General features: G+C 38.8%; 1 protein-coding gene across 1 annotated transcript; it reads right to left on the minus strand.

The window, feature by feature from the left end:
* Nucleotides 1-43,026: 43,026 nt before the first annotated feature.
* On the minus strand, nt 43,027-56,265 carry LOC122817376 (regulator of G-protein signaling 9-binding protein-like). The gene is made up of 2 exons (XM_044090569.1): nt 55,988-56,265; nt 43,027-44,236 (listed from the first exon to the last, which is right to left on the minus strand). The coding sequence occupies exons 1-2, from the start codon at nt 56,190-56,192 to the stop codon at nt 43,722-43,724; spliced, it is 720 nt and encodes a 239-aa protein (XP_043946504.1). The 5' UTR covers nt 56,193-56,265; the 3' UTR covers nt 43,027-43,721.
* Between the last annotated feature and the right edge of the window lie 15,824 nt (nt 56,266-72,089).

Here is a 72,089-nt window from a genome sequence, read left to right on the forward strand (position 1 = left end):
AGTGGGTTTGGGTCTGGTTCAGTCATGGCTGATACTTGCTGAATTACCTCTAGGTAGTTATTGATCTCATGACGATTGTCAGGAATATAAGCACAGCATTCTTCTTTGATAAGCGCACACGTACCACCTCTTGCCGCTAGGGTGAAGTCAAGAGCCATTCGATTTTGTAGCACAACAGTTCTCATTGCATTTAGTTCATCAGTCACGGGTTCCATACCTCTCAACCTGGAATCATCAAAAATCTGGACAAGAACTATAAAAAATAGGTACAAATCTTTACGCTGATTAACATCTATTTTGCATGCATAATTATGTAACCCCACCCACTCCAATGGAATTGTGGGATACCAACTTTCAAACATAAACCGAAGAATAAACAACCAAAATATAGCACCAGATTCCAATGTCCTATTGCCTGGCTATTTCGCCCCATTTACCATAAAACTAATGTGTGCATACTGCTTTACTTCATGATTTGGATTTTATTTTTACATTTTGCAGCACATCAATGCACAAACACTAACAGACATCTGATAAACAAAGCAATACTGTCTCACACAATGAAAACAGACTTGGCATTAAAACTTCTCTGCCCTTGAAACTCACATTCATTGAAACAGCATTGAAACCCACACCACATACAAAGAAAATGCATCTGGCCAGCGGTGGATAAAGATTACCTTTGGGCTGTTTTCAAATCATTGGCCCATTGCACACAAAACAAGAAACATACATGTGTTCTTTTCTTTGATACACCTTCCTAAGTTATATTCATTGTATAATACAGCACACTTGTTAAGAGTGCATTTTAAATTTATTGTTTGAATGAACATTTTTCCAGTAGGCTGTACTGTAGACAATGAAAAAAAATGCATGAACCTGTAATTACAAAACTGCACAATTCAGAACATTTCTGTCATAAAAAAGTCTACTTCCACACCCAAACTATAAACAGAATAACAGAATAACAGTAGTGTAAGCCATAGGCATCTTGCACAGCTTCTCGCACTTATTGGGGAGGGGGGCACAAAAGGTCAAAAACCAGGGACACATTTTAAACATTGCTTGTATAATTTTGGAAAGTTGCTGAAATAAAATGTGTTACCACCATGCATCTCACTGGTAAGTGTTGAACCAAGAACCCTATACACGAGGCTCAGTGCAACATACCACTATGCTAAATCAGCAATAGGAAAACTGAAACTTAATGGCTACCATTTAGAGAATTCAGTTCTCATGTCTCCCCATAGTTCTCAACCTCTTAGCACAAAAAACCTGGACAAACAAAGCCAATAATGTGGGAATACAAATACAGTTCTCACTTCTCATAGTTCTCAACTCTTAAAACAAAAAAACTGGACAAACAACAAAGCCAATAATGGAGGAAAATAGAAATTCTGTTCTCACGTCTCACCATAGCTGCCAACTTTTAGCAGAAAACAATCTAGGCAACACTCAGAAATGGTGGTGGCTAGGGACTTTAGACAAAGGTACCTCTAGCCACCAGGTGTATTACTTTAATTCCTCAGTTCTCTTATGTGCCTCATTCCATTCTCTTAGTGTTTGTAGTACTCCTCCTACATATCCCACCTTTCTCTAAACTTCTCAGGTGTTTTCTTTTAACATTGCTTTTACATATATTCTCCTGAGATTATCTCTGCTTGTTCACCAATGTTAAAAGAATACCTTTGTTATGAAGAAACATAGAAGAATGTTCATGTTTTATCAGACAGGTTGACCTACATAAAATCATCATATTAAAAGTACATAGGTATGAATTGCTTGAAATGAGGTAATTCTTTGCAATCAGCATTTAGTTGTTTGATATCAAAAGGTAAGCCAATACCTTTTAATCTTGTTTTCTTAATACTGTTTACCTTAAATCAATGAAACGTTCCAGTTATTATAAATTCAAGTGCACCCAAAGAGGGTTCAAAAAAATAAAAACATATAATTCGGACCACTGCACACGGACAAGATTCGTAGATATTAAATCCTTTAATACAATTTACAGACTTAGCGCTTTCACCATAAACATATGGCATGATGCCATATGTTTATGGTGAAAGCGCTAAGTCTGTAAATTGTATTAAAGGATTTAATACCTACGAGTCTTGTCCGTGTGCAGTGGTCCGAATTATATGTTTTTTATTGTTCCAGTTATTATCCTTGTCTAGTCTCTCTCTCTCTACCAGTCCTTCTGTAAATTTACCTTCAGCTATTATACTGACCAAAAACTAAAGTAAAACTAGGACATGAGCAGTGAAGAAATGGCAAATTATTTACAGAATACTGATTTCCAGATAACTCCCCTTAGATTGAACACAGACAAAACATAAAATACCGCTCTGTTTAAAGTTTGCGTAATGGCATATTCTTAAAAAAGGTATGTTGGGTAAACTACATATGCATGAAAGTGTCTGGAGATAATTACTGTAGCAAAAAGTCATATTTGGTTGTGGATTATTGCAGGATTAACTTACTCATAGCATGATCGGGATCGACGGGATGGCAAAGCCCAAGGACAAAAATCTATATGGCAGGTAAGAACAAATCCAAACTAATCCACACAGCCACATCTCGCAGCCTGTCCCGAGTGTCTGCCAGCAGCTGCAAAGTAAAGTATATCTCGCATCCTGCCTTCTCGGCAACAGAGTGAAGAGCCAGCCTGTTCTAATTCCCACAGCCTGCCCATTTTCAGCAGTAGAGTAAAGTTCCAGCCTGTTCTAATTCCCGCAGGCCTACTACCCATTCTCGGCAGCAAAGTGAAAAAACTGAAGTCAAGTTCGAAATCTAAACTCCGCGCCTTCCTGCTGTATAAAACACAGCAACAAAACTTCTGTTTAATGCCCGCCAGCCGGAAATAATGACGCGAGCTCCTTGAGCTCAGTTCCGACTGGCTGGTAGCCCTGCCGGCGCTGACGTCATCGTGCACGTGATGACGTCAGCTCCAGCAGCGCGAAAATTGAAAAAAACAAAACAAACAAAAGCATAAAAATCGGAAATGAAGGGGTGCCACTCGGGAATCGTTGCACCCCTTCATTTGGACCCCAAAACTCGGTAAAAACCGAGTAATTCGGTATGGTTGGGAGGTATGACGGGTTCTAGGGCAGAAAAAGTTGCATTACTCATTACTTCGAGAAGTTTCAACAACTTCCTCAGCTCCCAGATCAATTTGACTGCTCCATAGGCTGGGAATATTCCTGCCCAGGATATAACACTGTCACTCAAGTCCATATGAATCAATTCGCTTTTGTCTTTTACTGAATTGTGGTCTTTCCAGCCAGCTTTGATCTTTCCAACTGGATTCACAGGTTTTTCGACTGGACCTTCAGGTTTTGGGCTGCTTCTCTCACATTTCGTATCTTACCCAAAGGTAATTCTGCAGTATGTCTTTTTGCCGGAACCAAATAACCCAAAAAACAACTGCCGGACCAATTCTCAGGTAACCATTTATATGCCTTTTTCCCACAAATAAAATAACAGTTCTCTACTTTAGTACTAATACGCATCAGCCCTGCATGAAACATTTTCTGATCTATAACTGACAATTGTTTAAACAAAACTGGATTTTTGCGAATGTCATTCATAGTTGTTTTTAATGAGTTCAAATACGAGTCATAATTAGTATTGCAAAAAGTATTGCCATTACCATTCTTAATATAACATCGGTAAGATATGGTTATATTACAATTGCTCCAGCCCACCTGGAGGGTATCATTTTTATAGAAACATACAACTCCTTTTTGTGTGACAGGTAAAAATAAAGCTATTTTGTCTTGTGATCTCACAGTTCCTGTATCGAAAAGTAAATTCTCCCAAGTCTCATTTATCCCCAAAGGGACAGCGGACATTATCAGTCCTCCATATGCTGTTGGTATGGCTGTACAAACCCAGCAATTTGAAATGTTCATAGTCTCTGCATATACACGTTTCATGGCTAGGTACATGTTAAAATTTGGATGCCAGTCTATAGACGTTTCATCACGCCTTCCCACTTTCACTTGTGTGGTTGTGTGTAGGATAAACCACAGCAAGAGGAAAATTGTCACAATTACAGTCAATAAATGTATACTCAACAAAATGATTATGCAACATCTCTGGGTTGATCTAAATTTCTATTTGCTTTGTTTTTGGCCATCTCGGTCTGGTTGTGTATCAGTCACAAAGTTTTTATCAAGTTGAAAGTTCTTTACAGGTTTACAATGCATCAAGTGAACCCAGGACGTCCTCTCGGCCACTCTAACTGCAGTAGGCGTTGCCAACAGAACCTGGTATGGTCCCTCCCACTTTGGACTCGCCCAATTCTTCCTTTTCGTCACTTTCAGCCAAACCCACGATCCTGGGGCCAAGACTGTTTCCACCGGTCTGGTTTGTTCCTTATCTGAAAAAGAGTTAAACTGCAAAGCAGATTTATTTGTTAACAGTTTCCTCATATAACTAGCTAATGAACTGTCAGCCTCTTGCTCTGCAGGCATGAGAGCTTTCCACTCAGGCACATAATATGCTCTCCCAAAAACCATTTCAAAGGGAGCCATTCCCTTTACATTTGGAACCGTTCTCATACTCAGCAGTGCTAAAGGCAGACAGTATATCCAATTCTTTTGGGTTTCCTCTACTAGCTTCCTACGTTTATTTTTTAGGGTACCATTGTACCTTTCCACCAGTCCTGCTGACTGTGGGTGGTAGGCACAATGGTTCTTTAAGGAGATACCAAAAAATCTACCAAGTTGGTGGATTGTCTGGTTTACAAAATGTGTGCCATTGTCACTATAAATCTTTTCCGGAATGTCAAATCTAGGGATTACTTCTTTTATCAGGGCTTTTGCCACTGTTGCTGCATCTGGGTTTTTGGTTGGAAAAGCTTCTACCCATTTAGAAAACATGTCTACAATAACTAAACAAAACTTTTTCCCTTCACATTTATTCAATTCTATGAAATCCATACAAATAGTATGGAACGGGTATGGTGGTATAGGAAAACTTCCTTGCTTGGTTTTAAATGTTCCTTGTGCATGGTGCTTGTTACAAGTATGACAAGCTGCACAAAATTTTTTTGTGTAGTTTGTGTATTCGTATGTTTGGAATATTCGGTTTACTAACTGTACCATCCCCCCTGTTGAGACATGGCACTGCCCATGGCTCAACAAAGCTGCATATCTAAATAAATTAGACGGCAATATCGGTTTTCTTTCTTTAGAAATGTACAGTCCATTCTTGAGAATTGCACCTCGTTTTACCCATTTTTATTTCTCCGCTTTTGTAGTAAGTGCCTGCATTGTTTTTAACATGCCTAAATCTAAAATCTCAGAGGGTTGTAATTCCTCATTCAAAAGTAAAGTTTCTGAATCTGAGGCTGCTTGCTTTGCAGCTGCATCAGCTCGTGCATTGCCTTTGGAAATCTTATCCTGCTGTTTTGTATGAGCTACACATTTACAAATAGCTACTTTGGTAGGTAACTGAATAGATTCTAATAACTCCAAAATAAATTGCGCATGATTAATAGGTTTTCCACTGGATGTTATCATTCCTCTATTTTTCCATTGTTGTGCAAATACATGTACTGTAGAAAAAGCATACTGACTATCAGTATATATGTTCACACACTTATTTTTTGCTAAAGTACATGCCCTCGTCAAAGCTATCAATTCTGCTGCTTGTGCAGATAAGTTGTGTGGTAAGGATTGAGCTTCTAAAATTTCAGTGTCTGCATATCCTACCAGATTCTTCCCTGTAGGACCCCTTCTGCATGAGCCGTCCACGTAATATGTCACCTCGGCAGTATCCAAGGGCATATCTCTGAGATCTTGTCTAGGTAAAGCTAACTGTTCAATTTCCTGCAGGCAGCTGTGTGGTGTGCCATCCACAGGAGTTGGGAGTAGTGTTGCTGGATTTAATGCCGTACATCATTCAATTGTCATATGAGGTTGGCTCAGCAGTATAGTCATACACGAAAGATGTCTAGCAGGGGAAAGGTATGCCACTTTTTCTTGAAGTAAAATTATTGCAACTGCATGAGGCACTCTCAATGTGAGAGGGTGGAATAACACCACTTAGGCCGAAGCCTGTACTGCCATTGCAGCTGCAACCACTGCTTGTACACAGTGAGGCAAAGATCACGCCACTGGGTCTAACTGTGATGAATAATAGGCTATGGGGCGTTGCTTATCCCCATGTTGTTGCATCAATACTGACGTCATATATCCTTGCTTACAATCTACGGTCTGGAAAAACTGTTTGTGATAGTTTGGAAGTCCTAAAACTAATGAAGAAGCTATCAACTGCTTCAACCTGCAGAAAGCCGTTTCTGCTTCGGGTGTCCATTGTAAGATATCTTGTGATGCCACTGGTGTCTTATATATCAAGTCAGTCAGTGGAGCAGATTCCAAAGCATAATTTGGTATCCAACTCCGACAAAAATTAGTTGTACCCAAGAAAGACATAATTTCTTTCTTGATTGTTGGTTTGGGTGCTTGCAGAATTGCTGTTTTTCTTTCCTCATCTAGTATTCTACCTTCATTGGATATTACATATCCCAAGTATCTAACTTGTTTTCTCCAAAGTTGTAACTTACTTTTGTTTACTTTGTGTCCTTGTGTTGCTAAAAATTTCAATAATGCTACAGTATCCTCCCTGACTGTTGCTGGGTGGGGGCTGCGAGCAAGATGTCATCTACGTAAAGTAGAATTTGACTACCTCCCGGTGGGGTAAACCCTGCCAGGTTGCTAGCCATTTCTTGTGCAAATATTGATGGACTCTCACAATATCCCTGTGGTAGTCGAGTATATGTATACCTTTTACCCTGAAATGTAAATGCAAACCAATATTGACTATCAGGATGTATAGGTATTGAAAAGAAAGCATTGCTAATATCTACCACAGAGAAATATTTCTGTTGCGGATCTAAATCGTTTAACAAAGTATGTGGGTCTGGCACTGTAGGTGCTCTAGGTATTACTGCATTATTTACAGCTTGTAAATCTTGTACCATCCGCCATTCCCCGTTTGCTTTTTTAACAGGAAATAGGGGTGTATTACATGGTGAATCAGGAGATTCTACCAGTACTCCTTCTTTGAGTAATGCTGCTATTATAGGCTTAATTCCTATTTCTGCATCCTTTCTCAAAGGGTATTGTCTTTTCTGTGGTCTAAAAGCTGACTTTGGGGTAATTGTAACTGGTCCTGCTGTTTGAATAAGTCCTACATCTGACTTGCCTGTTGACCAAAGAGTTATTGGAATTTCACATAAAGCCATTTCTTCTTCTTCTAATAAGAACGCTAATCAGCTGTCCTCGCTAGATTGCAAGTGTACAGCTGGATGTGTCTGTGTCAACCAATTCAGTTTTTGTTTATGTATCCCTTGTTCTGATAGTTCTAAATCAGTCTGTTTCTCTCATCTTGTTACTTTTTCTCCTAAGTCTGCCCATTTGACACTTTTGTTCTTTGTCAAGCTGACATGTGGTAACCGATTTGATCTATACAATGCAAGGAATTCTTGACGTAACGAACAGCTAACTACACTGTTCCCCTCAGTATCCCAGTACAAAGTACGCAAAACCAATCTAGTTGCATGATTTCTAAACAATTCTTGCTCATACTCTCTATCAGGTCCTGGTGTAGTACAGTAGTATAGAGTACAGTGTAACAAATGCTGTCGATCAGTGTCAAGGGAGGGGGCTTTACTGATGGCTACGTTCATCAGTTCCTCGGTTACTGTCCCTGGACCAGTCGTGACTAGGTCCTGGCTGTACCAGTAAAAAGTTTCACCCTCCGATCGCACTACAAAGGTATCCATTTGTCTCTGTGCCTCCATACCTTGTACAGTTGGAACTACTGCTATGCCAAATATCTGCATAAGGTCCCTGCCCAATAGGTTTACTGGACACTTTGCAGAAACAACAATTTTACTTCTCTGGGTCATACCTGAAACAGGGTCAGTTATTGCTATATCATGGGAAAGCGGTTCCCTGTATAGCTGTCCATTTGCGGCTTTTACTAGTATATAATCAGGTAGGGCGGCCACAGTGGTGCAGTGGTTAGCATTGCCGCCTCACAGCAAGAGGTTCTCCGGTTCGATCCTCGGCTGGGGTGCCTTCTGTGCGGAGTCTGCATGTCCTCCCTGTGGTCGCGTGGGTTTCCTCCGGGTGCTCCGGTTTCCTCCCACATCTCAAAGACATGCTGCAGGTGGATTGGACACTCTAAATTGGCCCTAGGTGTGCGTGTGAGTGTGCCTTCTGTGGAAGGTTGGGCGCCGGGTTGGCAACTCGACACCGTAAAACTCCACTGCCATTCAATGTGCGGACAAGGTGATCCGCTGTGGCGACCCCTAACCGGGAAAAGCCGAAAGAAGAAGAAGAAGACTAGTATATAATCAGGTGATTCTGAATGTTCTGGTAACTTGGAGGGGTGTATCAAAGTCCGTGACACTCCTGAGTCACACAGGAATTTGACTTTCCTTCCCTCCACTAGAAGTGTAACTTCCGGTTTCGTATCTAAGTAGAGCTCTAGGCTCAATAATGCTAAGTCCAAAATTTCACTTTCTTCATCCTCCATATCTACTTGCACTTCCTCTACTCCTTCTATCACATTTACATTCGTTTTCTGTTTAGTAACTTTTCTTGATGATTTCTGACTTTCACATGATGTATCTTCACTATCATGTAGTCAGTCCTCATCTCCCTTATCTTCTGTGATTACCTTTTTGTTTTGCCTACAATCCCTTGCTAGATGTCCCTTTTTCCTGCACTTGAAGCATTCACCTCTCTTTTTCCTCTCTTCAAAATCTTCTGATCGTTTGTCAGACTGTTTGTTTCCCTGGGCATTCTTCTTGCCCTTTTTACCTGACTGTAATACAAATACTTCAGCTCCGTCTTCAGCAGTGAAGACTTGCGCCTTCTTTTTCTTTTTACTATTAAAATGTCTTTCAGCATGTCTAGCGTATTCGAGTAAGGCTTGTAGCCTCCCTGTTCAATGGTCTATCATATGCCTCGTAATGAAGCTACTAATAGGTGTAATGCAACCTTTCAAAAATGCATTTTTTAATTGTTGTTCATACGGGGAATCATTTGTTTGGTTCTCAGGAACCGACATACCGCTATGATTATTAAAACATTCTAATAATCTAGCATAGTACCCATCTATTGTCTCATTTTTCTGTTATATGCATTATAATGCAAGTCCAGTCTGCTCTAGGTTTCCATTTCTCAGAGATTCGGTCTGTCAGACCTTTCACTCTGTTGTCTAACTCCACGTCACTATGTGGGAGTGGTCTAAGCTCTGCATTATGAGGATTCCAGGTGCCACAAATCATGTGCCAATCTGGACCTATAATTTGTCTTACTACTTTTTCTACTTCTTCCCCATTCAAGTGGTAACTCAACCTCATGCCTTGTAAATCTTCTAAAAATTTCATAAAATTAACTTTCGGATGGGGGATTCCCTCAGTAGCCTTCCGGATATCTTCCGGTGTCCATGGTCTTTATACTAAGAGTGTTGGGTCCTGCCCTTCCTGTCCTGCCTGAGGATTTGGAACTTCTATAAGTGTGCATATTTCTTCCCCACTCTCATCCTGTAGATTTCTCTCTATTTGGTATGATTCTGTGTCCCTATGTGTTTTACGTGTTCGGGACCTAGTTTCAATAGGATCTCTAACAAATGGTTGTGGTCTTGCTGAAACTTCAGGATAACGCAGAGGTGGACCAGCTTGTCCACTCGCTTCATATCCTGAAAAGGGTAAGGGAGGGGGCAAGGGAGGAGGAGGAGGAGCTGTTGCTATTACCGAGTTATTATCCTCTTTGTCTAGAAATAATGTTTTTGAATTTTTCAGCTTCTGCTCTCTACGATTTGCTTCCTCAATCCACCTGTGTGCCTGAGGAATGCCTAATTGGTGTTGCTTTTTTGCCTGACCTCCCGCATCAGATTTAAGCTGTTTAAGGAGTTTAACTAGTGAAGTTTTATCTAGTTTACCATCAAATTCATATTTACTAACCCATTTCGTATAATACCTAACGTTATCAGAACGTTGTAATTGCATGTATTTCGCGTCTTCGGTTAGGGGCGGATCTCGCGATGTTTTAGTGCACTGATTACCCATGTCAAAGAAAATGTTACGTAACCCTTTTTTATCACGTGATATCAAGTTCTCAGTTCCTGTTCACAGTTTATCTAGAATAACTGCCTACCTTATTCTGTTATCCTGATCTATGACCAAATATACAGTACTTCCTTTTGTCCCTGATCTGCAAAACAAATCTTGACAACAATATACTGTAACCTAGTCCCTGATCTAAAACAGAAATAAGGCAAATTCTTCCTACCTGAGCCTCCGGTATTGAGAAAGTCCAAGTTCCGCTTTTCGGCCACAGATCAGAAAGTGGCCAGCCTCTTTACACGACAATTCAGTCGGAGGTCTTTTCACTCAAGAAGAACCATTTTGGTAACTTCTCCTGCGCAGTATTCGACCACCGATACTCTCTGATCTGCGGCTTACCAAGGGAATTCCATCTACGAAGGACCAAACTGTTAAATAAAATAAAATTTCAATACACAGGAGGTTCAGGTTAAAAAGTTTACTAGTGTACACCAGGAGGCAAAAAACGTACAAGTACAGAATTTTGTCTGACATGAAACAGGAAGCACACAATTTTATATAGGTTTAACATTTAAGCTATGCCCACCTTACTGACGTGATATGTCACAGGGCATCTACATCACTTTAGCTTACAGTCCTCTATTCATAAAACTGTTGACGCTGTATATTTAAAAAAAACTTTTCCTCTAGATACAATACGGCCTTGCTATCCACCTGGTATGCAATGTCTTTCTGTAAAGTTACTACTTCAAGGTTTCATATCAGTTCGAATACAATAGCAGCTTCAGTCTTTTAATACACGTCTTTGTTCTCTGTTACACTTTCTCACACAGCTGCGTGCTATCTCAGTAACACATATACAAGGCCAAATCATTCCAACAGGAAAGAGCAGAAGATTTCATTATTTCACACATTTAATTTCCTGACCCAACAGATAATCACTTGTGAAAAGCATAAACATTAAAACTTGCTAAGCTAGCATTCTGCCAGGGTCAAGGATCAGCTTTGCTTCAAGCCACACTGCAGTTTCAAAACTACTTACATTTACACATGAGTTAATCTGTACTGTTATATGATTAATAGAATAAAATGCATTATATACTACTTTGCTTTTAAACTAGCATTTCTTATATATTCAAATACACATTTTTCTAACAGGGGCTAGGAAAAGTGTGTTTGGTAATTGTCAGTAAAATACTTTACCTCGAAGACTGCATTATTAGTCAGGAATTATCACAAACTCATCTAGGCTCCACTATCTACATGTGAAACTCCTTTTGTGGCTAGAACATGGATCTGGGTCCTGATAATATCAATCCCTCCTCATCCACAAGAAAGTTATCCAAGAAGCCTCACTCTTAAACACAGCTCTTTCTTGCCTCAGCCACTGATGGGTCACTCTGCTGTGGCCATCAGTTGTTCCACTGCTGTGGCCATCAGTTGTTCCTCAGATTGCTCATCTTTTTTCTCTGGGTCCTTCTTGTGTTGCTTGTTGAGATGCTACTATGGTTTGGGAGGTAGGCACATCCTCTGCAGATGTCCATTTGGCCTTTTTGGGTAATGGCAAAACCACATTTATTTGCTTTAGGAAAGGTACAGAGATATGCTCCTTTGCTTAGCTGGTCTAAGAAGTTGCTTCCCTAGGGTAGAGATTGTCAGTTTAGCTGTTCCTTTTCTGGTGGGTCTCCTAGAAAAAGGAAGCAAATTTAGACATTTTCCTCTTCCAGAGCAGAAGACTGACTGGACTTGTTGAAAAGGTTGTTGAGAGCCCTTCAGACTTTAAATGACTGTCCTTCTTAGAAAAAAAAACAAAAAAAAAAAAACAGATGAATTTCTTCCCTGTCAGATACTGTTTCCCAGTCTGATGGTTAGGAGTTGGACTGCAACTGTGCTTCTTGTGTTTCCTCTTTACTGGATTTGAGAATATGACTGAACTAAGCTTCATACCTCTCAACCTCTCGGTGCAAGAAATCTGGACAAAGCCAAAATTAATCGGGGAACAAAGGCTCAAAATAGGGTCAGATTGTAAATATCGCTCCTATAAACTTAAAAAAATTGCGAGGATAACAGGTTTTGCATTGTTATGCATTTTCTTACAGATAAGAAGTCCAAAACTCAAATATCTATCATTATTTAACATTATTTAGTGACTTCAATCCTCCATGATTTGCCAGAAAACCACACATTTTATGAAAAACAGACCAACAATTATGAAGCAAAAATCTGGATAGTATGCGAAAATCTGGACAGTTGAGAGGTATGCTGAGCTTTCCTACAGATTCCTCCCCTCCTGAAGAATGGTCTTTGTCTGATACTGTTGCCAAAATGAGGAAATTCTTTTGGTAGAAGCAAAAAATACATGTTGAAATCTCAACAAAGATATTATGATTTACAGGTAGATGTTCATCATTCACACTGCCTCAGTGGCATATAGGTTCTGTGCCTACCCAAACCCCACACTGGTAGCTTTCCAGAACTCAAAACCCCCTCCTCTGACTCTCTGTGATAGGGGATTGGCTAAGCCTCTTCCATCAGGAGAAGCCTAACTCCCTCACAGAAATTCAGTTATTCAGCTGACCTTCTTATTTTGCCAGCCTTGGAGGATGACTTTGTGGCAGTCTGCACTTTTCTAGACAGTCATCCATCTGCTCCTAAATGGTCAAATAAGCTGTATAAGGAGTCCCAGTCCCATAAGTTTATTTTTATAGTCACAGGTCAGATACTGCTGTAATTTCCTTGTCAGTCAGCTTCTTCCAGACTTCTTTCATCTGCCAGCCTTAACCCTTCAGACAAATTGGGAAAGGTTTTGGATAAGTTTGGTAAAATAGTTTATTCTTAGTCCACCATGACTTTCGGAACTGTGAATTGTCAGGCACATGTTTAAGTTTTTGCTGACTTCTTGTGATAATTTAAGGAATTTAGCAGCTGATCTCCTTCCTTCGGATACGGAGGCATCTATGTGTTCAGTGGTATCTCCTGTGTCTCAGGTAATCAAACTATTCTTTAAAATGTGCTGATGACAAAACAATGATGTTTCCACGAGCTGCTGCCTTTGGCAATGTATTGAAAAAATTTGCTTGGTTACAGTCTAAAAATTTACCATAGAATGTTAACACTGAAACTTTAAATGTTCCCCTGGTTAGAGAAGTGTTATTCGGTCCTAATGCAAAGGTTCTTAAGGGATTTAATGAAAAGGGAAAGTTAATTTAGTGGGTTACACCCTTTATTTCCTAAATATAAAACAGACTTTTCTTTCATTTCAGTTTTTTTTTCTTTTAGGAAGCAGAACAGGCATTAAAACAATGAGATACACAATTTTTCAAAAAAAAAAAAAAAAAAAAACAGGGACTTGGGATTTTCCCCTCCCCGCCATAGCATTCCTTTAAATCTATCCCATTGTTTAGGACTTCACTATCCTCTGTGACACCAGATAACTTCCAACTGTTAGGTTTTGAAAATCGTTCAAAACGTTTACAACTGATAGCAGGACTACCTCATTTTCAAGGAATTCCTCCACATTTTTTCAGTCAAACTGGCCTGTTCCCTCCAGTTCTGAATCAGATGCTGATTTAGGGGGTAGTTGAACCTGTACTTTCTGATGAAACAGTCTAAGGATTTTATTCAATAATTTTTCTGCTGCCAAAAAAAAGTAAGGAACCTGAGACCTGCCCTGATGTTTCTTTTGTAAACCTTAATATCACAGTTCCAAAATGCTTTCTCTGCAGACTCTTGTTATCCCTCTTTCATCATGCCAGTTTTCTAGTTACTTTGGATATAAAGATGCTTACCATCTCATTCCAATCAACGAAGTTTCAGACATTTTTTGTATCTCTGTGTGTCTAGTGTTCATTCTCAGTTTGCTGTTTTGACATCTGGGTTATCTACAGCCCTGAGAGTATTCACAATGTATCTAGCTCCTGTAATAGCCTGCTGCATTTCACAGGGCATCCATATTTTCACTTGTTTAGACAATTGCCTGATTTTTGCAGATTCCTTCAAAGCCTGTCAAGAATCTTTGGCCTGGGTGGTAAACCTGTTTCTCAGACTGGAATTTCAGGTGAACAGAGATAAATATTCTCTCCTTCCTTCTTCTCACAGAATAGTATTTCTAGGATGTGTTAGAGACAGAACACTTCTGATGGCATTTCTTCCTCAAGACAAATTGGAGAGTTACAAGGAACAATTTCTGATATTTTCAAACTAAACTGGGGCACCTGCCAGATGGCCTCAACTAGTCTCTTGGTTCCCTTGGCCATACTTTACATGAGAAATATTCAATGATTTGCCAAAACACTGTGGGCTCAAAAGCGGCATCCTCTATTATTTTCAAATTTCATTTTTATGGTTTGTAGAAATGGAATTAAATTGGTGTGTTATCAGCTCTCTCTCATCTTCGTTGAAGGTTGAGCGTTGAGCTGGCACCTCTGCGTTTCATAAAAATCTACTACCAATCATTAGCGGACCGGAGTTCCGCTGTGGCGACCCCTTACCTGGAAAAGCCGAAAGACAAACAACAAACATCAGCTCTCTCTCAAACCAGGTCTTCCCTTCTCCTTGGCAGTCCCACTCGGTCTATAACAACAAATGCTTCAGACTTTGCTAGGGGAGCTGTGTCCATGTGCGTGATTGTGCAAAGTCTGTGGAACAAACAAGATAGGTTAAAACACACTAATGTCAAGGAAATGATGGCTGTAATAAATGCTGTCATATCCCTGCACCACCTTTGGTCTCCGGGGCCCACTGTTAGTTATCAGAAGTAAATAACACAGTGTTGTGGTACATGAACAAGAGAAAAATAGATCTTGCCCCCTTTGAGATTAGCTATGGTAGCTTGAGATCTACAACTCATTTCTCCTTGTCCCTCCAGTTCAAAACAGAGAAACACTCAGCCAGACAAACTGAACAGAACTCAGACAGACCCTTACAAATGGAAGCTGCACCCAGGGGTTTTCCAGGAATTGCTCTAACTGTGGGAAACTCCTCATGTAGGTCTTTTTGCCTCCAGTCAAAACAAAGTTAAAGAAATGCTGTTCCTGGAATAATTGCAGGGAGGCCTGAAAGACAGATGCCTTTTCATTCCCACAGATGAGAATGTTCATTTATGCTTTTCTACCATTTACTCCAATAACCAGAGGGCTTTTCAATCTTCAGAAAGACTCTCCAAAGGTAATTGTGGTGATGCCCTTTTGGCCCAGGCAGCACTAGATGCTCTACATATGGATCGCTGTTGCAGTAGCTCAAGCTATATGGGGAATATCCTGCTAAAAATATAACAGCCAACCAGTTTCCAAAGCTTAAGGGCACCTGCCACACACCTGAACCATGAGTCTTCTCAAGTTGAGCTAACTAAATGTCAGTTTGGGAGGCAAGTACAATGCCTCCTTTGATATGTACCTAAACACACACATCCAACAATTGAAATATCCATAGAGGTCCCTCACTAAAAGAATACAAAGCATAAGTAATATGTCCTAAGCAGACTGTCTCAAAGCCCTAGCCCTGTATTCACTGTCCTACAGGCTGTTGAGGGAAGATCTATGCCTGGCATACAAGGCATTGTTGGACCTCCTGCAAATCCATAAAGCAAACAGCACCAGAATTACCCCATTCTTAAAGACTTAAATATTGTGATATAAATAGGACCTGCTGGAGAGACAGGTATGTATCTCAGAGATTACTCCTTCTGTGGAGCAGGCTCCCCATCATTATGAAGCAGAGTTCCTTATCCTAATTCAAGTGTAACTTGGACAATTGGATGTGGACCAAGAAATTCATCCCTGGTTTGGTATTTATGTCTCTAATGGAAATAGGCAGCCTGTAAATGGTTCATCTCCCAGGCCTTTGCTTGTAAATATTTCATCTCCCAAGCCCCTGATTATATTTATTATGGGTACCAGAATTTGTCAGAGATTGGGGTGCATGGATAGGCTTAAAAGGCACTAGTGGTTGTTAGCCTAGTACATACTTATGAAATATGCCCTTCAGAGATTTTCTGCTACAAAGAGAGCAATCCTTTGTAGGCATCTGACAATTGACAATCTGCTAATGCTGTTTTGTTATATGGCAGATAAGTTCCCTTCAGCGAAAAAAAAACCCCGACTTTACGTTTATGACAAAAAAAAAACTTTTTTTCTGTAAAACTTAATTTTTAAGCTGGAAAAATTGTCTTAATGATGGTCATGCAACTTCTGATCATTTTTAAATGTGAGTGTTACTTTTTCACTTTTGTGGAAAACGTTAAAACTAATTTTCAACTACATTTTTCTGAGGTAAAAGCTGTGTTATTTTACTTTTGGAGCCTGATGTAAGAGTTTAAAGTGATCTTTACTGTATTCTCCTAGGGAAAAAAATTACTTTTTACAATGTACTTGTTTCCCCAGCTGTTGCTACCAGATCATACATCTTTTTCAGCTTAACCATAGAACAGCCTACAAGTTCTCCTCATTCTAGCCACAAAAAGAAGAACGTTGTTAAACAGCTTTTGCCACCACAGCTGTCTGACAAAGTGCTTTAGCCAGCCACAGCTGGGTGACTGCTGTTGCCAAAACTGGTTCCTCTCATCCTTTTCTCTAGCTCTTGTTGATGTAATCCCTACAACCACCATGTATCAGTAGACAGACATGTAATCTGAGGCTGTTTGAGTACCCTGAGTGGGAAAGGGAGAGCCACTCTTGTCAGTCCTGGGCGAAGAGGAAGAGAATGCTACTCTTCCTAGTCAGAAAGCTGTGCCATCCCTAGGAAGTTTTTTCTAAGCAAAAGTGAGTTTGTTTCTTCAGAAATAAGACTTTAAATTCTCCTTTAGCTAGAAATTTAATTTTTGGACCTTCTTTTACAGAGGTTACAAAAAAATGTGATGAGAGATGTAAGCCAGTTCAGGGATTAGATTTTTCAGCCTTCCATTTCAAAAATGTTCTGCTCCCTCATCCAATTTGGCAAGAAACAAAATAACAGTCTCGACAGAATGCTGGTAAGCAGACATTTAAAAAACAATAGCCGAAAGGTTCCAAAAAGAAAGCTGGACCCCCCCCATCCCCAAAACAAAGGACAGTCAAACAAGGCAAAATGACTATTTAATGGACCTTGTTATCCACCCCGACCCTGGCAGTCTTTTATCCCTTCCAGAAAGTCTGAATCTGTATTTCTCTCTGGCAGCAGATTGTTTTGGACAAATGGTTTCTGAAACTGATCCAACTAGGATGCAGGTGGCAGTGGGAGGAACTTCTTCCTTTCCAGGGAATTCCTCTTCATTTGCCAGACCAAATCCTTCTCTTTTCTTCTGTCCTGCAACATATGCTGTATGAGGTAGTAATGGAAGCAGTTCATCATTTCTAGTTGGGAAAAGGATTTTATTCAAGAATTTATTTAGTGTCCAAGAAAGAAAATGTCTGGAGACCAGTTCTGAATCTTTCTTTCCTAAATCAGTTTGTGATAGTGCCCAAGTTCAAACTGATTTTACTTCAAAACATAATACTCCTTTTTTCTTCACTTGAGGATTTTTATTTTTTTTTTAGAAACCTTAGATATAAAAAATGCTTATCATCACCTTCCTGTTCATCTAGATTTCAAATGTGTGTTAAGGTTTTCTGTATCTGGCTCTTATAAGTTCTCTACCTTATCCTTTGGGATATCCACCACTCCAAGAGTGTTCACTAAGTGTCTAGCTCCTGTCATAGCCCATTGCAGGCTACAGGGTACTTGCATTTTTGTCATATTTAGACAACTTGCTTATTTTTGCAGAATATATTTCATAGTGCCAGGATTATATAGAATATATAATTTGGGTGTGAGATGTCCTATACAGGCTGGAATTCCAAGAGAACATTCAGAAGTCTTTTTTGACTCCATCACACAGGACTGTGTTGATGGGGTGTCTGCTAGATACCTCTGTACAAAGAGCTTTTCTTCCACTGGAAAAAAAATTATCTATATTTAGATTTATTCCAGGGGTTTCTATATTTAGATTTTTTCAAGGGGTTTTCCACTCAGACTTTGGTCACTGTAAGGAAATTCCTCAGGACTCTGAATTTCACAGCATCCATGATTCTCTCAGTACTTTTGCAAGACTCCACGTGAGAAACATACAATGGTGCCTGAAGCCTCTTTGCTCTCAGCACCAACATCTGTTACCTTTTCAAATGCCACTCCTGAAATCACTTGGTGGAGATGTCAAATATACCTGAATCCAGGTCACTCTTCTCTCTTTCTAAGCCAGAGCAGTCAGTCATTACAGATGTTCTGGACTTTGCTGTCGGAGCAGTATCAGGGGAATAAAAGTGCAAGGTCTCTGAGACAAGAAAGGTAGACCAAATTACACAAACATAAAAGAGATGCTCTGATTAAGGTTGTCAACTCCCTGAATCATCTTTGGTATCGGGGCCCTTTTCATGTAGTTACAAACAATACCACATTGATGTATGTAAACAAGCAAGGAGGAACCAGATCTTACCCTCTATACAGAGTGACCATGTTAGCATGGGATACAGCTTTACAGCACAGTCATACATTCATGGGATACTAGGCTATTGACCAGATTGTCATTTTAAGCCTAGCCTATTACACCCATTATATTTGAAGAGAAAAAGTGTAGTCAATGCCTAAGATTATTATTAGTGATGACTGCCCATGTCAAAGAGGGATGTGAGGGCTATTCCCAGCAAGAATTTGTGGTTTCCCATCAATTCATCCAGGCTCCTTTTGAACAGAGTCATAGAGGTGCTCTGCTTAACATGAATTGTTAGCCTATTCCAGAGAAGTGGCAACCTCTGTGAGATGAATTTGTCTCTCCAGCATGTACTATTTAAATCACAGGCCAAATTTAGGTGCTGGAGCAGGTAATTCTAGTCCCATTTGACTTACAGATGTGCAGCAACTTCATCAGGTTGGGGTCAGAGATTGCTCTGTAAGCCAGGCATAAGTCTCCCCTAAGCAGCTTATATGCTACTGAGTACATTGACAAATACTTCAGTCTGTTTGATTAAGGCATGTGCTGAAGACCCTGGATCTTCTTAGTTAAAAATCTATGGGGTCTCTCCAGTTGCTGCAGGTGCCTAGTATGTTACATACCAAAGGAGGTATTGTACTCAATTATGGTCCTGATGAGGGATGAGTATCGAGTGTTATAACCTCTTTGCTCTTGAGGCTATCCCTTTGCTAATCAAATGTGAGACTTAGAATGCCTTTCTTACTACAAGTGGACACATGGTGGTCAAAGTTTAGGTCACATTCTACTTGTGTGCCCAAATCCCTCACTACAACATTTGTACTTAAGGTATTGTTATTTATTTGATAGTTAGTAGGGACATTGCTTTTACTGAAGGGGGTGATTATGCATTTTTTTTGCATTTAACTTGAGACCATGGCTTTGGCACCAATCGTTGGTCTGTGTACACACCTCTTGGAGTACACTGACATCATTTGTGGAGTCAACAATTGTGCCAGGTTTGCAGTCATCAGCCACATCCCCTTTGTTTTGGCCTGAACTTCCGAGAAGTAAATACCAAACAAAAGGGGGCCCAGTACTGACCCTTGTGGAACCCCACTGGTGACAGATCTGCTGGCTGAGGTAGAGTCGCCCACTTTGATAGCATGTGTACAGTCAGTGAGCCAATTTGCAACCCACCTAACAACAAAGGGGTTGACATTTATGTGGGTGAGTTTGTCAATAATGCCTGAATGGGGGATTGTGTTAAAGGTCTTCACCAAGTCCAAATATGGGTCTATAATTCCCCGGATTCTGTTTTTAAAAAAAACAAGTATGTTTGTATCACCAAACCACCCTTTGGTGGAAGATTTTATGAGACTACGCAAGGATGATTTACAACAGATCTCTGATGGACATGGTGGATATCATATTTTTAATAATTTGTCCCAGGATGAGCGTATAGCTCTGGATAGACTACGTACAGATGATGATATTATTATTCACCCCGCAGATAAAAGGGGCACTATTGTAGTCATGGATAGGGATTTTTGTTTTAATTCTATTTCTATCATGTTGATTGATGTTACTGTATATGTTAAAATTACATCAGGAGAAATCCAATGCATGGTTTCTCAAGTACATCGTGTTATACAAGATTGTCTTATGGGTGAATCTATTTCAGCAGATTTAGCTAGTTACTTGACTATTGAGCATCCCTGTGTGCCTACTTTTCATGGGTTGCCTAAGATACACAAGGACTACACACACACACACACACACACACACACACACACACACACACACACACACACACACACACACACACCTTTAGACCCATAGTAGCATGTGGTGGGTGGGTGACGGAGCCCTTTTCTATCTTTGTTGAGAAGTTATTGAGACCAGTGCTAGATGGTTCCACAGTAGTGTTGAGAGATTTCAAAGAGTTTCTCGGGACTCTATATGAACATGTGCATGATGGTATTATAACACCGCAATGTTTAATGGTTATCATGGATGTGAATTCACTCTTTACTGTCATCCCTAATAGGGATGGCATAGAGTTGGTTGAAAAATACCTGACGCAACATAGTGTGTACGATTGTAACTATGGGAAAGAGTGTTATAGGAACTCCCTCCCAAATAGGACCAGTATGCATCCTTCATATGTATTTCACAATATTATTAAGGGACAGGGCATGCCAGCATCTAGACTCAATGCTCGAGATTCTGGGTTTCAGGATGGCCATTTTAGAACACAATTTTAAGGAGGGCGATATAAGAGCAGAGAAGTTGAAGTTGGACTAAATGTTAAGTCACTACCTTAGACCTGATAGAGGGTGACCATACTTCTCTAGGAGATATAGGGAAGAGAATTTAGTACAGAAAGAGGAACCGCTTAGATGCTTCAGCTTACCAATAACATATTGCAGTAACATGAATGATGTTACTGCTGTTATTAAAAAGCATTGGCCAGTCCTGTTAATGGATGAGAAGATTAGGACTATTGTGGGTAAGGAACCTGCTTTTGTGTTTAAAAACAGAAAGAATCTTAAGTGGCTTCTTTGCTATCCTGACAGAGCTAAGGAGAGTAGAGATGGAATTGAAAGAAATGGCACATTTCCATGTGGAGAGTGTAAATATTGCACATATATTGAGACAAATAATGTTTTTGTGAACCCTGATAATGGCAGGAGATTTTATTTTAAAGTCTCTGCTAGTTGTGATACTAAAGATGTTATTTATTTAGTACACTGTGTCACATGTTCCTCATTCTATGTGGAGAAGAGCAATCGGAAGTTTAAGGAGCGTATAAGGGAACATCTTTATTCCATTAATATTAAGTGCATGTCAAATGCTCTAGTGAAACACATAGTGGAGAAGGGAGCTGAGCATAAGTTCAAGTTTAGGGTTATTGATAGAGTTTTTGAAACTATGGGAATGGGCGATATCAGGAATCATACAGAGACTGTGGAACTTGAGTGGATTGTTAGGATGCAAGCACATAAAGGGTTGGGGCTAAATGAGAATGTCCCTCTCAAACCCATACTGAAAGCATGCAAGTTGTTTAGGTGAAAATTTTAAATGTTTTTGTTATACATGAATGTTTTTGGTTGTATGAATTTGTACCTTTAAAAGAAAAAGGGTGTGTGAGTTAATCTGACTCATGATTGGTGGGGTATGTAGTATTTAAGTTGCTTCTGTTTTGAATATGGTGGATCTGATGAAACAGAGTTTTTATTTTCTGTGAAAGCGTTTATCCTTGTTTACTTGTGGAATAAACTGCAACAGATTTTACCTGCCTGTGTCGTTCCTATTGCAACGATTTTGTGGTCTGTCTTTTTTGTCTATTTATGCTTAGGAGGGTACTTTCCCACTGCTAGGACCTCCCTTTGGTATGCTTAGACAACAGTTTCTTATGCTTGTTGTATAGTTTATTAATGTGAGATATTCATCAGGGTGGCTTGTTTTTTCTTTAGACTCTTACTTTGGTGCTATCCGGCGCGGCAGAGTCTATACATTTGTATAAGTACTGGTACAGAGCATCAGAGTATATTTTAGTATATTTGCCAAGACCATTTGTGGGGACTGGGGCTTGGCAATCATTTATGCCAACCCCTAGGAGGGTGTAGTTGGCTTTGGTGATGTTTTTTAATCTGACTTCACCTCTGATGGGTTCTGGAGTTATTGTTACTTGAAAACTGACTGACATGATCAGATTTTACTAATGAAGGCCCTACACTTACAGTAGTGCAATGGTCTCTCATGTTGGTGAGAACCAGGACAAGTATATTTGAGCCCCTTGTAGGATTTTGCACAATTTGTTCCAGGGCATTTAAGTTAACAAAGTCAAGGAACTTTTCTGCAAGTATGTTGGGGCTCATACAGGTTTCCCAGTTGATGGTAGGATAGTTAAAATCCCCTATGACAAGAGTGTTAGGTTGTATTTTGATTGACTCAAGTAAGGCAAAATAAGCCACATGAGCATTTTGGTTCATGGACGGGGACCTGTAACTAACAATGACTTGAAGGGGGGGGGGTCTTACCCATGGTATTCTGAATTTGGAGTAGCTCTATAGAGTTATCTTGTCTAACCAGTCTGGAGGAGTATTTATCTTTAATGTAGATAGATACTCCACCACCTTTGGTTCTCACACTTTCATTTTGTGGTCTGAAGGTGTGGAAGGCATTGTAGTCTTGCAAGGCTGGGGTACTCTCTGTGGCCTTGAACCAGGTTTCTGTGACTGCACAAATGTCTACATCATCCAAGGAAAGGAATGCTTCCAGAGAGTGCAGCTTTTGGTGTAAACTCCTAGCATTTAACAGCATAACCCCTATTTTGTTTGTGTTGGATATTTTCACATCAGACCTTGCCCCAAAAAGGCACTATGGGGGAGGCAAGAGCCTTAGCCAGCAGCTGAAAGCCCAGAGGTGCCAGGTGCAGACCATCTCTGGCAAAGCAGCGAGGTTTATCAATCATGTTATCTCAAGATGACAGAAACTGGATCCACCTTGAATGACACCAGAAACTAAGCCAATTATTATAGTCAATAATTTTTTTGTTTATATTGTGGTGTCATTCTAGGTGAAGGTAAAATTCTGCTCAAGGCTAGGAACATACCTGCCTGGAGCATGTATTCAGAGAGCTCAATCATGTCTCTCTTCATATAGTCCAGTGAGGTATGTCTCATTTCATTCACACCAACATGAACTATGACTGAGTCATAATGGTACTTGTTGTTGAGTGACTTGAGTGCATGTGTGATCTGACAAATCCTGACACTGGACAGACAGCTGACAGTGACTTTCTCCTTATCCAGCCTGGTGAGCAGGACATCAGTGTGTCTCACTATAGAATCTCCAATAACGAAACAAATTAGGTTTAGGTGTGTTGTGCCTTAAGGGTCTAGTTGGTGAAGCACTGGTGTTGTGTGCCTTGCGTGCTATGGGTGCTGTCTCAGGTGTAGCAATTTTGTGCCTAGGAGGTCTCTGGTGTTTAGGTAAATGTTTGGATAGTACCTCCACATATGATGATCTATGTGTTGAGTTCAAGCTTTGTGTATGAGTTGTGGTATGTGTGCTTTGTGGTGTGTAAGCTGACAGCCTCTTCATTATTATAGTTTGGTGCGCAAGAGAGCAGGGATTCCAGCTTCTTGGTGTAGATACATCTCTCGTACTCCATACTAGAGTGATTTGGTAGTAGTGGGTTGTCTGTGTACATGAGGCAGTTGCTACACTGCCTCAGGAGACCCATATCAACCAGGTTGGCAGGAGAAATAAAGGTAGTCTGATTCTCCATAATGTTAAGTTTAGACCTGTTACTGAGTAGAGCTCAGTAACACTCTACAGCCATCTTACATTCCAACAGAGCACAATTTACAAAACACTGTAAACTGGTTTACTTTTCCAGGTTTGGAACAGGCTTTGCTAGGAACATTCTGCAGGTGCTGATGGATTCTTAGTTTACTTTTTCTCCTCCCTTCTTCATTTCAGAACTATGGTAATTGGCTCAAATACCTTAGGTTACAGCAGGCATGATCTAGTGATGAACATAATGCAGCTGTGTAAGTAAACTTGCCATAAGTACAGGCTAACACAGAAGGCCTCTGGCTAATGAAGTTTGCAGATGACTGCAAACTAGGAGCCATAGTCAAGTCCTCAAATGATGTGGACATCCTACAGAAGGGTCTCACTGAGACAGATGCCTGGTGTCAGAGCCATGGCCTCAAGCTCAGTGCCAAAATGTGCAGTGTTATCCCCTTTGGTAAAAACTCTGTACCCATGAACTACCAAATAGGCAGCAATCTACTTAACACAGAATGTGTGATAAGAGACCTTGGGACCCAGGTGGACAGTAGTCTCTCCTTAGATAGTCACATTGCCACAGTAGTCAGGAAGTCCTTCTACGTGGCACATTTCATCATAAAAGGGTTCTCATCTAGGAAAAAAGAGGTCATTGTTCCTCTCTACTCAACACTCATTAGACCCATTATAGAGTACAATGCCCCTTTTGGAATGTACCTCACAAGACATCTGCAGCACCTGGAAAGGCCGCAGACGTACCTCACAAAGAGGATTACTGGCCTCAAACAAATGCCCTACACTGACCACCTCATAAAACTCCAGCTTTACTCCGTAGCATATCGCCTACTTCGTGGTGATCTCTGCCTGACATATAAAGCTATGTCAAGCCCAGAGCTGTTGGACATGCTACACCTAAAGAAATCCCAATCCCTCCGAGCTAGAGGCTCTAGGGACCTAAACCTTGTCACCACAATAAACAGGACATGCTGGAGGGATAGATTCCTGTCCCAGAGATTTCCCATCCTCTGGAACAGGCTACCCATCTATGTCAAGCAAAGTTCTTCATTAGCACTCTTCAAGAAAAATCTTGATGAGTGGATGGGAAATAGGAAGTACACCCCAGGGAACACTTCTGTGTCACTGCTTCACAGTGGCACAGGAAAATAACTTTCTTGGGTGGCGTAAGCCAGGGAACCTTGTTGGCTAGGCTTACATAGGCCCTTGGGCCGATAGCCTAGTACCTACCTATGAACCTATAACAGTAGATGTTCTAATAGATCACTGTTGTAGTAGCTGCCCTTCCCTCCAGACCCCCTTATGTTGCCTGATTGTTTTTGTATTTTCAGGGTGTGAATGTCTAGATCCTTATGTATATAGTTTATGATTGGATTTGTTTTCTACCATTGCACTGTTAGGGCTCTTGCCTCCCTTTTTAGGTAACAAATCTCTAACAGATCTGGTGCTCTGTCTTAGAACTTCCTCAGGCTCATGACAAAACACGTGGAAGGTGCCCATAATCTTTGAAAGCTGTTCGGTCACTTGAGTAGGACTCAAATGACTTAGGATACTGCAATGGTAATCTATTAGAACATCTACTGTTGTGGTGAGCTTATTTAAACAGCTGTCCTTTCCATGTTTCATTTTGGAAAAAAAAACACTGATTTTATTTTTCTGCCTTCCTTTTTGCTTTTCACGTAGTTTGCTATTTCTTTTGAAACATGTTACTTAATAATTTGATGCAAAAATCAAAGCTACTTTACCCTAGCATGTCAGATTTTCTGTGAAGGTAACATATTTTACCAAGGTTAAATTACTTTTTGGTGGCGGGGTTGTTATTTTTGACCATTCTGATTATGTTAGCAGGATGGTGAGTTTATTGAATTCCCAGTCCTATGTTGAAAGCTCTCTTTCTGAAATTAATAGGGCATACAATACTATTAAGAATGTGCTTGAAGATTTATACATCGAGGAAAGGATCACTCGTGAAATTTATAACTATATGACTACAAGTTTTCCAAGGTTCCCGTGTTTATTTGGGATCTCCAAAATACATAAAAATATAGAGAATCCACCTATGCGGCCATTAGTGGACAGTCGGGGTTCCCCTACTTATTCATGCGCAAAGGTCGTTGATTCAATTCTGCAAAAATACTTGGTTAATATAAAACAAATTTGTAAAGATTCATGGACATTTTTAAGGAACATTGATGTACTTGAATATAAATCTTGTTACAACTTTTTGACCATCAATGTAAAAGATTTATATACATGCATTCCCCACGCCATTGCGAAGGAATGGGTAGGTGAAATGTTGAGACAGCTGAACTGTCCCACTGACGAAATCCTACTTGTAGAAGAACTGTTGGATTTAATTTTAAACAACAATTTCTTTGTGTTTGAGGGGGATTTTTACCTTCAAAAAGTGGGCGTCGCCATGGGTTCACCCTGTGGCACTAGTGTGGCCAACATGGTCATGGCTTTTTGGGAATCTATGTATGTATTACAAAATAACGAGTTTAAAGATAATATAGTATTTTATACTCGGTTCCTAGATGACATCTTTATTTTATTTGACGGGAACATAGAATTAGGTGAATCATTGGTAAAGTATTTAAATTCAACTACGGTGTTCTTAAAATTTACATATAATTTTGATGTCATTTCTATTGATTACTTGGACATCACACTAACTAAGGACACCGTGCTGAATAGATTTGTTTCTTCAATTCATAGGAAGAAGACATATTGTAACTCAATGTTACATTATACGAGCTGCCATCCGTATCATCAGAAACGTGCTATTATTAAAGGCCAATTGGTCCGTGCAGCACGTATTACTACATTGGATGGTGTCTTCGACCAAGAATGTGATTTTATTAAGGAAATGTTTCTGGCTCGTGGTTATCCACTACTTCTTATCAATGATTTAATTAATGAAGTCACATTCAAACGACAGACTTCCTTTTATGTACCATTGTTGAACAACATAGTAAATGATTCATCTATAGTAAATGGGTCTTTCAACATGTCTTTTGACCCACTTGTGGAGCAACAGCCTAGTTTAGTAAAGTTTAACATGTCTTTTATAACCACCTATAATTTAAACAGCAATTCCTGTTTTAAAATTTTGAGAAAAAATTGGGATATTCTTAAAGGTGATACGAATGTTTTCACAAGTGTAGGTGCCCACCCGGTAGTGATGTACAGAAAAGGAAGAAATCTTAAAAATTATTGTGAGAGTAGAAGAATTAACCTTGTTAGAACTCCAGGCATGTATAAATGCCAATCCTGCAATTATTGTGGGTATATTTTGGAGTCGAACAGAATTTTAGTTAATAATTTCTCCCACAACTTGAAACTGAGAACTAATTGCAATTCTAGGATGGTTGTTTATCTTGCCTTGTGCCAGTTTTGCCCAGCTTTCTATGTGGGCAAAACTGAAAGAAAGCTTCGTGAACGTGTTTATGAACACCTTTATGCAATTAGGAAACATAAATTAGAGAATGCCTTGGCGAAGCATATTGATTTATTTCCTGAACATTCGTTTAAATTTATTATTGTAGATCAGGTAAATAAAAATCCAAGAGGTAGTCCTGACTCTTTAAAATTAGATGAATTAGAACTTTCCTGGCAAATCAGGCTTAATGCATATAATCAGCCTGGTTTGAATGAAGGCTGTGTTTTAAGTAGTATACTAAAACTTAAAAGTTTAAAGCGTTAAGGTTAGGATAAAAATAATAAAAATGTATTTATATTTATAAATTTTTAATCTCAATTACTTACATTATTGTTTATATGGAATATTGTTTTGTTAGTAAAAGTGTCATTGTCATTTTAAACTTTAATAGATTGTCTTTATATATGGTTTAGGGGGTGGTGACTTTGTTGTTTTTTCTTAATGTCTTCTTGTGGATTGGTTAATTATTTTTACTTCTACGTATTTAAATGTGTGTTGTAATGATTTGTATTGTCTGAAGAAGTTTATGAATTGACATAAACGAAAAGCGCTTAATTTTACTTTTGGTCTCATTGTGTGTCTTCTTTCGCTCTACCCAGTGCTTTGGAGTTGTCCGTTTGCTATCTTTCGTGTTTTAACAGTTTGTTGTGGTGAGCTTATTTAAACAGCTGTCCTTTCCATGTTTCATTTTGGAAAAAAAAACACTGATTTTATTTTTCTGCCTTCCTTTTTGCTTTTCACTTAGTTTGCTATTTCTTTTGAAACATGTTACTTAATAATTTGATGCAAAAATCAAAGCTACTTTACCCTAGCATGTCAGATTTTCTGTGAAGGTAACATATTTTACCAAGGTTAAATTACTTTTTTTCAATATAAGAAGTCTCCTTTCTTAGGCTATTTCATAGAGTGCTGGTAGTTTATCACTGTAGATTCTCAAAGGTGAGTACCCACTTCACCGATGGAAGGGGAATAGGAAATTTGCACAGGGCCTGGTACCCATGTCCCTTATGGGCAGACGTAGTTTATAAATGCCTGGCCCTCAGTGTCCTGTTTGGATACAGGACATTATTACTCTTTCAGGAAAAATTGGCTAGGCTTAGAAAGCCCCCCTCCAGGTCATTAGCTTAATAGCAATCTACGAATCTATTCATTTCTCCCTCAGATTCCTTATCTGGAACCTGTATCTGTCTTTTGCCCTAAAGGTGCTACCATGTGTTGTTTGGCTGGCCTTTCTAGGGATATAAAATCATACTGAAACATTTTATCAGTAGCTGTTGTCAGAAATGTAAATATCCACATTTTAACTTTATTCCTGAACTATAGTGCAGTATTCTGATGTACATAAAAGGAAGCTTGCCTTGTGAGACTAACCTTGTCAACAGAAGGGTAAATAAAAATACATTAAAAAGATCTCACCACAGTGTCAGCATTTGTCCTCAAAAGAAAAAAAAATGACTATCATAAAGCTACAGCTACAGCACAAATCAAACATACACGCTCAAAAGTTGCATTTCATTTTATTTCATTTGTTAACTAGAACAGAATGCTGATCCAGATGGATCATTTTCAGGCTCAGCCTGGGAAGGTACAAAACAATTATGAAAAACAATGGCTTATCACAATGTATTACACATAAATGTTATAGTGTGCATATGAGATTACATGAAGTAAAATGTAACAGACTAAACTAAAATAACAGATAAATGATATAGTATATTTACTATAAATGCATTTGTAGTTAGGTTGAAAGGGGAAAAGAATGAAAAAGCAGGATTAGGACAGGAGAAAAAAGAAGTTATTGTTGATAAGGAGGTGAAATGTGGAGTAGAAGTAGGTAAGAAGGGAATCTGAGAAACTTCGGATGTGTAGTAAGTATTGGGTATGCTTGTTTTAGGGAGTGTGAGGGGTGCAGGTTATGAGCTTCATTTGATGCCATAGTTTGTGAAGCATTCACCTGTGGCATCATCAAGTAGGAATTTGTTGAGCTGATGCCTGACTTGTTGAAGGGTGTGATAGGTTTCAGTTTTGCTGATAGTAATCCCCATGTTTGTGGAAAATCAATGGTCTTTAGTATGAAGTTTATTTTGAGGGATGTGTGTGCGTGTTTAAGTGGAAGGAGAACTGTGACAACAGCTCAGATTATAGAGGGACATCCTTTTGGTAAACTGACTAGCAAAGAAGTGGAAAGTCTTCAGGTTTATTAGTTTGTAGGATAGGTATGCAATTAGAGTGATTTGTTTTGTTTACCCGGTAGTCATTTTGCTTTTGCAAGAGCTGAACAACAATGCTGTCTGAGGATGGGGGCAGCTAAGAAATCTTCATATGTTGTCTGCTTTTTTGCAATGAGATCTGTGGAGATTTTTTTCTTGCCTGCATTGGCTAAGATGGGAAGGCCATACTCAAGTTGAGTGGAACTCCTTTACCAATAGCCATTTCTCTCCTCTGTTGATCAGAAGTGTGATATCCGCGACAGAAAATATTCTGAATGTTTTGTAATTGTAAGGATATAAGTTTTTAATTAATTACAAAAGTATCCTATATTATCAGGAATAAATGTTTAAAAGTGTTAAAATACAAATGCAAATATACATCCTGTTTGCTTGTTTTTATGTATCTTTCCTACAACTGTGCAGTTTAGATCTACTGTCACTCCTTCATTTAATCCATTTAAGTTGGGTCAGCTTTATTTTATTAATTTATCATATTTTTACTTGTGTAACCCCACAAGGCAAAGGTGCCTTTTCACTTTTGGGAACACTTTCGCATTAATTTACTGACTTAGTCATAGATTATCCAAGCAGAAACTGGGTGGATCAGACTTAGGCCTGTAGGATAGGGCTCATTAGCCTTGTCCCTCAAAGAACTGCAAATTTAAGTGCTTCTATGTAAGCACTGCACAAAAGGTATAAATTAACAATAGAAACAAGAGTGTGAGTATGCCAAAAAATAAAGATAAAAAGTAAATTCTCAAAATTCTCAAAATGGTAAATGTAAAATTATTTATTTATTTTGAATTTGTTATTGGGGGTAGAGCACTGATCCCACTGGACCCATTTCTTTCTCTTCCCAGAGAAAACACAATAGATACATGACACTATATACAGAATGAATGACAAAATGCAGTATATACATATATATTATATACAAAGTGAACATCTTTTCCGGATTGAGGGTATAAAGGCAATAGATAGATGGCATTACATACAGAGTGACTGAAAAAACACAATATTTACATGCATTATACACAGAGTGGCATCTGAGTTGATATACTGAAAGAATCACAGTCGAAAATAGAGTTAAAGCAAGGTATGTAGACAGAAGAAGAGAATGAAGAGGTTAAGTTATGTGACCAGAGAGATAGCAGCTGCATTTTCCTAGAGTCTTGAAATGTGATTTTTATTTGTGGATGGAAAATAGGGTGAGACGAAGAATGTTTAAGAAAAGAATATGGAGATTTCCACACTTTGGAACAAAGGACTGAGAAAGCATGGTCGGTGCAGTGATGGAGGAGAGGATAGATGTCTAAGGTGGTATGTTGGTGCATCTCTGAATAGTCTGGAACCTCGTGGAGGGATGGTGTCATTCTTGATGAGCTTAAATAGTTGAGAGGCAGGTAGAAAGTCAGCACATTGTTTCACAAATAGCCAGTTAGCAAAACGTTACTGAAATTAAATAAAGCAAGGCAGACCCATAAAAAAGGCTTGTTATATAGCAAGCCAAATGCAGACTATAGAACTCTAAATGTTTGCAGACTAGATCCAAATGGTATAATAGATAGATCAACTAAATGCCAACTCAGGAAAGGTAGTTTTAGCACTTGTCCGCAAAAGAGGTTCTGTGCCCACAACACAGACACTAGGAAAACCAGAACAAGCACAACAGACAATAGGGCTCTAATCCACTTTATAAAATCAGTTTATTTCACTGGTTAAACGCACATAAATGCTCCATACATTAATGCATTTTTGTCCCAAACATAAAGACTTCATCAGATGCATAAATACCTCTACTGACTTCCTTTTATACTAAAATAAATAATTAATTAACATAAGCACTTCTATTTGTAATGCATTCAATTAATTAAACAAATTTAAAACCATCCCGTAAAATCCATACAATTCAAATTATATATCCATTTATACATATGTATATGTATGTGTATATAAACCAACAACCAACCCATATGAATAAAATACATAAAAATAAATACAAATATACAAATAAAACCATATTAAAACTTTAAACTAAGCTCAATCATTCAATTACTACTTGGTGCCATCTGATGGAGGTTCCAAAATTAATACATCCCCTCCATTTTTTAAATTTACATTGTTGTTTACTCAAGGCAAAAGAAAAGGAAATAAATTCACATCCAATACCATAACAGGAACCAACACACCTACTTATATTATTATATATGTAAACTATTTTCCCAATTGTTCAGAGAAAAGCCAAAAATACACAACCCCCAACATAGTAGCCCTTAACTTTAATACAGGGGTCAGGGAAAAATTATCATTAAGTTGTGGGGGCCTATTGGCTTCTAATATTATCTTCCAATAGTCTTCCCTGTATTCTAATCTTGTTTCCCATGCCCCCCTCACATCACAAGGTACCACCTCCAAAAACAAAAAATAGGAACCTTGTTTCTTTACAGTAAAGGGTATGTTTAAAAAGAGCACTATGTTCATTCCGCCTTCTAACATCATACAAATGTTCATGAACCATTTTGCTTAATTTTGGCTTGGTTTTGCCAATATAAAATGCCTCACAGGCCTCACACTGGACAATATAAACTAACCCCATGGTATTACAATTGGAAAAGGTATTCACCAATATATATTTATCCCTTCCCTTAATGTATACCCCTTCACCATGACTTATGTATGGACACTGTTGGCATGTACCACACTTGAAAGTCCCCTTCCTTCTTGGATGACACATTTTAGAGTTGGTTTTATATTCTAAAAGATGCTTAATATTTTGCCCCCTCCTAAAAATAACCTTAAAGGGTTTCCTCCCAATGTTATATAAATCAGTAAATTTGGAAAATGTATTCCACTCCCTTTCTACTATTTTCCTGATAACCTTGGCATCACCACTATAATTAGTAATAAACGCCCCTTGATATTCACTTGGGTCCACAACTCTATTAGACTTCCCACATGTTAATTCCAAATCCTTCCCTAGGACTGGATAATATTTGTCTTTCCTACATTCCGATACTTCATTTTTTATTCTCATAATCAAATCTGATGGACATCCCCTTTCCTTAAACATCTCTTCCAACACCCCATATTCCTTTTCAAAATCCTCATCCTCAGATGTCATTCTACAGGGTCTAACAAATTGCCCTTTAACAATACCCTTCTTTTTATAAAAGGGGTGGGCACTAGAAAAACAAATATAGGAGCTGGAGAAGGTTTCCTTTCTATAAACAGTGGAATTAAAATGCCCTTCCCACTTGTGAATAGACACATCCAAATAATCCACCTGATCATGGGTAACCTTACAGGTAAATTTTAAAAGATCTGTTGTGGTAGAAATATAATTAATAAACTCTTCCAATTTATCTAAACTTTCCACCTTTAGCAGGCAGGTATCATCCAAATGTCTCCTGTACATCTTCCAACAGGGAGCAAAATAGGAATTTAAAATGTACTTTCATTCCCAGACTATCAAAATAATATTGTCATAGGTGGGGGCAGAACTAGCCACCATAGCTATGCCCTTTACTTGTTGGAAGAATTCCCCTTCGAAATAAAGAAAATTATTTTTCAAAATCAACTCGGCTAATTCAAGACAAACATAAATATCATTATTGGAGATGTGTTGTCTCATATGATGGGCTTCTTCTAACCATTGAATACCAATTTCATGTGGGATTACAGAAAAAAGATCTACTACATCTATGGTCACAAAAATCAGACCTTCACTAAAAAGCTCTAGTTTAGCATTCTTGAGGAAATCCCAAGAGTCTTTTAAAATATTTACCTCACCAAGCCAAACACCCTTTAACTTAGAATGTAATAATTTCACTAAGGGCACTATTTTAGAGTCTTCAGCTGCCACTATTGGTTTAAGAGGGAGGGTCATCCACATTCTTGTGTACCTTGGGAATTCCAAAAATTGAAGGCACTCTGAGTCTGTCATTCCCAATATAACAATAAGTCTCATAATCCAAGACCGCTTCATCAAATAATTCCTTCAAGGCTAGATCCATTTTCCTTTAGGAAATGTTAATTTCATTCTTAGAGACTCTACTCTTAGGTTAATTAATTATTTATTTTAGTATAAAAGGAAGTCACTAGAGATATTTATGCATCTGATGAAGTCTTTATGTGTGGGATGAAAACGCATTAATGTGTGGAGCATTCATATACTTTTAGCCAGTGAAATAAACTGATTTTATAAACTGGAATCGAGCTCTTCTGTCTGTTGTGCCTATTCTGGTTTTCCTAGTTTTAGCACTTGTCTGAAACTGGCAAAAGCTGGGGATTCCCTCAGTGAAACAAGTAGCAGATTCCACAGATGAGGGCCTTGATAGTTAAAGGCCTGTATGTCTGAGAGCTCTAGGCAAAATAAGAAATGTCAGCGGATCTTGAGTCAGTGCAAAGGAATTTGGTGGGACTGTACTAGGACAAAACCTCCCACAGATGGGTCAAGACCCATATCATACAGAGCTAGGTAAGCTAACACAATAATTGGGTATATTATGTGCCACTTAACATGCAGCCAGTACAGATTTCACAAAACTAGCGTAATATGTTAATACTTAGATAACCCAGTAAGCAACTTGGCAGCAGATTTCTGCATCAGCCGTATGTGAACATGTTCTGTCAAGGGGACCCCTAAGTAGAGGACATTGTAGTAGTTTATCTGAGAAGAGAAGTACAGGCACTGTAGAATGGAAATAGGAGATATGTTAAAAGATATGTAAGGCCATGGAAAGAATAACCATAGACCTGATAAATATTGACAAAGGAAACCTCCAAATGCTGGACCTGACCCAATTCAACTTTGCCAAGGGCAGATCATACCTACAAAACCGGGTGGATTTCTCTGAGAAAGTCACTAAGGCCATAGGTGAGGGTAAAACAGTACATACCACCTACCTCAACCTGGCCAAGGCACATGATACAATTCCCCACTCAGGTATTACAAATAAACTCACAAAACTGGGCATAAATACCTATTTCACAAGATGGATAGCCAGTTGGTTCATAGACAGGACACATTGTTAAAGTGGGTGAATCCAAATCCAGCAAGAGGCCAGTTACTAATTGTGTCACAGGGTTCAGTGATGGGACCACTCCTTTTTGGAGTATACTTCTCTGACGTCAAGGCTAATGTGGAAGGCCTCTGGAAGACAAAGTTTGCTGACAACTGCAAGCTGGGGCAATCACTGAATCCCATAACAATGTAGATATATTACATAAGGGTCTAGATCAGACAAATGACTGGTGCTAGAACCATGGTTCATAGGTTCATAGGTTGGTACAAGGCTATCAGCCCTAGGGCCTATACAAGCCTAGCCATAAGAATTCCCTGGCTGTTTCTTCTCACAGTATTTACTTCCCTGGACCCCTGTCTAGCAGGGCGACTGACATGATCCCTGGTTTGAATTTCCTATCTCCCATCCAATCATCAAGGTTTCTTTTGAAGAGGGCCAATGATGTGCTCTGCTTGACATGTATGGGCAGTCTATTCCAGAGTCTCGGGAGTGTCTGGGTCAGGATCCTATCCCTCCAGCATGTTTTGTTCATTGTGATGACAAGGTTTAGATCTCTGGAGCGTGTATCTCTGAGGGATTGGAATTTCTTTAAGTGTAGCATGTCCAACAGCTCTAGGTTTGACATGGCCTTGTATGTTAAGCAGTGATCGCCTCTGAGTAGACGATATGCGACAGAGTATAGGTGGAGTTTTTTTAGATGGTCAGCATAGGCCATCTGCTTTAGGTCTGTGATTCTTTTAGTGAGGTATTTCTGCGCCCTTTCCAGTTGTTGCAGATGTCTTGAAGGGTACATACCAAATGGGGCATTGTATTCTATAATGGGTCTAATGAGGATGAGTACAGTGGGACAATGACTTCCTTTTTCCTGGATGAAAAGCCCTTAGTGATGAGATGTGTCACATAGAAGGACTTCCTGACTGTTGTGGCGATGTGGTTATCGAAGGTGAGACCACTGTCCACATGTGTCTCTAAGTCTCTTATCACACTTTTGGTGTTTAGTGTACTGCCACCTATGTGGTAATTCACGGGTACATGTTTTTTCCCAAAGGGGATAACTATACATTTCTTGGCATTGAGCTTGAGTCCATGGCTCTGACACTAAGCATCTGTTTCTGTAAGGCTTAACACTAAATGCGAAAAAATGCATTATCATACCCTTTGGGAAGTCAAATACCTCTACAAATTACAACACTAATAGCACACTCATAAGAGTAGACTTACAGGTGCGAGATCTAGGTACATAGCTAGATGGCAGTTTGAGCTTTGACAGCCATGTGTCCACAGTGGTGAGGAAGTCCTATGTAGCACAACATATAAGTAAAGGTATGGCATCCAGATCCAAGGAAATTATAGCCTCGCTGTACTCAGCCCTCATTAGATCAATAATCAAGTTCAATGCAGCATTTGACATGTACTTGACTAGGCACTTACAGCAGCTAAAGTGACCTCAGAGGTTCCTCACAAATAAAATACAGGATGTAAATAACCTGTTCTATGTGGATAGACTAAAAGCTGCATCCCTTTACTCTGTTTCCTAAAACTACTAAGGGGTGCCCTACAGGGTTCTCACAAATTCAGCCCCGATTGAGCTGCTACACATGCACAAGACAAACAGCATGAGGGTCACCCATTCTATGGATCCAAACTTAGTCAACGACTCAAACAAGACATGCTGGAGAGACAGATATGTATCTCCAAGATTGATCCTTCTTTGGAACAGGCTTCCTATTCATATTAGACAAAGCCCTTCCCTGGCCCTCTTCAAATGCAATTTGGATCAATGGATGTGGAATCGCAAATTCACACTTTGGGTACTGCGTTTGTCCGTTAAGGACAGGAGCAATCTTTAAGATATTCAATGCACAGGAACAAATCCATGCCATCTTCTTGCTGCTAGGGGCCATATACTGGGTAAAACTGGGTTATATTAGCTAGAATTGTAAGGGATCTTAAGCTGTTAGCCTAGTAATCTCTTATAAGCCTATGAAGATGAAATAAGGTGCTTGATCAAGTGATATTCCTAAGGTGGACACAAGAAGACATGAAGACAGTTGTAATCTGAAACCTGACATTATAATCAGCACAACATCATGCACAGCTCGTCTCTGCTGTAGGGGTAATTGAGAAACAAGATCAGCAGAAAGTAGTCTTTAAGAGTTGCACGAGCAACTAAAGCCACGAATCTAGATACATTAAGCTTAAGCCAATTAACAACTGCCAAGTTGTGGATGCATTCCCAGTCATTTGTTAAATACTTGAGGGCAGACACAGACTCCTAAGGGAAGTAGAGATTAAACTAGGTGTCATGAGCTTTAACAGTACTATTGCAGACATCTCAAGTGAAACATTTCTTCTAGTGGCAGCAGATATACAGTGAAAGGAAGGGGGCCAAGAATGGAGCCTTGCAAAAGGATATGAGGAAAGTGCATAAACACCAGATATCAATCTCATCCAGAGGCATGGCAGGCAAACCAGTCTAGGACAGCACCAGAAATAACGCAATAATTCTCCAGATTCTGCAGAAGAATTAAATGGTCTACTGTATCAAATGCCAAAGACAGATCAAGAAGGACCAGGATAGCATGTTGGGTTCAATCCCTTGCTTTTAGTTGATTGTTAAAGACTCTAGTGAGATCTATCTCAGTACTGTGTCTTGTAATAAAACCATACTGGAAAAGATCACTGATGCCATTCTGTCTCTTACATAGGATTCTGGCTGGATGCATGCTACTTTCTCAAGCACCTTACCAACAAAGGGAAGTTTTGAGTTCATAAGGTAAATTATCCAGATTATCAGAGGGTAGACCAGCAATTATGGGGATGGGAGTAACTAAGGTCTCCTTTAGTTAAGATTGAACCCTCCCCTTCTCGAACAAGGCAGTGACAGTCTGGAAAAACATTTGGACCCAAGGCCCTCTAAGGATACCGGGACAAGATTGAGGGAGGGGAACATGCTCGAAGAACTGGTAGTAGTATACATGCTAGAAATCACAGAAGTAAGCTCATCATAGTCAAGGATGGAAAACCCGTACCAACAAAGAGGCAGTCTCAACTCCTGTTGACATGTCACCATACACAAAATGGATGTACACAGCTCTGATGATCTGATGAGAGCAAACTTAAAGCAAAGTACTAGGCAGCATGCTGTCATTCTTGTGAGGGCAATGCCTTCTATGCAGAAAGGAAATCTAATTTGCACAAATGCCCCACTATATGGAATAAAGCTGCCAGATGCTTTACTGTAACAGAGATCTCATAAGACAGATAATGTGACTTGCTGTGCTCAGTATCATCCTGATACTCAGACAAATGAGAGTCCAGTAAAAGTTTGTCCACAAGCCATCCAGAACAGTGCCACACATGTAGTAATGTTCATCCCAACCTACTTAGTTGCTGGAATCCATAACAAACCAATGTTCTAAGAGGGCCAGGTGTATAGGATGTACATGGCTTAGGGTCACCTGGTCGAGAGTGGGTTCAAGTTTTAGAATTATAAGCCTCCACAACTCCATAAGGATCACTGACTCTGTCATGAAAATGGTCCAGCAAGATGGGAGTAAAGAGCACAAGGGTAATTGGTCTACTGCTCCTGTACTGGAAGCTGCCAACTTCAGGTGGCTCAGGGCAAGGTTGATAAACCAAAAAATGAATGGGTGAGTGATCAGACCAAGTGGTTTCACCACCAAGCTACAAACACTTAACACCCAGCCAAAAGACTGAGTCTAGGTTATTACCAAATGAATGGGTAACAGTGGAAATGCTGAGCTGACCTGAATCCCTTTATAATGTAGACAATTGATTTTACAAAAGCCACTGACTCCTCATCAACCCTAATACTGAACCCCCTGAGGATCTACATTTGTGGATAAGTCAGCACAGAGGAGATGAGGAAATTGATGACTTCTTTGTTACATTAACTAAGCAGTCATGAAGTCCCCCATCTTGCTGTGCAATGTTTTAATTTTTCATCATGATTTGTATGAAAATTTGCTTCTTGAAATCCTCCAATCTTCTATAGAAATAATGTACTCTATTTCCCTGATCTGTTAATTAGAAAACTCTTGATGTTTATGTTTGCTATATTAATTTCAAGTACATAAACATATGCATATAATAAATCTGTAGTACTGATATTCTGATATAGTTATGAGGTGTGGATTGTAAATTGTACTGTTAGCATCTATCAACGTTCGTCTGAGTTTCTCCCTAGCACTTGTAAATGTGTGGCTGATTTTGTACATTTAGCCAGTTAATCACTATGGCTGATGATTTAGGGAGTGTAATAATCCATTTGCATTATCAGCCTCACTGTGACAAACATGCCATGAATCACCATAAAAAGGGTCTAAATTACAGTACATCTAACAAAGAATGGCAACCCAAATACACATTTTTGCATTTAATTGCAAAAACGTATTTCAGATACATAACGATCCTCTTTAGCCATATTCTGTGAACTAAGTGAAAAAGAACAACGACTAATAGTGCTTGGCACTTTTTAAGAGTGCTAAGCATTTCTGAATACCCCCAAAGTCCCCAGAACTGCCTGCAGTACATTGACAGGGTCTTTCCAGCTGTCTATAAACATTAGCTTCATATTTTTTTTTTTATTTTTTATTTTTTTTTGCTAATAAGCATTTGCTTTTATTTAATTTGTGTGCTATGACTTTCCCAGCTCCCTTTTATCTTTTTTCTACCCACATCAAAGAAAAAGGGCCGGAGGTAGTCATGCCATGGAATGGCGGATGGTCTTTGCAAGAAGCCATATCAAGTGAGACTAAAGGAATCTAACAAGTATCGTTTGGAGTAAGGAAAATCACACACACACACACACACACACACACACACACACACACACACACACACACACACACACACACACACACACACACACACACACACTATATTTAGAGGTCCATGACAAAGTATTATTTTACAGAAAAGGAGGTGATAGATTGCATTATTCTTCTGAAAAGGAATTAGAAAGGAATTATGCTGAGATATAATAACTGAGTTCAGTAATGTAAGGGACAGGGATAATATGTCATCCTTACAAAGACTTGGTAAGGCCAGGAATTAAGCTATTATAAAAGTCAGAACTACAGAGAAAGAGAGAGAAAACAGAGAGCACCACACAATGAGAATTATTTAGGTGATATGTGACAAAGTATTATTTTTCACAGAGGGTGGTGATGGCTTGCATTACTCTTTTTCAAAGGTATTATTGTCAGAAACCAAGATTGAGTTCAATAATGGAAGGGAGAGGGGTAATGCCTGCCTTACAAAGAACTGATACGGCCAGGATCTGTTATAAAAGTCAGACCTGCAGCTTATGTAACACATAATGATTAGCACAGGTGAGCCACAAGGTCCTTACCAGCTATAGAAATCTATAATCACCTGCTATACCAATCTATATCTGTTTACATTGTTGACCTCAAAATTAATAAGTACCTTTTCCTTATTCTGCTTTTCAAGACTGAATGCTAATAACCTCAGAAAGAAACAACTGAACAGAAAACCCCAAATTAAGATTTCCCACAATGAAAACTACAACTACAACATGGTAAAAGCAATTTAAAGGGTAGCAAAATACTACTCCCCATGCAGTGCTTTTGCCACACTGATGTTTACATAGCAAAATTCTGATTTTGCTTGCACAGCCTTACACACAGGATAAATGTTTTGTAGTTTAGCACATAAACCAATTATTTTCCCTTGCTCTGAGGTTGTCCGATCTTCAAGTTAGAATGTCTTACAGGGGATGGGGGTGCTGGTTACCAAGTTTCTCTGCAAATGGATGTTACAGGAAACGGATGCATTCAGGTTTTTTGTTAAGTTGTATTTGTGATGTTTTAGTTTTTTTTTTCTGCTTCAGTCTTGCAAAGTAGAACTTGTTCCTTTCCATTTTCTTAAATGCTATCACTCACTGTAGACATCAGAAAGAATATATGTCAACAGACAGATGTAACACCCACTTTTTTCATTTCTTAATGTGCCACCACATAGTCAATATCCATTTTTAGTGGGCACAGTAAACAGCTTACCATCCTAAAGACATCCAGATTTCCTTGCCAGCCTACTGTGTTTTGTAGGCCAAAATGCTTTATGGAAGCTGAGGCAAACCACTACCACTGGTGATACTCTTGTAACACACAACCTAAATTGTCATCTTTCTGTGAATTTGTTATCATTTTGTGGACCTTAGTGAACAGGCATAAAACAGTAGCCATTTTTTTTCCTCGGGAAGCAGCTTTATTCACAAGTCGTGCACCAGTGCACCCCATTGAGCAAACAGCTAGCTTAAACTATCTTCTGTCAGTGGCTGTTTGCATGATTCTGATTTCACATAGGTAATAACAGACAATAAATGTTTAGAAATGCACATCATAGTAATTTTCAGAGAATCTGCAGCAGGTGTATACATGGATCCAGGTGTATAAGGCGTACTGTCATGGCATACTGCTGTCTCTTTTGAGCTCGACATGCCCATGGTATCAGCTTATCTGGTCCACAGCCACTAATCAGAGGAGCAGGTTTCAAGAGAGTCTCAAAGAAAGACTTTCTGAATTCCATATTTACTCTAATCCTTTATTATGCTAAAGGCTACAGCTCCAATTGTCTGTGTTCTACAGCAGACTTCCATGCCTATAAGGCTGACCTGAGAAAGAAGAATTGTGTATCTGTGTGTCACCTGCCCTTATGCTCTTACAAGGGGCTGTGAGGAAGAAGCAAGTCTGTGTAATCAGTTTCCATTGCACAGGTCAATACCTGCTACCATCTGCTTCTGAAAAGTTTTCCTGCCTGACTGTAACTAATGAATATCTCTGCTACTGCATCTAATTTATATAATGCTTCATATCTGAACCTGATTGTTTCCACATTTTTGTTTTACTCTTTAATTCTACCTAAGCTGCTCAATTTTTTCCCTATTTTTTCCTTGCACTTGTTATCCAAAAGTACTGTTTTGTATTGCCTTGTTACTCCAGTGGTTATGGACAGTGACAAAACATCTGGACCTTCTACTTTGTCAGGTTATTTAGAGGAATGTTCAAATGGGAGACATTCTGCATTTCTGACCATTTTTTACTTTTATATAGACTGACATTTTCCCAATGATTGCCTGTTTGATGATAAATGCATCATCACTTTAATGTCTTAATGACAACTGCAGTGTTGCCCTGCAACTCTAAGGTGAAATCAGATATGTTCCTTTCTGACCTTCCATCACTATGCAACACGTAACCCCACCACCACTAACGACGAAAAAAAATGTAGTTCTTTTTTTTCTGCAGTCTGATCATCTGACAGCCTACACTTGTTACTGAAACTAGGTCACCAGTGGACACATTGTTGTGTATCAAGTGGCTGGACCAGCACTAGGTATTTTTTTTTGTCTTGGTACGTGATAATAATTCTATTTTCTTTCTCTGGTAAACATCAAAAGTGTCACTGCAAGAATAAACCTGATAGTTGCCTTGAAGAAGCATTTATATAGCAGCCCTCGATTTTTTAACTTTTAAGACTGAATGAAAACAAACTTTCTGATGTCACTGTAGACATCAGAAAGAATATATGTCAACAAGAATATATGTGATTTGTTTCTGCAGGGAAACAAATCACCTCTTATTGCTTTTCATTTCTCTACCTGTAAATTTATTCCCAGCCGTCATCTGCTCTACAGTTTACCTTCTTGACTCCTGCCAAAGTCCATTGCACATGCTTTCCATTCTGCTTGCTCTGCTCCTTACCCTTCATTATTTGTCTCATTTTCTTTCTCCCATTCAGCTCTTCTTACCCTTTCTCCATGTACAGATTGCATGCTGTAATCATTTACTGTGTTTGAATTGCTTGTTAACATGGAAGTTACTAAAATGAGTGAATAATGGGATACTTGAGAAACTGCTTTGTGTATGCTGGTCAGGGCATTAAGCAGTCAGTAAAATATGACAAGGTATGAATTAGACAGTCTGGTGCATAACAAGAGATATGTACTGATACAGAAGACCTGTGGCTGACTCCATTCTAGCTACTCTAGCCTTGTTTAGCCCCCTTCAGCCATAGTATTAGGTCTCTTATTTTCCTGAGCTAGCATCCATCCATAAGAATTCTAGACATCTTATTAGTTAATTTTACTTTTCAGATGTTATACCTTAACAATTCCCTAAAATCACAACACTTTCTAGAATGGTATACGCCACATTGAAATCTCAGCTTTGTTAGAGATAATTTTATAAAGCAATCCAGAAATTGCCAGTCATTCATCTGTCCCATAGTCAGGGATTATGTTGGCAATATACAGAAAGCACTTAGAGGTGACATTGGGGTAAAAGCCAACTAGATGCTTTTAAGAAGAGGTTCCATTTCTACTTTACTTCATAGGGAAACTGATTTTACAGTAAAGGCATGCACTAACTTGTATACTGCCTTAAAACAAGTTGTAGGCAAAAATATCTGCACATGGGTTGTGACTAGAAATCATCTATCCTGATTTCATTACTATTGTAAACACATGGCTCATTGTTATAAATAATGCGCTGCACTCTTCTGGTGAGATTATAAAACTGGTAAGAGCTATTATGATTGAATGCATTTTTAATTTTGAGTGAAATAATTCTAATGCATGCCTAAGAGACTATTAAACTGTTAAAAAGGGCATGTCCGTGTCTTCATTACTTTAGTTATAGCAGGTCAAAAAGTACCTATTTCAAGTGATGAGTTTAATATGAGCAATTTACATGATACCCTGAATAAATCCTGCAAGGCAGGTGATATGGTAATGCTGAGGAATACATGTGAGGCAGAGCGCATCCTGAAATCTAATTTCAACTCCATATGACATTTGCATTATTTTATATTATTTTTTTCTTTTCATTAGACATGTAATATTTTTTCCAGAATTGGCCCAGGAGTGCTAGAGATATTCTGTGATTAACTGAGAGCTACACAGTGCAAGCAAAGTTTATTGGAACCCAGTCTAGCCAGACCCATCTGCAGGACATAGAGTGCTATTGAAAGAATGGATGATGGCATGTTCTATCCTATGATTAGGCTGTCTGAATAGACATCTAAACAAAAGAAAGTAGCACAAGCTATAAAGGTGGTTATGGAATTTGCTCTCTTCCTTTGGCAGCTGATGAGTAGCATTGAGATGTTTCCTCTCACCCATAATATCAAATCATCGATCAAATGGCGCTTTTATTACTTCTAATTTTGCCTATGACACCATACAAACAAGGGAGGAGAGTCGGCAACCTCTGTAACAGCAGCGCCAACCAGTCACTTCACTCGCTGCTAGCATCTCATTAGATGAGGTATCATCTAGTCCAAGGTCAGACGCAGCCTCTGGCCAGACCTCTTCACTGGGCTCCACTGCCCAGAGGGGAATGTTAACTTTCATCTCCATCTCATGTAACATCTTTCCCACTTGCTCAAAATGCTTCTCCAGGGATTCAATGGCTACTGAACATTCATCACCATTAGAACCCATTGCCTTGACACTGAGAGCCTTGGAGCCTACATCATTAGTTTTTCCTGCTACTCCTGTGTTTACTAAGTAGGTCTTCCTGACGTTGAGAGGGAAAAGTGTGGTCAGGTTATGTGTTTTGCCAAGGTCCTGCTGGAACAATTCCATAGTTGATTGGAAAATGACCCACAGCCTTTCTAACTCGGTCCTCTCATCTTCTTTCAAGCTTTTATCAGTCAGTAAGAGGGCCAGCTTGGTTTGGAGGCCTGGAGAGAGAGAGAAGGACAGGGGAAGAGAGACAGCGATCATTTAATGTAATACTTATTACACTCAGCTACCTGTTTAAGATGCATGCATTAATGAATACAGTAGCATCCATGGCACATTTTGAAATGGTTAGGTTATGGATGACACAGACAGCCAACAAGTCACAAAATAATTCACCCATTGAATCATTGTTGTTTTTTTACCTATTCATGCTACTTCCAGTACATCAAATTGGTTCTTGTGCTTATTATATTGATGTCATTTAAAGTATACCTGTATATTTTAATTTTTAAATATTTTCATTGTGACATAGTTCTATTGTTTCACACCCAATGATTTCAACAAAGCATTCTAGCTGCAAAATGTTAATAGTTTTGCAAACCACGCAGTTTACTGAGCAGGCTGTATTCTAATCAGCACAGCCTTCCCTTGAAATAAAAGAATAAAATGGTAAAAATATTATGTTGTTGGCATATACCTAACATCATTATTCAATGGTCATTTTATGTTATCCTTTTTCTGAAACCTACTACTGCTCTGCATTTAGCCTTGATGCATCCTGTGGCTGACCTAAGTATGACTAGATACACTTTATCTTGGATAAAGATGGATCAGTAACAATAACCAGGTGCACTGATATACACACAGTCTCTACATGTGCAGTACAGCTTACAGTAAATCCGAATTACAAAGAACGTAGCGTTGGAATAGGAGGAATATGTTATAAGCAGATCAGCTCAACCAGTGACTGACCTTTTCTAGAACAGCGTGTTACTGAATATTTTGTGTAATTACATTTCTTGGTTTAGTTTGTTTTTAAGTGACAATAGGGCAAGTTAAAACAATGTTTAGCCAGCTCTGATGGTGCAGAGGGATAAAGCCCTGAGTATGACCCATATGACAAGAGTTCGGCTAACAGCTTAAGCACCTGGAGGAAATGGCATGGGAGAAAAGAGGAATGTTGAGGTTTCGTCTGTTTTCTTCTCTTATGGGGGAGGAGTGGGGCATGTAAGTCAAGACACGCTTTTGTACTTTTGTACTAGACTCTCCAGTGGAGATTGGAGATCGCACCGATGGTTCTGATAAGAGAAGACAGGATCTTTAAGTACATTGCATGCAGTAACATGAAAACACCTCATAGGTGTACATATCTGGCAGTTGGTACACAGGGTTAAGGCTGTGAGTTATAGTTCCTGTGGTACACAGTTTTATTCCCTAAGTCCTCATTTGCCTACTTTGTGACCTTGAGCAAATAACCAGACGTTGCTTTAGGTTCACCCCTGAAAAGGGACTGTGTGTGTCCAATGGGCGTATCTGGTTAACAAATGGGTATTCTCATCATCATCATCCACTTAGATGCTATGGGTATCAGTGCAGGGAGAAAACAGGACTTACATAAAAACCCTGATCCCTCAGCAAGGATGATGGCTTCATACTCAGTGCACTCAACTCTGGCTCAGTGGAAATGAAAAAGCTTACAAAGCAGCTCGTGGGGAGTGGAGTTTGATGATCAGTGGAGGAATCAACCATAAAATGCCACAAAAACATTACAACAAGTTTATTTTCTTAAGTTCAGTACACATAAATGGCTTGCAGAAATGTCTACAGTATAATTTCAGACTCTTATCTGACACGCTCATGCCAGCATATATATTCAGCTTCCTATTTCCAACGTGTTCTCTATATTGCAAGCAACTTGCTGCATGGCTGACAATGGTGCTCAAATGGGGTTTGTGGCTGTTTTACTATACACAGGCATCACATTATGTATCCTAATCACAAACTTAAAAAAAAAGTTATAGTCCTACCTCTGTGTGCCAACTTAGATAGTATGCATTTTTATGTCAGTGTCTATAAACGAAAACACATTTTAGAAAATATGAGGCAAGCCAGCATTTTATTGAGTCTTTGGATAATTTTATCAAACTATGCAATGCATTCCCAGCACAGAAACATGTTGAAAATTATTTCTGTAGCTTTGTGCATTTATGACTGTAATGGGTATAATGAGATTTTTGTTGTAGTGCTTGTGTAAAGTACTGGGTTGTGTATTCTGTGTACTTAGGTAGGGGTTCAGTTCTCACTACAGTCAACTGTGAGTGTCTCTAGCCAGAAGAGCAGAAGGGTGTATACTGCAGTTACTGGTCCAATCCAATAAGTTGACAGTATTTGTTGTGGGTGTGGGGTTGGTGTAATGTTGGGGGTTGGTGTAATAGTCAAGGTGTTTAGCTCACAGACACAGGGTATATGGTTTGATTCTCATGTTTGAAAGAAATTGTCTAGGCTTAAAATGGCTCACAAGGGCAGCTAGCCTATAATTACCTTTGAACCTATTTTCTGCATTTGCATCTTTGGCATTTATGGCTCATTTTCTTTAGACCACCACTGGCAGTGGGATCTGCTCATTTGGACAACCCAGTCAGTAAAATATGAATTAATTAAAAATATATGTGCAGTCATTCACTTCTGTAATACATATGCAGTTTCTCTTTTATAATGAAGCTAGCAGTAAGGAGGACAGGTGTGTTAAAGGATGGTGGGATTGGCATAATGGTTAAGGTCTTTACCCCAGAGATACAAAGTACAGAGCCTGATTCTGACCTCTAGTTATTGGTTAGGCTTGTAATAGTCTGCAGACTGACAGTGTAGTATTTGCCTATGAACCTAAATGAGGCATAAACGTTCTCTGTAGCAGGGAGAGAGAAAGTCAGTGTATACTTTGTGTCTAGCCATGTCTGATTGAATTTTTCTATCTTACTGTTCCATCCATACCCACGAGACTTTGAAATACTGTGGGTTTCAAAAAAAAATTTGAACAAAACTGTGTTAACAAGGAGGCCAGACTTTTTGTGGTAAGGCTCCCTCAATTATTAACAAGGCTAATTTGCATGACAGTAGTACTGCAAGATGGATAGAACTGGTGGCAGATCAAGTCTCATTACTTAGAGGTCAGTGCTGTCCTCTGGCTAACAAAATCTTCCTTCCCATGTTCTAATCCTGCTGAGCCCAATTTTTTTGTTATTACAAATCCCTTCAGCACTACACCATCTTACTCCTTTATTAACAGAGCCGATGGGAAATGAACTGTGGTGGGTCTCAGCGCACCTCCTTGTGTAAATCATTGATCAAATAGAGGATTATGATCAGTTTTTTTATTCTAACCAGCTTGTTATGTGTTTGAGACATGGCTGTTAAGAAAGCATAACAAAGAAGGTTATAATTGGAAAGACCCTGACCATAATTCCTTGTATTACTAGTAAAATGTAAGACTGCTAAATGTTTTGCTGCTTTGAAAGATATAACACACTTAGTCCTGCTGCACAAAGAATAACCACCATAGAAAAGCAACATTACACAAACTCCACTCCACACACCTTCAGATAGAAACAACTCTGATCCAAAACAATACCAAAACAGCAAAAATCTTCAGAAGTCAGGAATCGAAAAACAGGAACCAAAGTCAAATCCAAAAGCAAATTTTTTTATTCTCCAGCGCCTCGGTGTAACCACCTTTCAAGAGGATACATTCTCACTAAAAGAATGGGTATATATATATATACTCATAGCAATTAATTAAACAATTAATTAAACAATTATGTTCAAAAAAGTTTTAAAGCAGACACCTCCAGTTTATTTCATTATTCAGTCCACAGGGTGTCATTGTATTGTATTTCAAAATAAAAATACTTTCCTTATATTGTAAATTATATTTCAAAGCATTTTCATCATTACAAAGACATTTCACACTTTTTAAAACTGTTCCCGTTAAGAATGAAGCATCACTATTATGATAAACACTAAAATGTGTGGCAATAAATTTATTTTCCCTTTTATGTCTTATGTCTCTAATGTGCTCACCTAACCTAATGCAAAACTCTCTTTTAGTTTCACCTATATAATATAATCCACAGGGACAGTGTAAAGCATACACAACTCCCTTGCTTCTACAGGTAAAACTATGTCTTACTATAAACCTAATGTTATTAATATAATTAAATGTTCTAACTATATTCCTACAAACACTGCATCTACTACAACATCTTGTACCAAATTCACTTAGTGGTCTTGGTAAACAAAATTTTGGCATTACAAATTTACCATGTACCACCATATCTGTCAAATTTCTTCCCCTTTTATATGAGAATAAAGGTTTTAGTGGCAAAATATGATTCAACACCTTCTCTTTCACTAAAAATTTCCAAAAATGTTCCACTACATCCTTTATGTTTCCACTTTTTACATTATATGTAGAGACAAAATAAATATCCTTACAAGTTTTATCACTGGTTGCCAGATGATATTTCTTATAATGGTGATGTTCACCCTTATTACATTTATTCCTTACCATATTATCCTCCTTTTTTACCTTCATATGGGCATTTTCTAAAATATTCACACTGTACCCTCTTTTCAAAAACATATTATATGTGATATCCCATTCCCTTTGTAGATTTTCTTGTGTGTTACATAATCTAGATACCCTTGCCAATTCCCCATAAGGGAGAGCTTCCAAAGTATGTACAGGATGGCAACTAGATGCATGAATGTATTGATTACCATCTATAAACTTCCTATGTATATTTGATATAATTTTACCATGTTCTGTACCCTCCAAAACAAGATCCAAGAATATTACTTTGTTTCCCTTCTGTATTCCATCAAATTCTAACCCAAATGGGTTACCATGTAAGTCTGTCAAAAATTCATTAACTGAATCAAAACCACCATCACAAATAAAAATCAAGTCATCTATGTAACGAAAATAAAATAACACATTACATTTCATAAAATTTAACTCAAATAGAAATTTCCTTTCAAAAAAAATTCATAAACAAATTGGCATACATGGGGCAAAAGCTGCCCCATTGCTGTACCTTGTTTCTGCCGATACAAAACATCATTAAAAATAAAATAATTATTCTTTAAACAGAAATCCAACAAATCTACTATGAAATCAACAGAAGGGTTGTCTTTTAAAGAAGCTCTCACTGCATTGAGGCCATCATCATGTCTAATAGAGGTATATAGACTTTTAACATCCATAACCAACCAATACATTTTGTTGTTCCAAGAAATAGAGGATATTTTGTTTAAAAATTCCATACTATCTTTAATGTAAACTGGAGATTTAACTGCATATGGTAAAAATATTCTATGTAAAATCAAACCAGTGTTACATAGGAAATAGTTGCAGGCTGAAATAATGGGTCGACCTGGGGGGTTATGTAAGTTCTTATGTATTTTTGGTAAACAAAAGAATACAGCTAGGTCCTTTCTATCATTGTTTAACCTATTCCTCACATCCTTCTCTGTAAAAAACCCCAGCCTGACTCCCCTATCCAACATGTGTTTAAATTTTGTAACAGCCTTTTGATAATGAATCATATTGCTTCTTTCATATGTTGTTTCATCCTGCAAATGATTCATACACATCTCAAAATATTGCACGACACTCATAACAATTTTGTTTCCCTTATCAGAAGGTTTAATAATAATATCCTTCCTGTCACATAATTCTTTTAAAGCACTCCATTCTTTATAAGTTAAGTTGTATAAACTATTACATCTATTCAATTTCATATTTCTACATATATTCTCACATTCAAATTTAATCATGGAGCCATAATGAATAGCTCTCTGGTTAATAAAAGGCGGAATAAATTTGTTAGAAGAAGAACATAAGACATATCTATTGCATTGCCAACAATAGGAAATTGCACATCATCATTACTTATATATAAGGAAAGTATTTTTATTTTGAAATACAATACAATGACACCCTGTGGACTGAATAATGAAATAAACTGGAGGTGTCTGCTTTTTTGAACATAATTGTTTAATTAATTGTTTAATTAATTGCTATGAGTATATATATATATATATATATATATATATATATATATATATATATATATATATATATATATATATATATCCATTCTTTCAGTGAGACAGTGAGAATGTATACTCTTGAAAGGTGGTTACACCGAGGCGCTGGAGAATAAAGAATTTGCTTTTGGATTTGACTTTGGTTCCTGTTTTTCGATTCCTGACTTCTGAAGATTTTTGCTGTTTTGGTATTGTTTTGGATCAGAGTTGTTTCTATCTATAGAAAAGCAACATGTTGTGCAAAAAGCTTTAAAGCAAGTTAAAAAAACATATCACTGAACGAAAAAAAAAAGGCTGAATGAAGTATCTTGAGCCAAAAAAGAAAGCCAGAATGAAGTATTTAATGTTTTAAAGTTTTTTTTTGTTGTTTTTGGTTCTTGCCACTATTCTGTGATGGCTGCTGCTGGCTGTTGATGGACTATAACAAGACTAGTGCTTAACAAAATCTTGTTAAGCATCTTTCCGACATCAGAAAGGTGCTTAACAAACCTATCTTTTCTTCATTTTCGAAGTGTGATCACAGCACTCCATGCAGTACAATAGCATATGTTTCAATTAGCATTGCTTTTTGCAGTAACTCAAGCAGTCTGCAGGCACTAAGTCAGGATAGGACCTGAGGCTCATTGATCATGTTCTAGCTGTGCTTTCCTCAAATCATAGCTCACAGAGACGTGTGAAGTATCTAACATGCACTCGTGAAGAATACAAGCTGATAACAAAGTGCTAGGCTACTAATGACTACAGATCTGATTTGAAGTACTTTGAATTCAGTACCTAAAATTATTTGAATCCCCAGTGCTAGGCAATGCAGCATTAATAATTTCCCCCATGGTGGTAACCTTACCATTCTGGTGGCCTTCACTCCTCTGTTAGGATGTTTCCTTAACCTTTTAGTACTGCCCAGTGTTTTACACCTGAGGCAGAGACAGCTCACTTTCAATGGCCCTCATGCTGCTTGATTTTTTTTTTAAATTTTTATAAATCTCTTTTTTTTTCAAATTCTTTTTAAATTTTTTATTGTCCTTTTTATCACAACATTTGAAGTACATGACTGTAAGAAAGAAATTTCCTTGGAGGACTGCCACTTTAAGTGCCTTAGATATGGGGCTCCTCCTCATGATGCAGGGAAGTGCCAGGTCTACAAGGATTCTAATTAAGCTACCAACAGGAGATGTGAAAAGGATTTGAGGGGCACCTTGATGGTGGAGAAGCTAAAGAAATTGCAAATGATTACTTCTACTTCTTCCAAAAGAATAGAACATTAGAAAAAAAATAACATTGGCATCATACAGAGAAGAAATTAGACAGACAGGCAGAATTACTCCAGAATAGTATAGGGACAAGAGTCATCCAGAGGGCCCATTGTAAATTCATCCTCGAGGGCTGTCTGTGTCCTCAATGATATGAAAGTATTTGTATGACCTAGTTATGACAAGTAACCTGCCCCATCACTGTGGGGGCACACAGTGCTTTCTCCCTCTGAGTGTACACTCCTGTATACTGACTAATGAAGGCTATCACCAACCATTGGCTTAGTGAGACAAGAGCCTGTCCCTTCTTTGAAGGATTGTGGCTGTATACAGCCTGCTGTGTCCTGCCCCACTGATGGACATGCCAATCCACCCCACCAGCTCTGTTAAGTACCCAGGCTACTAATCGAGCTTGAGTCCCCTGGGTCATTGTCAAGGCTTTATCCCTCTACACTAATAGAACTGTCTTGTCATGGATCCTTTTCAGACAATACCTGAACCTTAAGGGCAAGGGTAAATTAAATATATATGGACAATATAGAATAGCCAATCAATCTGTGTGTTTGTGTGGGAAACCAGAGTATCCAGAGAAACTCCACACAGGCATGTGGAGAACACGCAAACTCCACACAGACAATGACCAGAAATTAGGGTTAAACCACAGTCCATTGAGCTTTGAGGCACATATTTTATGCACTGAGCCACCTTGCTAGAATTAGCATTTCAGATAAAGCCATGGTTGAGCTGTGTCACCCAGCTGTTAATTTTGCAGGTGTCAAACCTCATTATGTCCCATATTGTACTGTCTAACCAACCCTAATCTTTCAGGCAATGGTTTACTAACCAGAGTTATCTCTGTTGTGGCACCCCTTTGCTTCCCTTCCATGTCATCAACGTACAGTGATGTAGAGGCCCATGCAGTTTTCTTTTTTGCTCAGTAGGTGGGACAGCTTCTCTGTCAAATCAGACCCCTAGGATCTGTCCCCTTTGTTGCACAGTATCTTTCTCATCCTAGTAAGAGGTATGCACTGTCCTCTTAACAGAATCTGGCTATTAATGGATCTAAACACATGGAACTACATTCTCATTATGGCGAGGTGTGTAAGGTGTATGCCATCCAGTCACTTAAAACTAGGTTTTAGGTTATGATTAAGTCATAAATGGCTTGGACACAGTCCTAGATCTCAAATGACATGTTGGCAATTACATACAGAGCAGGAGTGCAAGAACCACAACTTTGTTCATGTAATAAGTGGAATAAAAGCACTCCAAGCTGTGAATTATACTAATATAATCACATTTCAGATATTCAGGGTAAGCAATAGTATCTCATTTGTTTACAATGCACCCATGGTTCAAGGCTATCAGTATACCACTTAACCTCTTAGTGAAAGAAATCTAAACAGAGCCAACAATAATAGGGGGAAGTGCCCAAAAACAGTGACTGATTTTAAATAGTGCTATTATAAACTTAGAATGTTCCTAGAACAACATGTTTTGCATTAACATGCATTTTCTGAATGATATAAAGTCTGAAACTCAAATGTATGTCATTATTTACTGACTTCAATCCTTAGTGATTTGCCAGAAAACTTCAAATTTTATGAAAAACAGGCCATAAACATGAACGAAAAATATGGACAATCTGTGAAGATCAGGACAGTTGAGAGGTATGGCTGTTGGCCTTTAAACATACTTTATTCTTTAATTATTTGTTGAAAGTAATTATACTTTATTCTCACTCTCTCTGTCTCTCTCTCTCTCTGTTATTAAACAACTAAAAGTAAGATGTTTATGACTTATTCTTGGTGAATTAATACACATTAAATACATGTGTGACAATATAGTGCAGACAAGGCTATAAGCTGCTAATAAGCATCATCTTATAATCCTGGGTTTGATTCTCCTAGCTTTCTTTTGCATAACATGTAATTATGTTTTTTAATATCTTTATTAAGTATGACATTTTAAAAAAGTGACATAGGCACATATACAGTAATAGGAAAAAAATAATGCATGCTACAACTCCTTTGTTATTTTCACACAGTATACATTTTAGCAATTTTCATTCACTCCAACATTACATAAATTGCTCATTTCCTGCCTTCCCTTAAATTTCACTCCTCCTCCTCCTGAACATTATTCTGCATGCATTGATCCCATTAATTCTATTTATTTATATGTAATTTGCCCTTCCCTTATCTAAAGACACTTCCAGTCCTTTTATCTCTTTTACAACATTCAATGATTCATTTATATATGGTTTAGATATTGGTTTCCATTTTCTAGTGATTGCTTTTTCCTTCCAACCAATATCATTAAACTTAGTCAGGCCTTACTATACCTGGTCACTTCAAATCTTATACACCAGCTCAAAAAGCATCATTTCCTTAGTTACAACCATTTGCTTTCTCAATATTTCTGACAGAATATTGCGTCATTCTTAGCAATTTGCTTAACCAGATGGTACTTGGAGGTCATCTTTGTCAAAAGACACTGGTGAGTGGTTAGCTTAGCCAACTATATATGAATAAAAATAGTTGGCACAAAGAGACAGAGATTAATGTTTTGAATGAGAATCGTACTTTTGGGGGGATAGATGTGGAAGACATTGCAGTAGCAGACATTGGTAGGAAGTGTAGTATGTGGAGAATAGTGCACTGATTGGTGAGCCAGAATTTTAATCTGTTCTGAAAGGGTGGTAATAAACCCACAATGTGAAGTTCAAATTATTAAATGATAATAAATTATTGAATGAGGGCTGTGTATTACTGTCACTGAAAACAGCTGTCCCTGTCTTTTTCTTCTTAATAACTGATAAATATATATAATCCCTTCAGCTTTTGTGTGATTAGTTCCTGCGCTGCTAAAAAACACAAGCCTGCCTGATACAGAGACTTTAAGTGGGCTTTAATGTATGATTATAGCTAAGCTGTTGTAGTGTATTTCTGTAGCCTGATTATATTCTGTAACCTGTTCAAGAGGGCTTGTATATCAGAGACTCTTCAGTCATTCCACTGAATAAACTAAATAAACTGCCTAGTCTTACTATGGATTACGTTTAATAATCATTTCTAGCTTATGGCTCTATGGACCTATTCCAAGCATCATCAGTCCATAACAATGTAAGTGCATGATAAACTAGACATTCAGAGGAACAGCATTTAGTCTGCATCTGCCAGACTATGATTATATCTGAGTAGTGCATTCTGTTACTTTCAAACCACTAGAAGTTTACACTTAGCTTTTGGGGGCTTCTTGAGTGAACTGATGCAGAATGTTGTCACTGTTATTTAACTAAATCCATTGTCCCATGATATTGCTTAACTACAGAGGTAAGTACACTTGTTCATAGATACACACATAACATATATGACACACACACACACACACACACACACACACACACACACACACACACACACACACACACACACACACACACACACACACACACATGGGTAACCATCCTTTTGTTGAATGCTTAACTTGTAGAAAAGACAGTGTGTGTGCTTGTTTATTCAAATGTGTTTGGTTGCATGCATATGTGATTGAGTGATGTGTGTGTCAGAAGTAAGGTGGTGGATTTATGGAGGTGAGTGTGCGTTAGGGGATGGAATCATGTCTGTGAATGTTAGCAGCTTATGGTTAGAGTAAAGCCTAGGTAAGGGGATATATTGTAGGAGTGCATGTGTGAGTATCTGAGGTTTAGGGTTAGAGTTAGGAGTTAGATATATTGTGCGTGTGTGTGTGTGTGTGTGTGTGTGTGTGTGTGTGTGTGTGTGTGTGTGTGTTGTCTTATGTAGTGGCAGTATTACAGGAAGGGTTTTTCCAAGGTAAGGTGTATGGGTGGTACTAGGGTCAAGGTTAAGGCTAGCAAATATTAATAAGGTGGAGTGCAGGTCCCCCTGCTCCACCTCACTAATACATGCTAAACCTAATCCTACACCTTACCTTATTAAAACCCTTACCATAACACTACCACTATTCAAACAAATTATGTCTGCTGTTATTGGACAGCTGTGCCCCCCCTCCCCGCTAATTATACATACCACAAAGTGGGGAAGGGGCAAATTCCCATTTTCAATATTTTGAGCTTTTCAACCAAATTAATGTAGTCCATGTAGATAGATATATAGATAGATGGATATAGACCTCAATATTTAAAGAAAATAAACATAATATGTAATATTCTATAAAACTATGATTAGTTTATTTGAAGTACACATTTCTTCCTAGTAAGTTAGTGCATAACTTAATAGTATACATAACCAAAAATCATTACTTAGCAGAATGCTGTCATTGCTTGTTTAACTAACCCAGTTAGCCATTATAGTCCTTAGTAATAAAAGTACTGCATAGTACACTAACACACAGTACACAAATCAGCCAAATGCATAAACACATAAACAATCATTTAAAGCAATTGAACAGCATCTGCATTATTTTATTTGACTATAAGTAAGGTATTAATTTCTTGCTATCACTTTAGTACACTGACTTAGTGCGCATATTTACAAACATTAATTGGTCTGGCAGTAAGCTTTTCTGAGTACGAGTAAGTCTCAACATTATGAAAATATCATACCTTAAGAGGGATATGCTCCTTACCTGTGCTTAGTTCATAGACTTTTCTTCTGATCTGTTCAAGGTCATCCCTCAGTTTGTTGGAATCAGAGCTACTGCCAACACAGGCCACCAAGTGCCTATAAAAGGCAGTCACTTTGTTTAGGGATGTTTGGCGTTTCTTACACTCCTGAACCATCTCTTTTGTACTTGGAGTAAGTTCCACAGAGCAGCTCCGAGATGATGGCATTTAGGAACAGTGACACAGTCAGGACAGCAGGAAATAGAGCTGTAAAGCTATATATATATATATATATGAATAATACAAGCTTCTCTTTCTGTCTGAAGTACTTTGTTCGTTGTCTTTTCTCTCTCTCTGTGTGTGTGTGTGCGTGTGCGTGTGTGTGTGTGTGTGTGTGTGTGTGTGTGTGTGTGTGTGTGTGTGTGTGTGTGTGTGTGTGTCCTTGTAGGTCTGTGCAGCTGCTTAAAATTGCCTAGTTGTCCATTTATGTTAGTGCTGTCTTGGCTTGATTCCTAGAACACTGGCGCCCAGAAAGCTTTTGTCAGACTTTGCTCTGGGCTTAACCTTATTTTTATACCTCAGTGATTCCTGAGAACATCTAATGGCAGGAAAAAAAAATCAGACAATACAAAGAGTTCAAGTGTCATACTACAATGAAGAAGGCACAGTGCTAGAGGCAGACACAGTGGGAAGTAAGCTAGCCCAGTAAGAAATCAACAGGATAGTCCGTTACAATGCTACAAATGGTTCTGCTCTGTAAAAGCTGTAACACAGAAAGTAATACAATGCCTTTTTATTTGATGGGACATTTTAGCAGGTCATATTATTCCACTGGCTGTCTTTTCTGATGCTTGTAGAGCTGCATACACATTTTAGGGAGTTATTTGCGCTTGTCTGAAAACTGTAATAAAACTCAGAAAACTGTAAATCTTGGATAAAGTTCAGAAAGAAATTAAAAAAGTAGATGCCTATGGTACAACATGATACTGTTACGAAGAAAAGAAACTGTCGTAACAAGCTACTTTGCCTTGTAACAATTCCTTTACATGGAATGATAACCACACTCAGATGATTTGTAGCTGTAAAGCTTGCTGGTTCGGAAGTTTAAAAAGTCATATTCTGGACTACTAGGCATTGTGTGTGCATGACATCATGATGGAGTGTATTTATTTTAACCAAGCTAAGCTGTTATATATAATAGGTACCACAAACAGATCTGAAAGAACAGATATCAGTATCTCACAACAAACCTTTTCTACCCGTCACATGTTGGTGAGCTATGCCTAATGTGAACGACGGATGCCCTTCAGGATATCTTCTCTTTGTGCTCTTGCAAGTTTGGTTTGAAATGGTTTCTGTAGTTCTGAAGAGGTGTATAATATGCAGACAGTTAACATAATCTGCAGGTATTTGAAGCCTAGAAATACAAGGCAAAAATTCTTCGCTCAAATGGTCACAGATTTCCTAATCTAGTAAATTTAAAATTTTTCTGTCACTGTAACAAGCAAAGCAGATTCTAAAAAAAAAGATGTTTTTTAGCTGATATATCCAAGGTTAAATTCCTGTATTAAAAATGCATTAATTGCATTACTTGTATATGTTTTAGTTCACCACAGCAGAAAAGATCCCATGCCTTGAAACCAGTTACTCAAGTATATGCAGAATCCTTCCCATATTATTTATTTATTTTTTCTTAGAACTTGCACATTTGATGTGACACAATGCAGAAACTGCAGGACACCTTCTTAAGTAGTAATTCCTGTTTAGAGAGATTCCACTACTGAACAAGATGGCACAGGTAATGTCACCTTCAGTTTTTAGTGTTGAAAGATACTATCCAAGAATCTTCAAAACAAAGTGAAACTATTCCGGTTCTGGAGATGTAATTTGTAGTAAGGAATTTATTCTAATAACATTATTGTTTTTCTTTCCCATTTAAGCAGACAATTGTGGAGAGAGTTCTATAGTATTGAACAAATACTGGCAAAGCTTCATATCTGGAAGACCACTAAAGAACCTTAGAAAGTTGTTGTTGTGTCTTTCGGCTTTTCCCGGTTAGGGGTCACCACAGCGGAACTCCGGTCCGCTAAGTATTAATGTGAAAAGTAGTAGCTTGAAAATGCAGTGCCACTATGGAAATTCTGTTTGTATCACTCCAAGTTGCTGCAGTTTACAGGGATGATGCATGTTTGTTTTCCGCAATTTGCCCCAGTCATCTTCAAGTGAATCAGATGCAGGTGAGTTAATTCCTTTGGAACTTAAAACAGAATTGTTGTTTCTTCAGTGAAAACAGTTACAGCTTATTTTCCACAGTTCATTTAGTCCATATCCATGGGAGATTAAGATGCCACGACCTTTGTCATGTCATTGCTTTTAGTGGCATATGCTTTCATTCTGAAGAAAGCTATAAATTGGGTGAAGAGGGTTTAATTTGTGCAGTAAAACAGCAGTGAAACAGTGACTTCTACTTATTTCATTAACTGTAAGCACAATGTACATCTGTCACCCAGCTCCTACACCCTTCAGGAAACAGAGTAGTAAGAATGCACGCCAGCCTTCACAGCACTTGTAATAGCAATGTGACCTGGCAGGAATATGACAGTGTATAAATGACGGGCTGTTGCTATGTGTCATGCCTTCTAACAAAATATTTATGAGGCAACATCTCACCTGTTATTTGTCACTAGCGTAACTCAAAGCCAGTGACATCACACATATTTACTTCTCAACTTGTTTTCCTGGTATAATGCTTCATCAGACAGTAACTGATTTTTAGAATTCCTGACAGCCAGTAGAATAAATATTTGCCAGTGAAATACAGAATTCACTTGGGGGCATGAAGAACAAAGGGCCTTATTTAATCTTAACTCACTTTTCTGGAGATGGTAGAAAACTAACATATGTAACCATTAAAACAACAACAACAAAATACTTAACAGATAAGCGTCACTGCATCCAGCTGTCAGCCCTGTTCTTAATGCAGTGGATCTGCATCTAATTCTGCACCTTTTCACTATATGTGTTTGAATTTCTTACCTGCAAATATTTACCCCCTTTCTATCATTTTTTTGTAAGTTTAAATATATTTTTGCTCTGGCACTGGAAGTATTGTTCAGTATTTCAGTGTATTCAGTATGCAGATTTTACAGTTTGTCCTTTTCATTCATTGTTTTGTTCCATTCATTAGCACAACATGTCTTGCACTCATACAATGGATCAGCCTTCATGGTTCATGTTTACTTGTCAAAAGAGGGTTTACTTTAGCTTGTGTGTGTGTGTGTGTGTGTGTGTGTGTGTGTGTGTGTGTGTGTGTGTGTGTGTGTGTGTGTGTGTGTGCGCCTTCTGTGAAGATTGGGAGCAAGTGCACCACTTTTCCTAGTTTATACTTTCAAAATATGATATGTATTTGTGTTTCTGTCTACCCCTTCCCCTAGGGTATGCTTACAATGTATATGACTGTGTGTGAGCATACGTATGCGCATGCATGTGAGTCTGTGTTTCACCTAGGGAATATTCTTAAAGTAAGTGTTATGCATGGGTGTTTGTACAGAAACCCTTCCCCAAGGTCCTAGGGTATGCTTACGCTGTATTTATTTCTGTTTGTGTGTATGTATATATACATCTGTAGGTTTACATACACTATATTTGTAGATACGTGAGTGCATTTTTATGCACCCTTTTATGCTAACACACTCACACACCACGTTTCTGCCTTCCTATGAAATAGTCGACTGTCTTAAGATGCTTGGCATAACAGTTTTACGCTTCTTATTTTCTATCCTGACTATGGAAAACCCAGCTTGTTCACATACCCAGTTCATAAATAGTTACACAACAGCTGGCCTGAGGCATAGGATAAATGATACATTTATTTAAAAGCTGGAGAACTGAAATGCAGATGTTTTGACTGACACAGAAAAGTATCCATGCAGAAGTACAGATTACAATATCTGTCTTTTACTGCAGCCTGAGTAGCTCAAACAGTTTCTTCTCATACTGATTGGTCTGGAATCTTGCAATAGTGTCTGTAATAAAGATTCAAAATGCATGCTAATGATGGCAAAGAACATTTGTAAATATGGTACATACTGCCCAAGGCTAGTACGTGATTCATAAGGGAGGGAGGGAGACAGAGAGCACAAGCATCAGTACCAGATACAATCTATTACAGTTCTGCAAGTTTGCCTCTGGTCTGTCTACTGTATGAAAATCGGTAGTAATGCTTAAATGTCAAAGTCACTGTAGTTCACACTAATATAGTCACCACCACCTAAAGCAGAAAATAGGGTCCCCAGCCAGAATACAGGAAATTTCATAAACGTTCCCATTATAACTGTAGTGGTACCCAAGATACTAGGCAATCTCAACAAAAATATACACCCACAAAGAGAGAATCTCATACAGAGTGGAACAGAAATAGGTTTTTATAGTTTGTGGTCAGACATAAACACAACTCTGCATACGTATACCTGGCCACATCCATCCCATGCATAAAAAACACAACAGTAAAAACATTCTTTTAACTTGCTTCCACTGTAGCTGAAGAACATTTGCTCTGAAGACTGTGTGTGATGTTTTTTTCTCCATCTGGATAGCTAATATGGCCTTCAAACATATTAGCACATGACATCACATATGGAAAGCAAGATTGTTGCCTAGTATGTACATATAAGTAATCAGCATCATACAGGTTCAAAATTAGTAACATAATGGTTTATTTGGTCTTGTAGAATCAAAATCCAATTAACTGAACCTAATAAAGTAAACTGCTGAGTATCTAGGACTCATGCTATTGATAGTGGCATTTAAGCTTAGCAAAAACAGAGCAGTTGAAAATGAGTAGAGAGTATAAATACGTTGTGAAAGTGTGAGTCAGTTTGTTTAGTAACACTGAGTCTGTAGGAGGATTGGAACTCCTGTACCCTTAACGTGAGAGATTAGTTTCCATACACCTGCAATCTTCATATGCTAAGTCCAAGGCTGCACTACCTCAGAATGAAGATAATGGCTACATTGTCCTAAAAGCAGACTTTTGATTTAGGGCTGTGTGATTTCAGAGTTTGTATATTTCAGTGAGCTAAAGTAATATTTATTAAGTGTCCCCTAATATTTAGTGCTCCTCTCCACCCCATATAACAGTCAGTGCTTGTTAGTCTAGGGATAGTTAAGAGGAGTGGGATCCCCCCTCTCACACACACACACACACACACACACACACACACACACACACACACACACATAGCCAGCCTTAGGCATAGGCTAACTAGGCAGCCGCCTAGGGCGCCGCTCTAGCAGGGGCGCTTTTCTATTATTTATTTGATGTAGGTAGACAAGGTTGGAGGCACAAGATAGTGTGGTGGGGGGGCGCTGTGGAGCTGTTTTGCCTAGGGCACCAGTTGACCTAAGGCCGCTCCTGCACACACACACACACACACACACACACACACACACACACACACACACACACACACACACACACACACACACACACACACCATAATCAAATACTCCCCCCATCCGATCTCACTCACACATACATGCACTCTCTCTCTCTCACCCCTGCTTCACCTATCCCCTAGCTAGCCCCCTACTGTGACCACACACACACACACACACACACACACACACACACACACACACACACACACACACACGCACCTTACACCACTCATACCTCTGCAGATACACAACACCCTCCACTATTTCTCTGTTAAACTCCTTGACACCTCTAATGTGCTCTCTCTACCATTGAAAGTAAAGTTTGAATGCAAATGTTTGGCCAAGTTAATATATGTGGCTAGTGAAGGTGATATACACAGTCGAATGGTTGTATGAATCACTTGACTCTATAAAGCATTTCCTGCAGGCACTTCGGGGGTAGAACACATGACTAATTTTCATATGCCACTCTTCCAGAATGCCTCATTAACATTTGTGGTAAGCTGGAGGGGCAGTTGACCATGTTACTTCTACAGCTCTTTTTACTACTGGAGGTAACCTTTCTGAATCCCATGGTTAGTGTATGAAAATGATGGTTTGTCTGGCAAGAACTTTTTCAGTGTAGTTTTACTCAATAAAATTCTCAGTTTCATTTCAATTATATGGCAATAAATTTCAGGAAAAGTAGTATATTTCATAACACAATGCATTTTATTTTGCCCATAATCTCACTTCAATAATTCCTATAATAACTTGCTTTAAGCTTGACATTTTCCTGTCCTTTAAAAATAAACTTTTGTCTTTGCTTTATATAGAGATAAAAATGAACATTGTCTATCAGAAAGTCTATAAATAATGTCTTTGTTTACGGTTTCAAATCCTTTTCATCTGTCATATTGCACTTAACAAATTCTCCTATCAGCAAAGAGTATATTAGGTGCTGAATATGTGCACTTATAATAAAGTACTTGAGGACTTGTTTTTCTCAAGACTTAAAAATTTTACCAGTTGTGCTTTCCAAATTACACTCACCTACAAACTTGTCCACCTCCTGAATGGTTTCACAAACCTAACACCAGCAAATCATCCATGTATCCAACATACAAGATTGCATTATCCTTCATAAAAGTTCTTACCTTGCATACAGTTCCTTTCAAACTCCACCAGGTGCAGAAAGAAAAGAAAGATGTCCACCTTTTTTTGGTTTTTAGAGCTGTGAGCTAATAGAAGAAGCATGGGACTATTGGACTGGAAGACCAGGTATCATCCAATAAGGCTTGGTTAAAGTTATTTGACCAGGCAAATCAAGTTTACACTGGGGAATGGACTCAGAGCCAGTAATGCACTGGATATGGTAAACTCAAAGTACAGTGCATACTTAGGTTTGGGAGCCAGGTTTAAAAAGTAGAAAGCAAGGGACAGTTAATGAATCACATGCCAGATAGGTGTCAAACAGCAGTACATATGCAGAAGAAGGGCAGCGTGTGTTTCTGGGGCTGGAGTGCTAGCAGAACAGAAAAGATAAATTGCTGCTTCTAGCTGGGAATGAGGAACTAGCAACAGAGGACAGAAACTGACTTAAGATTACTTATTTCATTATTTATTTCATTTTGTTGATCAAGCCGATCCCACTGCCACTATGACTTTTGAAAGCAGACATTGGGTAGTAGCTATACTGAACAGAAAGTTAAATGTAGACATCAAGAAAACTGTCTTGCCCTTGTTCCTGAAGGGCAGTTTGGAGGTACAAAACACAGGAACTAGATGGTGTTTTGGCCGATAGAGGAATTAAGCCATTTTAAATTTTGTTTGTAAATACTTTAAACCTCCGGACACATGCAAGAAAAGGAACATTTCACAAAACTCTTCTTTTTGTAATACAATTGGAATCTCTTTTTCTTCATTGATGTGTGACACAGGGTCTGAACATCAATCTATATTAGAACCAGCTACATGGCTTAGAGGGATAAAGCCCTGACTATGGCATAGGCGACATAAGTTGAACAGTGGTGTAGGTGCCTGTAGGATCTGGTGGGGGAGAATTGGAAGAGTAGCCATCTTAACCATTCTGGGTGGAGAGAGACTGCTCTGACTCACCACATGAATGACATCTAGCAGGAGTACAAAGTGTTGCACTACATGGAGGTCAGGCCTAGTGAGGCTGTGCTGCTGAGTTCACTCAAACAGTAAAACAAGGTGAATTCAGGGAGTGAATACATGCTTCCCTTCAGGGGGCAACATGCAATGGAGCTCAAAAGATCCACTGTAGGAGAGGGGAGGCCACACCATAGGAACAACAAGTTGGCCTTCTCTCTAGTACCCAAATCTCACCACAAAACAGATGAGCCCATTTGAATTCCCAGACATGGAACAAGTGGGCTGATTAGGTGCAGGTAGAAGTTTTGCTGGGCTAGATCTTGCACCGAGAGGATAAAAAAAATCTCATGCAGGTGGAATCTCAGCTTAACTTCTCATCCAAAGGGCAACACCGCAGAAGTAAATCCCCCCATATTTAGGGCAAAATAACATATTGCTTTGAGACTGTTGCGGATCAAATGAGAATAAGGCATTGTTTAAATGATTTTATTTCATTCTTATATCAGTCTGAAGCAGTATCAGTTTTTGTGGTAATGGAATATAGATTTTCAGGCAATTATCAAAAGTGGCAAGAAAAAAAGATGCAGTCTTTAATTTTCTGTCATGAGAGTGACCCTCCCCTGCATGAAAATAGAATCGTGTTCTGGAAGAAACATCTATGGAGGGAGAGAAAGCACACCTGACAGACTGGTGTTCTGTCTTAACTCAAGATGTGTATGTCCAATAGAGACTCACCTCCTACAGTGGCTAGAGAATCATTCTTTGCAGCCTTTGTAATATGGAATTGTTGAGGTAGATGCTGGCACAGTCACTGGAGTTTCCGTGACTGACAGCAATGATTGCTAGCAATACACAGTCATTATATCATCCTGTATTGGAGATGAAACAAACTTTGCAGAGGAGGGAGTTACTGCCAAAGAATTAATATGCAGGGGATTTGGATGTAATTTCAAGCAGCTATAGGCTGCATGAATGCATATTACTCATAATGCTTAGCAAAGTTATGAATACTCATTCAGCTCTTACCTGCATGGGTGCATTATAGCAGGTCACTACAGTAGACCAATTGACTTCTCATGAACAGAGACAGTCAAGTTGTTTTACTTCCTGTTCACATAGGAAGAATACTAGGCAACTGGTCACAGTCTGCATACAAGTGTGTGATGTGGAATAATTACCTTGGCAGGGCTAGCTAACTGGTGATGTAAACCGTGGCTCTAGATGACTGCCACTGTTGAAGTGATACCCTGACCCCATGTGCAAAAATGGGAAAAGGGGTTGTGGATGGATAGAAGACTTCCTAACTATGGTGGAAACATGATGACCAAATAAGATAGTGCTATCCACATATGTACCCACTTCTCTTATCATTGTATCTGTCTGAAGAGGAGTGCCATTTATAACATATGAGGTGGGAACAGTGTTTTTTTTTTTTGAAAATGACACCTTTTGAATGTTTCTTGGGAACATTTTTTGTCCACCAGGGGCCCATTTCCACTTACTCTAGTGTAGTACATCAGATTAAATCACTTACACTGAGAGCAGGTGTTTTGGAATCTGGCCCTGGTGTGAGTCTGTTTATAGATAGACCTTACACTGAAGTAAGTCACTTAGACTGACAACAATTCTTTTAGAACGAGGGCAGGCTTTCATAGGAGTAAGTCACTTAAACTGAGATCACTTCTTTTGGAATCTGTCCCCAGGTATGTGCATATTCCACCCTTTGCTGAAGCTGTTTAATAACAGTGGCTGAACAGATAGTGCCCAGACTGCAGTCAACAGCAAACTTGGTAATTTGGACATTTCTGGGATATTACCTTGGATGTCTGCAAAGTAAATGCCAAACAGGATTCTGGGATATTGCCTTGGATGTCTGCATAGTAAATGCCAAACAGGAGACGGCCCAACACGGATCTGTGCAGTACCCCAATATTTGAAATTTTAAGTTCAGAGAGGGTACCAGCAGCTTTCACAACTTGGGATCTGTTGAATAGCCAGCTTGTTATCCAGTGGACAGCATTAAGGGTTTACATCAAGTTTGTCTAGTTCTTCAGTAATACCAGCATGGAGTGTAGTGTCAAAAGCACTGGCCAGGTGAAGATAAGCAACATCTACAGACTAACCACAGTTTTCAGTCTCTCTAAGTTTTTCAAAGAAGCTTGCTAGGTTCAGGAGAAAGGATCTGCCCTTCATAAAACCAAACTGATTGGGGTCTACATCAGTTACGTTGCCTGTGTCTGCATATATGAGTTCTGCTATGCATATAAGGCAGCTGGACCTATAATTGCCCAGGTCAGTAGAAAGGCCACAATTGTGTAAAGACGTCACAGTGATTTTTTTACTATTCTGGTTACAATATCTTAACTACTGTTCTTCTCTAGGACTCACCTTAGAATTGATCCACTCTGCCAGGCATTTAAAAGCATATTAACCTCCTTGTATTTGTTTTCTTTATTCCATCCAGTGGTAATGGAATGCCAACGAATGCTTTTAATACCAAGACCTAAGCAGTGCTCTTTGCTTAGCTACAACATCCATGTGTGACCTTTTGCCCCTGCTGTTTTACTTGTAAAGGCTTCAGGATACTTGGACAGCTTCAAATGATTTATATGAATCTTGGTCTTTTGTATTCGATGCTTCCAAGGAATTATGTTTCAAAGTAGTGGTATGCATAGGCATATTAGTATTTGGCTATCTGTATCATTTGCTGTCCTTGTCATGACTCTAAAATTTGCTTTCAGAAATCAGCAGTTAAACAATTTTGTTTTAGGTTGAGATTTTTTTCTGACTCCATATGAGTAAGAAAGCAATATATTTATTCAACCTAGCTAGGCCAGAAAAGGCACAAGTAGAAAATGCTCATAAAAACATTGTGCAGCATAACTGACACAAATTAAGTACAGAAGCTCACAAACAAGTGAATGTGCAGCTACAAAATTTGGTCACTTCCAGCTGTTGCACTTCATCCTTTTCAAGTAGAATTTTGTGTCCATTGAATCTGCAGATTTTGTGACTTTACATGAGTCGATATCCTAGAACAGAAGCATAAGTATTGAGAGAGAGCACAGTATCTGGCAAATAGGGTGCATATTATAGGACCCCTCAATGTATACAGGCTTACATGATCATTTTTAGTCTTAATAGCTCAACATGGTGGAATGAGGAAGAACAGGAGAGTATACAGAGGAAGAGGCTGGCGAAGAAGAAGTGGGATTGTCAAAGAGATGAAGAAATTAGACATGATGATAAGGAGATGAGGCGCATGGCAAAGAGAGAGGTGGCGAAGGCTAAGGATAAGGCATATGGAGAGCTGTATGAGAGATTGGACACTAAAGAGGGAGAAAAGGACCTGTACCGATTGGCTAGACAGAGGGACAGAGCTGGGAAAGATGTGCAGCAGGTAAGGGTGATAAAGGATAGTGAGGGGAAACGTACTCACAAGTGAGAAGAGTGTGTTGAGTAGATAGAAAGAGTACTTTGAAGGGCTGATGACTGAAGAAAATGCGAGAGAGAGAAGGTTGGATGATGTGGGGATAGTGAATCAGGAAGTGAAACAGATTAGCAAGGAGGAAGTAAGGATAGCTATGAAGAAGATGAAGAATGGAAAGGCTGTTGGCCCAGATGACATACCAGTGGAAGCATGGAGGTGCTTAGGAGAAATGGCAGTGGAATTTTTAACCTGATTGTTTAATGAAATTTTGGAAAGTCAGATGATGCCTGAGGAGTGGAGAAAAAGTGTTTTGGTACCTATCTTTAAGAATAAGGGTGATGTGCAGAGCTGCAGTAACTACAGAGGGATAAAATTGATCAGTCACAGCTTGAAGTTATGGGAAAAAGTAGTGGAAGCTAGGTTAAGAAGGGAGGTTATGATTAGTGATCAGCAGTATGGTTTCATGCCAGGAAAGAGCACTACAGATGCAATGTTTGCTCTGAGAGTGTTGTTGGAGAAATACAGAGAAGGTCAGAAGGAGTTGCATTGTCTTTGTGGACTTAGAGAAAGCATATGACAGGGTGCCTAGAGAGGAGTTGTGGTATTGTATGAGGAAGCCGGGAGTGGCAGATAAGTATGTAAGAGTGGTACAGGATATGTACGAGGGTAATGTGACAATGGTGAGGACTGTGGTGGGAGTGACAGATACGTTTAAGGTGGAAGTGGGATTACATCAAGGATCAGCTCTGAGCCCTTTCTAATTTGCAGTGGTAATGGACAGGTTGATAGATGAGATCAGACAGGATGCCCCGTGGACTATGATGTTTGCAGATGACATTGTGATATGTAGTGAGAGTAGGGACCAGGTTGAGGAGACCCTGGAGAGGTGGAGATATGCTTTAGAGATGAGAGGAATGAAGGTCAGCAGGGCTAAAACAGAATATATGTGTGTAAACGAGAGGGAGGGTAGAGGAATGGTGAGGATGCAGGGAGTAGAGTTGGTAAAGGTGGATGAGTTTAAGTACTTGGGATCAACAGTTCAGAGTAATGGTGAGTGTGGAAGAGAGTACAGTACAGGCAGGGTGGAATGGGTAGAGAAGAGTGTCAGGAGTGATTTGTGACAGACGGGTACCAGTAAGAGTGAAAGGGAAGGTCTACAAGAGGGTAGTGAGACCAGCTATATTATATGGGTTGGAGACGGTGGCATTGACAAAAAGGCAGGAGTCAGAGCTGGATGTGGCAGAGTTAAAGATGTTAAGATTTCCACTGGGTGTGACTAGGATAGACAGGATTAGGAATCAGTATATTAGAGGGTCAGCTCAGGTTGGACAGTTTGAAGACAAAGCAAGCGAGGCGAGATTGATTTGGTTTGGACATGTGCTGAGGAGGGATGCTAGGTATATTGGGAAAAGGATGCTAAGGATGGAGCTGCCAGGTAAGAGAAAAAGAGGAAGGCCTAAGATAAGGTTTATGGATGTGGTGGGAGAGGACATGCAAGCGGGTGGTGTGAAAGAGCATGATGCAGAGGACAGGAAGAAATGGAAACAGATGATCCACTGTGGCGAGCCCTAACGGGAACAGCCGGAAGAAGATGATGAGCTCAACATTTGGTATGCTTGTCCTTGATGCTGGACAATCAGAAAGTTGTAGGACTCAGTTCATTACTTTCCAATACTGACACTGTAGTGCAGAACAAGGGGAGTGCTGCACTCCTTAGTATATTGTCTTTCACATGTGAAGTTAAAATGAGACACCATCTGTTTGAGTTGGTGGTAACTCAGGTGGTTGCAAAAGATCCCATGGTGCTTTTCAGAAAGAGTAGAGGAAGTTCCATGGTGCCTTGGCCAAATTTATCCTAGTCTGCATGACTACCACCTTATGTTTCCCTGAAAAGAGATCATAGGTCTAGTGGAAATGCTGTGGTCACATGGAGATGGACAAGATGGACAAAGGTAGGGCAGGAATGTTAGCCAGATCCTTTTGGCCAGGAATAATTAAAGAAACAGAAAAGTTCTGTGATTTTTGTACAGAACACCACACAGAACACAGATACCAGTGTCTATTATAGAACTGACATTTGAGTGGATCTTTGAGTGCATTGCTATGGATCTTCTGAGGCCTTAAGTAAAAATATAACAATGGGTATCAGTCTATCCATGCATACAAATCACAGGTGACAACTAAAGCAACCGTGTGAACAGCTGCCATCACACACACACACACACACACACACACACACACACACACACACACACACACACACACACACACACACACACACACACACACACACCTACTGTATGTGTTTGGGATATGACATGATGGGAAAATAGAACACCCATTGAAACCCCCATGAACATGGGGAAGGCATGCAAAATTCATGCAAAAGGTACCCTAGCTGAGAATCAAACTAGTGAACCTCTTGCTGTGAGGTAACAATGCAACTTCCTGTGTCACTGTGCTGCACAATGAGTATCAGTTCCTATTCATAATAATGGACTATGCTGCAAAAATGTCAGAAGCTGTGCCATTACTCAAGGATAATACCAAGTCTGTTACCACAGAAGTAGTACTGCTATTCTTCAGAGGTATCCCTAAACAAGCGCTTACTGACTGAGGCATACCCTTTATGCCAAGAGTATTGTGTCAGCTGTGCCAGTGCTTTAATATTAATGAGTAAAAAATGTCAATGTGCCATCTGCAGACTGATGGTTTAGCAGAGAGGTTCAATAAAACAGTGAAATACATGAAAAGAAAAGTAATTGATGCAAATGGCAAGGACTGGGACCACTTGTTACTCTATGTTCTGATTGTGATAAGAGAGGTTTCACAAGCTATAACTGGGTTTACGCCATTTGAATTCTTGTATGGCAGGCATCCTAGAAGTTATCGTGATATTACTAAAGAGACCACCTGCCAAGGGGTAGGACACCATTTAAAAGAGGGATAGAACATTACACTGACTTACAGGATAGACTAAAGCTGGTTATGCCCACAGTAAAACAGCATATGTAGAAAGTTCAAGAGGAGCAACAATAAATTTATAATAAGAATGCACAACTTTGAGAATTTAACCCAGGGGGTCATGTATTTCTGTTCGTACCTTCCATGGAGAGCACATTTCTGGCTAAGTGGCAAGGCACCTTTGAGGTGATTAAAAGACTAAATGCAATGAACTAATAAATTTAGACAACTAGGAAAAAGAAAGATCGAAAAGATATACAACATTGATGCAGAAAAGCCATGGAAAAAAGTATAACATTCAGTGGTTAACTTACAAACTGAAATTTATACAGGCCGGACCAGAGAATCTCTACCTGAAGTATGGCTAGAAGAATCCTTGTCCAAAGTATAAAAGCAGGAAATGAGAGAATTTCTATTAAGAAATAAAAGCATGTTCTCTAAAATGATCGGAAGAACTAAAGTGTAAGAATATAACAAAGAGTAACACCTGCAATGAAGGGTATTCTGAAACTTTGTAGAGTACCAGAGTCACAGAAGCAATTAGTAAGAAAAAGGTTCAAAAGTTGCTGAAATTAGGAATCATAGAAAAGTCACAGAATGATCCTATATCTGAAGGAAGTTTTGGGGTATGTAATGACCTTAGAAAACTGAAAAGCATTTCAGAATGTGATACCTGTTCCATGATCAGAATTGGTGAGCTGATAGAGAGCCTACGGAAAGTGTAATACTTTATTAGTTTCCATTACTTTGGAAAAAAAAAACAGGGGAAAATGCCAATCAAAACACAGACTCCAATATAAATATATAAACTTTAGTATCAACCCAGTTATCAAGATTTTTTTAATAGATATAATTATTCTGAGTCGCTAATTAATAGAGAGAGTTTATTCCACATACTTAACACAGAATGTGATAGAGACTGCTCTAGCAACAGTTCTACATCTTACAATTTTAAATGGATAGTTACACCCCACTAGTAATTTGAATAGAATCTGTAAGCACAATGTTTAGTAATAAGTTAACTACATTAGAGTTGACAAAGGGATATTGTTAAGTGCCACTTCCCAATCTACTAAGAAAAAGCCGCTTTTGTAACCCTTGAAGGTTTATTTCAGTACATAGCTCAAGACTAGGACTCTCACCTACCAAAAAAAGGCTGCATTTGAATCTATAAGACAAGTAGACTTGACTGTAAATGCCAAAAAATATAAATTGGGCATGGGGGGAAGCCCATTATTAGGGATACCTTATAGGAAGAGGATAGTAAAACCAGAATTAGAAAAAAATATTAGCTATAAAAAAATGGCCTATGTCCACCACTGAAAGCCAAGTAAAGACTTTCCTTGCTTTAATGGAGTACTATAGAAAATTTTCACAAAAAAAAGTTCCTATCAAAATGCAATGGTCTCTTGAGGCAAACGGACTATTTGGTGAACCGAAAAGGGCATTATGTAGTGAACCAATGGTAGTGATTCTAATTTTGCAAGGGAATTTACTTTATATACTAATGCATCAGAAGTCAGTTTAGAAACAGTATTATCCCAAGATATTTGAGGTGAAGAGCACCCAGGGTGCTACATTAGTCACAAATTTAGTCTTAAAAGTCTTTCGGCTTTTCCAGGTTAGGGGTTGCCACAGTGGATCACTGGTTCGCTATTGATTGGCAGTAGATTTTTATGGTGTCTAGTTGCCAGATCAGCGCCCAATCTTCACAGAAGGCACACACGTGCGCACACACACACACACACACACACACACACACACACACACACACACACACACACACACACACACACACCTGCCTGTCTTTAAAGTTCAGTCAACCCAGGGAGGACATGCAGAATCTGCACAGAAGGTGCTCCAGCTGAGAATCAAACTGAAGAACCTCTTGCTGTGAGGTGACAATGCTAACTGCTGCACCACCGCGGCAACATTAGTCACAAATTTAGTAATGCTGTAAAGAAAATGCCCAGCCATCATAAGAGAACGATTGGCTATGCAGTGGGTCTTCTGTTCTCCTTTCTGCGTTTTTGTTTATTGTTTGCACTTTTTCTGTTGACTGAATATCTTTATTATATGCCTAGTGTAATACATCATTCTGCATTGGATGGGATGTTCCATAGATGTTGCATTGGGACAGGGTATATTTTACAGTTTTCAGCTGTTATGGTTCTCCCTGTGGCTAGTCTAAATGC

This window comes from Protopterus annectens, chromosome 12.part0, assembly GCF_019279795.1.
Source record: "Protopterus annectens isolate FY-2018-M chromosome 12.part0, PAN1.0, whole genome shotgun sequence".
Taxonomy (NCBI): Eukaryota; Metazoa; Chordata; order Ceratodontiformes; family Protopteridae; genus Protopterus; species Protopterus annectens.

What these genes read in the sequence shown, in the direction of transcription:
- LOC122817376 (XM_044090569.1), bottom strand. Translation starts at nt 56,192, where the DNA reads ATGCCATCATCTCGGAGCTGCTCTGTGGAACTTACTCCAAGTACAAAA. An exon ending in AGTCTATGAACTAAGCACAG is followed by an intron (nt 44,237 to 55,987) that starts GTAAGGAGCATA and finishes CTCTCTCTCCAG; the next exon opens with GCCTCCAAACCAAGCTGGCC.